General features: G+C 47.1%; 10 protein-coding genes across 13 annotated transcripts; 6 read left to right on the plus strand and 4 right to left on the minus strand.

Annotated features, from left to right (window-relative positions):
* Nucleotides 1–433: 433 nt before the first annotated feature.
* On the plus strand, nucleotides 434–3,263 carry GL218_02383 (uncharacterized protein; the record flags this gene model as incomplete). The annotated part of the gene is made up of 4 exons (XM_033578896.1): nucleotides 434–719; nucleotides 785–1,876; nucleotides 2,346–3,053; nucleotides 3,115–3,263. The coding sequence occupies 4 exons, from the start codon at nucleotides 434–436 to the stop codon at nucleotides 3,261–3,263; spliced, it is 2,235 nt and encodes a 744-aa protein (XP_033438444.1).
* A 3,026-nt stretch (nucleotides 3,264–6,289) lies between these two features.
* Nucleotides 6,290–9,232, minus strand: GL218_02384 (uncharacterized protein; the record flags this gene model as incomplete). The annotated part of the gene is made up of 1 exon (XM_033578897.1): nucleotides 6,290–9,232. The coding sequence occupies one exon, from the start codon at nucleotides 9,230–9,232 to the stop codon at nucleotides 6,290–6,292; it is 2,943 nt and encodes a 980-aa protein (XP_033438439.1).
* Nucleotides 9,233–15,967: 6,735 nt separating this feature from the next.
* Nucleotides 15,968–17,550, minus strand: GL218_02385 (Bleomycin hydrolase; the record flags this gene model as incomplete). Its single annotated transcript, XM_033578898.1, has 2 exons — nucleotides 15,968–17,267; nucleotides 17,324–17,550. The coding sequence occupies 2 exons, from the start codon at nucleotides 17,548–17,550 to the stop codon at nucleotides 15,968–15,970; spliced, it is 1,527 nt and encodes a 508-aa protein (XP_033438438.1).
* Nucleotides 17,551–18,298: 748 nt separating this feature from the next.
* Nucleotides 18,299–23,290, minus strand: GL218_02386 (Woronin body major protein; the record flags this gene model as incomplete). The annotated part of the gene is made up of 4 exons (XM_033578899.1): nucleotides 18,299–18,864; nucleotides 18,921–19,372; nucleotides 19,677–20,011; nucleotides 23,195–23,290. The coding sequence occupies 4 exons, from the start codon at nucleotides 23,288–23,290 to the stop codon at nucleotides 18,299–18,301; spliced, it is 1,449 nt and encodes a 482-aa protein (XP_033438441.1).
* A 1,650-nt stretch (nucleotides 23,291–24,940) lies between these two features.
* Nucleotides 24,941–26,811, plus strand: GL218_02387 (putative galactan-beta-galactosidase protein; the record flags this gene model as incomplete). Its single annotated transcript, XM_033578900.1, has 10 exons — nucleotides 24,941–25,112; nucleotides 25,172–25,293; nucleotides 25,362–25,503; nucleotides 25,562–25,657; nucleotides 25,711–26,017; nucleotides 26,092–26,216; nucleotides 26,268–26,315; nucleotides 26,377–26,469; nucleotides 26,530–26,682; nucleotides 26,759–26,811. The coding sequence occupies 10 exons, from the start codon at nucleotides 24,941–24,943 to the stop codon at nucleotides 26,809–26,811; spliced, it is 1,311 nt and encodes a 436-aa protein (XP_033438440.1).
* A 501-nt stretch (nucleotides 26,812–27,312) lies between these two features.
* On the plus strand, nucleotides 27,313–30,632 carry GL218_02388 (uncharacterized protein; the record flags this gene model as incomplete). Its single annotated transcript, XM_033578901.1, has 2 exons — nucleotides 27,313–27,345; nucleotides 27,438–30,632. 2 exons carry the CDS (start codon nucleotides 27,313–27,315, stop codon nucleotides 30,630–30,632), a joined length of 3,228 nt encoding a protein of 1,075 aa, XP_033438437.1.
* Nucleotides 30,633–31,037: 405 nt separating this feature from the next.
* On the minus strand, nucleotides 31,038–33,302 carry GL218_02389 (uncharacterized protein; the record flags this gene model as incomplete). The annotated part of the gene is made up of 1 exon (XM_033578902.1): nucleotides 31,038–33,302. The coding sequence occupies one exon, from the start codon at nucleotides 33,300–33,302 to the stop codon at nucleotides 31,038–31,040; it is 2,265 nt and encodes a 754-aa protein (XP_033438436.1).
* A 4,999-nt stretch (nucleotides 33,303–38,301) lies between these two features.
* GL218_02390 lies at nucleotides 38,302–45,458 on the plus strand (the record flags this gene model as incomplete). Of its 3 annotated transcripts, none has more annotated exons than XM_033578904.1 (5): nucleotides 38,674–38,919; nucleotides 39,013–39,117; nucleotides 39,175–40,546; nucleotides 42,353–42,624; nucleotides 42,677–43,465. In XM_033578904.1, 5 exons carry the CDS (start codon nucleotides 38,674–38,676, stop codon nucleotides 43,463–43,465), a joined length of 2,784 nt encoding a protein of 927 aa, XP_033439471.1. The 3 variants fall into 3 exon arrangements, with proteins under 3 accessions (XP_033439473.1, XP_033439471.1, XP_033439472.1); XM_033578905.1 differs by lacking the exons at nucleotides 38,674–38,919; nucleotides 39,013–39,117; nucleotides 39,175–40,546 and adding exons at nucleotides 44,060–44,177; nucleotides 44,251–44,694; nucleotides 44,752–45,458 and having other exon boundaries at nucleotides 42,178–42,624; nucleotides 42,677–43,444; XM_033578903.1 differs by lacking the exons at nucleotides 42,353–42,624; nucleotides 42,677–43,465 and adding an exon at nucleotides 40,604–40,803 and having other exon boundaries at nucleotides 38,302–38,919.
* A 5,018-nt stretch (nucleotides 45,459–50,476) lies between these two features.
* Nucleotides 50,477–52,496, plus strand: GL218_02391 (N-acetyltransferase eso1; the record flags this gene model as incomplete). Its single annotated transcript, XM_033578906.1, has 2 exons — nucleotides 50,477–50,691; nucleotides 50,747–52,496. 2 exons carry the CDS (start codon nucleotides 50,477–50,479, stop codon nucleotides 52,494–52,496), a joined length of 1,965 nt encoding a protein of 654 aa, XP_033439474.1.
* A 3,164-nt stretch (nucleotides 52,497–55,660) lies between these two features.
* GL218_02392 (uncharacterized protein) lies at nucleotides 55,661–56,997 on the plus strand (the record flags this gene model as incomplete). Of its 2 annotated transcripts, XM_033578907.1 has the most annotated exons (4): nucleotides 55,661–55,822; nucleotides 55,891–55,953; nucleotides 56,016–56,733; nucleotides 56,792–56,997. In XM_033578907.1, 4 exons carry the CDS (start codon nucleotides 55,661–55,663, stop codon nucleotides 56,995–56,997), a joined length of 1,149 nt encoding a protein of 382 aa, XP_033439468.1. The 2 variants fall into 2 exon arrangements, with proteins under 2 accessions (XP_033439468.1, XP_033439469.1); XM_033578908.1 differs by lacking the exon at nucleotides 56,792–56,997 and having other exon boundaries at nucleotides 56,016–56,756.
* Nucleotides 56,998–57,019: the final 22 nt, after the last annotated feature.

The raw sequence follows: 57,019 nt of genomic DNA on the forward strand, positions 1-57,019 counted from the left end.
GCTATCCCCTGTCAAGCGTATACATACATCTCTAATAACTAATACCCGACGTGTTCGAGGCATTGTTATTTCTTGTCGCGTCCCAAATAGGCTTGAAGGAGAACCTAGTTGGTGAACTTTGAGACTTTCGGGTTCCGCTTCCGATTCCTATCCACTCCTCCCTTTTAGGAGCAAGCACCTGGTGGTGTCATTTCCTGGTACTGCAATTCTTTATCTCTTACGGTAGTATGCTTAGGCCCCTGGTCTTATAACCTATACCTCCCCCCGTCGCTTAAGCAAGCCTCACCCGTTAAACCTCGTCATTAGGAGACGCTTAAGTTCCTTGGACCTTGACAGTGTCAAGAAAATAAAAATTGCCGACGCGTCCTACTTTCTTTTTCTTTTTCATGGTTGTCGTTACTATTTGGCTTTGACACTCCAGAGTTCAGGACTAATGGTTGTCTCCTCTATGCAGCATCATCCCCACCACTCGCAGGGTCCGGCGCCTCCCCAGCACCTACAGCATCCTCGGCCCTCGAGTATCGTTCACCAGCAGCATCACCAAGCGCCGCAACAGCCGTCGCAACACCCTTCTGCATACTCGTCAACGCATTCGATTCAGCCAGCTTACCAGCAAACTGGACACGCACCGAGTGCTCAACACGCGCAAGATCTGCCCTACTACGCTCACCAGAGCCCTTACAGCACTCCAGGCACAACAAGCGGATATACATCCGCAGGTAAGTTCATTGTCGCGCGTCGTGCGCGTTGCTTCAAGTCAATGCATAGGCTCATACATCGCCAGACACTTCCGATATGATGGCCGCAGCTCAAATGCCTAGACCATATCCTCCGATGTCTTATCATACGCCCCAATCGAATTCACCAGCTTCTGTCGCGTCGCCGTCAGGTCACGAACAACACCGAAGTCTCTATGGTCAGCCAACATCGCAGCTCCAGCCTCAATCTATGTACTATGGCGCGCAACAACCACAGTACTCGTCTCTGCCGCCGCAAGCGCCCTCTCCGTACCAACAACATGCTCAACAGCCACATCAACCCATGGCCTCGCAGCCAAACATGATGATGTCTCACACGGGCCCGCAGCATCAGATGACGCAGCATGCGAACCAACACGCGCAACCCGGGATGACGGGAAGCCCTCGGCATACTAAGATGGAGCCTCAGATGTCCTCGCAATTACAACGGCCTACGCCTGGACCATTAGGAACTTCCCAGCCAACTCAAAACGGTGGACAATTATCAACTCCTACCGGGTCATCAACACCTGGTGTTAATAACAATGCAGCACCGGGGCCGATTCCAGCGACTACTCCGTTGGTCGTGAGGCAAGATAATAACGGTGTGCAATGGATCGCCTTCGAATATTCCCGCGATCGGGTAAAGATGGAATATACGATTCGCTGTGATGTCGAGTCTGTAAACACCGACGAACTTAGCAGCGAGTTTAAGACGGAAAACTGTGTTTATCCTAGAGCATGCTGTCCCAAGGATCAATACAGAGGGAATCGGCTGCAGTATGAGACTGAATGCAACACCGTTGGTTGGGCATTGGCCCAGCTCAATCCATGCCTCCGCGGGAAGAGGGGACTTATTCAGAGAGCTGTCGACAGCTGGCGGAATAGCAATCAAGACCCTCGGTTGCGAAGTCGACGCGTGCGTCGAATGGCCAAGATGAACAATCGCAAGGCGGTTCAGACTCCCCACTCCACACACATGTCCGGTCCCAGTGGTCCGGCAGGGATGTCAACCCCTGGGGCCATTGGCCCTGGTGGCGGCACGCCCATGGGGAAACCTGGAATGAGTAACATGGGTCCGCAGATGCACCATCACCACGCCCACGAAGGAGGTGCTCAGGGTGGAGGAGATGAAGTCGGTATGTTTCACCAGATGTGATTCATGCGTTGCTATTGTTATTGTCGTTGCTGTTGTCATTGTGCAATTACGTGATACCTCTTATCATTATACCTCGTGCCTGTTCGGTTATTTTTGGATTGGATGCCATTTCATGTTTATATAACGGCGCAAAGCCGCGGGCGCTTTTGGAGCACTGGGGGACTGGCACTATTCTGTACATTATCTAGCTGCCATGCACTTGGTAGTCCTTGCTGCTTCGGGACGGTCTAGTCGTCTGTCTGATAGCAAAAGTTGCATGGCATTGCTTTGCATCTCGCTGCACAAACACACCAAGCGCACATATCACTACCTCACGCCGCTGTCTTTGTATTGGAACCCTTTCTGCCACAAAATTGCAAATATCACATCGATTCAGTTTTTTTGCTGCCTTAATTTGCGCAATAGCGTCCCGACCCTGGTGCAATCCGCTAATTTGAATCTCTGTACAGGGGATGGAGAGTATGTGGATGGATCTCATCATCACCATCATCAAGCACCCACCGGGCCTGGATCTAGAAACCAAGACGACGTCCGCCCGGCTCAAGTTTTCACTGGCTATCCCCAACAGTACCCCAGCCATCCCATCTCGGGATCGTCCATGCCGCCGATCCATGATGGACTTGGTAGTTCTCACCACAGCACTATTGTAGCTCGACGCATGAGCAGAGATGATGACAAAAACCCGGAAGGCTTGTTTCCTGATATCCCCGATGCTAAAAAGCGAAAGTTTATACTGGTTGAGGATAACAAACGCAACTCTCGCCTTCGTGTACGCGTCACCCTTGAAGATGTGAATCCTAAAGAGATACCCGATTCATTTCGCAAAAGCTCAGCTGTATTCCCACGCAGTTATTTCCCGCGCGAAATGCAAAGCCCGCCTCCGAGCGCCACCGGTAGTCAATTCTTCGAAGATGACCTTAGTGATGATAACGTGGAAGTTGACGGCGGGCGATCTAGACGCGCCCGTCGGGGAAATGTAAGAGAACGGGTCATGGTGAAAGCCCCAATGTCCGATGGGAACGAGGCCGAGGTTGCTATACCGAGGATCAAAAGAGGCACGCGTATAAAGGAAGTACGACTCAACGACCTCGCTTACCGCATGGCGTGGATGCATAGCCGTGTGTTTGCGGGCAGGACCGTCTTCCTACAGCGAGCACGTAAGTTTACATCCAAGTTTGTAGACTATGCTTCGAAAACACCACCACTGACATTTGCTAGTCGACTGTTACCGTAACAAGACTTGCACCGCAATCGAAGGCATGGCGCAAGACATGAAAACCATGGTGCCCCACTATGAAACCCGAGTTGGCAAGCGAAGATGGGGTGAGCGAATGCGCCGTGGCGAGAAACGAGATGACGAGTCTTAGTTTGATATCTTGTCTTCTATCAGCTTCGTGTAGGTGGCCATTAACTAACAAATACCCGCCGCTCGTCATCCTTTGTTTAAAGCTCCTCTTCTACGTCTCAAACGCGTGGTATCTCGAGGGATTCTTTATTCCGTCGATCGGGCGGATAAAATAACATCTTCACATACATATTGCGTACCGCGCTTGTATTATATCTGCGCTTGATAAACCAACCAAAAGGTCAACGCCGCCACACGACCAACCTCTTACCTCACTAAAGCCTCTTCACTCTGGAAATGGCTAATATTGCCTGTCATTTTTGACCCTGATATTTCGACCTTCCTCAATTTTCTTAGATCCGTCTTAACGGCAGGAGGTTTCACGTTTCATTACGATAATGGTCTGTTTCTTACTTCCCACATAGGGTGCTTTAGTTCTACCTTGCCAGGGTCTGCTGCCCCAGGTTGGGTTGCTAGACTGCCTTGGATCTACGTACAATTTGGCATCAGTCACTTCTACGTTCGGGTTTGTCCACGAGAAACAATCTCGGGATAGAGGAGTTTGTGTCTGTTCTGTTTTTAATTCATAGTAGGCTAGGAAAATGGAAAATGGAAAACTGAAAAAAAGGAGCAAAATGAGAACACGCTATAAGCTCTTTCACGCAGGCAAAAAAAGGGGATAGCTGTAGGAGAGATACCAAGCACTAGTTTATTTTTCGTTGTTGGTCAAGGTTGATGAAAAGGGGCGAGGGAGCATGAGGTTCAATAGCCACATGTGATAGGCAAGAGAGGACTTCGGTGCGGTGATCGGGTTCCTCTAAGCTGATCATGGCTGGTCCTATAAACCAGCAAGACAGAAACGTATAAATTTATATCAATATTAGTAGCGACGTTGCTTTACCCTTATGGACGAGTTTCTTATCTTATTTACATGCCGTCACTTGAACTATTACCTTAGGTACCTAATGTAAAAGGAGGCATATTTCGGTTCGTATTAGTTATGCATATAGTTATATGTATGCCTAATGGATATGATGGGCCACGGTGTTCGTATATTCATACGTACTGCGCGCGGTTGTCTTAAAGTTAATGAGACCGTTAGATGCTCAAGTTAGTTACCCGCGCCTCCCGAGACAAGAATGCCTGGCGGCTTAAATGTTAACTTTTAAACCGGCTGACGATGAATCGGACTTTCTAGACTTTGCGGTAAATGAATTTCCCAACCTAGTGGCTGGGTTAACTTGAATAATAGATAAAAATGAAATCTACTTTATAACCCATTCACCCCTAATGGAAAGATAGCACGCGACTCGTAGCACGTACAGCTATGTGAGGGATGGCTCTCAGTCTATTCTACATTAGATTCTAGACCTCTTACTGAGGAGGCATGTAATGATTTGATACATAGGTAACTAAGAGATCTAGGAAACTTGCAAGTTTCCAGTTATTAAATTTTATTTTCTCGTCGATATCTTGCAGGTAACTTCGTTCACTAGGCAAAGATTAGGTCAGGTACTTGACTGTTTCCCCTATTATGATTCACATCGCTTAGCTACTTACCTACTTGCCTAACCTAGAAGCACCTAAGTGATCATCACAGGGGCAATAAAAAAACGGATTCATTATTTCTGAGTTTATCTCACACCGACATGGCTTCAGGAACGGCCCGTATTTATAAGACACTGCGGTCCGGGAGCGCCCGGCTATGGCCACACGGCCACCATGTCTTAAATCCGTGCCTCAGGGGGTCAGATCCCGAGCCACCAGGTGCCATATCATTTACGCATCTACCCGATGATCTTTACGGTTGAGGAAGTTCAAGCATTGTAGTTATCCATCCTGACCTTTCTCTCCGCCTAATTATAGAAGAGCGATCGTCGTTATAGGTAGCGGTATCATAATGACTGGCTTGGCCAACTCATATATTTAGAAGGGAAACACTGTTAGTCTTCTCTAGCATTTGGCCATAGGTATGATATTGTATTACTTCAGGTATTTGGCTATTGAGAGATGAAAAGACATGGCGCGGATACTTACCTGCGTTACCCACCCGGACGGGCCGGTGCCGTAGTGAGATGACGGTGAGAGGGCACGGATAAGTACCTAACATCTCGCACATACGAGTAAACTAATAAGCTTAGTGGCAGATGTTTGGTAACCTAGGTAAGGGGTGATATGACAAACCATAAATCAAAATCTAAGACTTACAAAGAATACAACCAACTCCTTCTCAACTCATTGGCCCATACAAGCCTCATGCCGTACATAACTCACATCCCGTCTTTCTACCAGTCATTAAGTTTACTCTACTTTTCGACATAACATTTATAATACTTGAGAACCCATTGAATACCTAACATGACTAACTTCATTTACACAACTCGTATCATATATAAAAAAAAATAAAAAAAATAAAAAATAAAAAATAAACACGAAAGAAATCTACGGGGTATATCTAACTAAGACCTTCCTTTCACAATCCAACTCAGCTCCCTTCTCCATCATAGCTCTTCCTCTGCGGGTATCTGACTTTTTGGCAGTGATAATTGTAATAGTGACAAAGGGAAAGGTCATCAGAGAGACAGAAGAGAAGAAAAGAAGATATAAAAAAAAAAGAAGAGTCAAACGACGGACTGTACATGATAATTTAGAAATCCCAAAATGTCCTCATTCCTTCCCTTATATCTTGCTCCTAGCTCCGTACACGCTCGCTCGTCAACCCGCATACATGTAAGTCGTGTCATTTCATTCGTATATACGTAAGATAACAAAAATAAATAAATAAAAAATATCATCCTCCCCGCACATCTTTCTGTACAGGTATCGTATCGTATCATGTCTTCTTCTCTTCCATATATATACACATACACATATGTATAGGTATATTTACCCCTGACGTGCTTGAGTATATATATCTCAGAAGATCTGAAGAGTTTCTCGTCGGTGATGTATATATGGAACGAGGAAATAGTGTATATATGCATGTATATATCATATACATATTTTATATAGTAGTCGCAGGAAAGGTAGGCTGGCTGGCTTGCTTAACTAACGCCTGTCGCTTGCCTTGGTAGAGACGGAGTCGTAGTCCCGGTGAGAACGGTGGGTGCGGGTGTCGTGACTGGTGTTGCTACTGACATCGTATTCGATTGCCCGACGGCCCCGGGTGTCATCCTCAGAGTCCGAACCGTGTCTGTGTGTACGGCGAGGGCGCTCTCTATCGTCATCCCGGTCACGGTATTTCCTGTAGTCATGGTCGTTCTTATCGCGAGGGTTGTGATGAATACGCCTCTCGTCATCCGAGTAGTCGCGGTCCTCGCGGTGGGACTCGTAGTTACGCTCCTGACCGAACTGCTTCTCGTATTCTCTTCTCTTCTCCGCTGCTCGCTCGTTAGTAAGGTGCTTATGATAGAAATGGGTTAGGCTTATTAGTTGCCTTGACTTGAACCTACCTCTGATTTTGGCGGTGTCGTTGGCGTATTTCTGAATGTCCTCCTTTGTCAAAACCCGTAGAACGATGACAAAATCGTCGCGGACTTCGAAGCGCTCCTTGCCATTCTCTAGAGCGGCGGGGTTGATTAGTTTCCTGTTGATCTTGGTCCATCGGGCACCTGGTGGGACACCCTTCTTCGTCTTGTCATCCTTGTGTGGCGCGACGCCTTCTCGGATAGGGTTGTGATCCTCGGGGAACTTTGCGCTTGGCGGCTTTAAGATGCCCTTGATAGGCTTCTGATCGGACTTGTCTCGTGGAGGCGAGACAACTCGGACTTGCTTCTCCTTCTCTGCAATGGCGGCATCACGGCCGCGGGATTCTTCACGCGAGCCGGTCGACATACGTTCTACAGAGGCGGAACGAGTTGTCTCCTTGTCTGATACTGTCTCCCTAGAGGCTGGCTTATCCTTTGTCTTGTCCTCATCCTCTTTTGCGGCCAGTTCCGCTTTTACATCCAGCAAATCAATTGTATTTGTAGGATCGAAGGTCGAAGAGTTACGACGTCGCCTTCGCGGTGCTGGTGTGGAGTCGTCGGCGACTAACGAGTCGTCTTTCGAATCTGCCGCGGCGGATCCGTTAACTCTTGTTTTGTCATCCCGGCTGTTGCGCTCGCGTTCACGTTCGGCCTCTCGTTCTGTTTCACGTTCTCGCTGTAGTGCTTCTTTTTCTCGCTCTCGCTCTCGTTCTCGTTCTCGCTCCCGCTCCCGTTCTTTCTCGAACTCGCGCTGGTCTCGTTCCCTCTCCCGTTCGCGCTCATAGGCTCGCTCACGGACGCGTTCCCTTTCAAGTTCGCGCTCCTTAGAGCCTGATGTCGTGTCCACCTGCTCTCTCCGGGATTCCCGTCGCGAGTCTACAGCGACTGGTTCTTCTCGAGGGGATGCTTTTCGTTCTATATCCTTCTCTTTAGGCTTATATTTATCCGCGGTGCGAGAGCTTCCGACGTCTTTATCTTCATCGGGGTCCCGTCGTCGTGGAGAAACCTTCCGGTCATCATCCTTAGTAGTGTCCCTGGGTGCAAGGCCCACCGCCGCAGCAGCGACACTTAATCCGGCAGCGACTTTATCACGAGTTCGGCCGCCTGCGCCGTTCTTCTGGGTGGTGCTGTCTCTTTGATCCCGGACTGAGTTGGCTCGGCCTACGGTGTCCTCAGTAGGCTTTCGGGAATCATGACTCCGAGTATAGTCGATCGACTCATCAGAGCGGCGTCGAGGCTCGCGCTCTGCTACATCTCGTCGCTGCCGTCGATCATCGTAGTCGCGCCGATCAACTGACCTTGCTGGACGATCCGAGCGCTCCGGTTCCAGCGTATTCGTGCGAATCCCAAATCCGCGAGCAGGAACCTCATCATCGCGGTACCCGTCCTTACGATCTTGGCGACGATGCACGCGCTCATCATCGTGGGAGCGGTAAACTTCATCAGGATGCGACATGCGCGCTGGCGTTTCTTGATATAAAGAAACTGGGCGCGGTCGAGGTGCTTTACGGTCTGGCGACGGGTCTCTCGGAGCTTCAATCCGACGTAGAGGATCAACCGGCGGAGCAGCAGGTACCGGCGGTGGTAAAGCAGGCATAGTGACAGTAGGACGATCATAAATACCTGTGGCTGTAGTTCTGTTGTAACGGTCGAGTGCGCTAGATGCAGGTGGTGGTCCGCGACCGCGAGTATCGTAACGACCCAGATCATTACTCACGACGTTTACGGTAGGACGGTGGTAAGAACGATCAAGGCTTTCCTTTCGATTTCTATGCGGTAGTTGGCGATCATGATCTAAATCGTATCTTGCCAAATCGCTCGGTTTTGTATACTCATAACCTTCATTATCATAATCGACAACTGCCGTATTGTTAAGGTCGAAAGAAGGAGTCGTATAATTGGCATGAGGAAGTGAAGAGCGGTAATAATCGGTTGCGACATGCGTTGGTGGTCGAAGTCTGTCGTCGCCTACTCGCTCCCTTAATCGTGAGAACTCTTCATTGCTTAAGGTTGCGCTTTGAGTATAGCCGTGGCCATATCGAGCCTGGCTTCGAGAACGTATTGAAGAGGCCGGTTGCGTATAGTAGGTTTCATCGCTTGACCGGTAGGGATCGCGCGACGGACTAGTTGTACGCGCGGCAGAGGATGTATGAGAAGAGGTACCGTGAGGCCGAGTAGCATGATTGGTAGTAACTATAATGGGCTTCACAGGATTGGTATCTACCGTTGACGAACGACGACGGGATGTATTGGAATTAGAACTTCGTTGCGCGGCGGCGGTGGCGGCGGCAGTAGCAGCAGGCTCTTTAGTAACGTTATAAGTGGTGATAGTAGCAGTAGGATTAGAAGGCGCTTTATGATCAGTCGCTCTTCTTGGAACAGCGGCATCATAACGAGCCGTCTGAACCGTATGAAGATCCCCGCTGTAATGAGGGTTATATCCAATGCTCACAGGCATCGATGCTCGCGCGGGGTTAAACTGAGGCGACCTACGACCCGAATAACGGTATCGTGGCTCAGCCATCGTGTCGACTAACTTATTCAAAATATAATATGACGCAGCGCAGTCTTCTGCTAGTTAATAATGATCACGATGTAACCAAATTCGTCTTCTTAGTTAAGGGTTAAGGGTTGGTAGGTGTCTTTTTGGGGGGTGTGAGTCAGAAAAGAAAAAAAAAAGAGGATAAAGCAAAATTTAGAAAATCTGGAAATTCCGCAAAGTCAGGGTGGGACGGACGTAATTATGTCCGGCTTATATTATTAGGTCTGGGTGAAATTGAAATGACCAGGTTTCGTGAATAGAAGATTTTCCAAATTTGGGGGCGAAAGGAGTCTTGTGCCCTTCTCTTCCGTACGTTTTTGTCAGGTCATAGAAAAAAAAAGAATGGGTCTACCTGGAATAGACAAATATGTGAGTAAAGTAAGCCTATTAAGAATTCCAAATGCTCTCGGAGAATATGGTGATTTTTTATTTTTTATTTTTCTATTAAAAAAAAAAAAGACGACAGTCAAGGTACGGAGAACGGGAGGCCGATAGAGGACATGGAGTTGCATATACATACCTAACCAAGGAACGAATAATTATCGAATATCCTGGTAAAGAAATTGGCGACGATAAGGGTCCTACCGCGGGGTAGAAGCCATGGAAGGGCTGGAGGGTTGGAGGGGTTGTATCGTTACGAGGTTGTGTCGTCGGGTTGGGCTGCAGAACAGGGAACCGGCGGTGAAATTGGGCCACTAAGAAGATGGAGACCCTTGAGACAGCCACGAGCCACAAGGTACAGTACAGATCTCTTTGGTCCTCTGTCTGTCTGGTGGCCTCTCTGTCTCTCTCTCTCTCTCTCCTATTCCCCTTTTCTCTTTTTCTAACAATTCTTGCCGGACGTCGCACACTCTTTCTTACACACTCTTACAAACTTTGGCAAGCTCTTCAGCCGGTAAGAGGCAAATAGTGTGAGTTGTTCTAGATCAGAAGGATCAAGTGATCCCCGACCCAAAAATGCAAGAATGTACTAGAGGAATCGGCCGAAGAGATCAACCAGGTGTGCGGTGATGGGTGTGGGACTGTGCGCTTTATCGGCTTATTGTATTTGCCTGAAGAGGATCCGTCCTCTACCCTCCAAGTCGAATTGGTAATATAGGTAATATAGCCAATAATGAGCGGTTTTTACTGTCAAATATCCAGTCGTAGTCGCAGTAGGTAGTAGTAGGTAGTATGTAGTAGTATGTAGTGTAGCGGGGTGTCGTCCTTGTGTGCCTCGCAATCACGGACTTAAATCTCTCAACTATATAATGAACGTCCGTCGGATATGTGCTACCCCCTACTATCCCCTCGCTCTGGCAGTGAACCGAGCAATGGATGATTCTATACAGAACAAAGTATCCGTTGGTGGGAATAGTAATAATAGTCTTGAGGCTCTGTATGGGAATAAACGAAACGACTGGTGAGAAGCGTGTACCTAACTAATTATTCTCTAACCTAGCTGGTGGATTTCACCTTCATGCAGCTAGGTGAACTCTTAGGTAAGATGTCAGTTAAGGTCAGATCATGTATGTGTTAAGTATGTAGGTGTGGTTTTGCCATGCATTGCAGCAAGGGGAGTGAGTGGGGTGTGATTTGATTGAATAGTCGTATGGTTCGAAATGAGAAGAAACACGGTAGAATTTCGAAACAGTCCTTCACGTCCTGCTATTGGTTTCTTTTTTGGAGAAATTCGCTGTCGAAACGACGTCAACTGATCTAATGACAAGAACCCCGTTTCTCGGTCAAGTTAAGAGAGAATTTCCAAGAAGCTAAGAAAGCCAGATCAAGACGGATAGACAATAGAGCAAAAGCAACGTCGCTCTGGCTGAAATATGATAGATAATAACAATGACGATGGTGTGGTGGAGGATGTGTCCACTTAGCGAATAGGATGGAGAATGCTCGGTGATGACGTCCCGCTTCGCAAAATAGAATCAATCGCGTTGCGTCAATGGCAAGACTTGGGCCAAGCTAAAGCTGGTTACGCTGAACCGGATGACTAGGAGGATCCCCGTTCAAAGGTTTATGGAGGGATCAAATGTTCCCTAAAATAAAATAAAAAAATAAAAAAAGGTGTTCCTTAAAAAGGCTTGGAACGGGAACCAGGTAAATTAACCTAGATATTCCGTATTATGTGTTAGTTAGTGCACTTTCTCTTTCTCCTTCCTAGATCGTTTATCCTCCAGGAACACGAACCAAATAGCACCTGAATCAAGATCAGCAACCCGAGAAATTACGCCGTTATTCTGTCCGTCGCAGGTAGGATCGACTGTACAGTCGCAATGTCGTGGGGATGGATTAGAAATGCTTCCAAATTCCAGCGTATTATATGTACCTAGGTATGTAGTAGTATGCAGTATGTAAGTGCAGTATGTAAGTGGGAATGGGAATGGGACTATTATCAAGTAAGCAATCTATGTAGGTACCAGAACTGGCGTGTAAGTGTTCAACGGTTCCTGAATCTATTATAGACTAATAAATGTTAGTGAGTGTAGGTCGGTGCTAATATTGGAAATCGGATGTTGGTCGTCAAGCAAGTCGCCCTTTTCATATATTTCATATATTTTGTTGAGCGCTCTACGTAGACGTCCCTAAGTTTCGAATATTTCAACTTTTATCGTGTTGATAGGTAAATATGGAATGTTTTGTCTCTTAACATTTTTGGAATCTACCAACCATAGTTTCAATTTGGTAACCTGCCAATGAATGTTGTTGATAATTGCACACGACGAATAGGCTCGTACCCTCTAATTGTCACCTTAAAGCAACACGTAAAAGTGTCTCCAGCACATATTCTTCCGAGGCTTGGAAACTGCCTGTTATTCTGTCGGCTGCAACTTTCATCATTAATCACACTCTCTCGCTATGGTAACAATAATAGCATAACCAATCGCCAGAATTTCTTTCTCCTTTTTTGTCGTCTTCACCTTACAGAGCATATCTCATCCGCCCTCTTGAGCTTGTTGGGATGGTGAGGTCTGGTTCCGAACGCTCATTGGTGCTTATTTTGGTGATTCGGGCTTCAACGCTAACTCGATTGGAACCCAATGGTCCCTCCTCTCTGGCTGCGATATCTTCTTTGAGTCACAATTGTTACTTAGAATTGGTCAGGAAAAGTCACTCAGATTCCAACCCTCGTGCCTTGTGCCTCGTGGCCCGGCCCGATCCTTTGGATCCAGCGTCTCGCCTCGTCTCATGTACATAGTAGACATGCGCTTAGTGGCGCGGGATTCTCGAAACAGAAGGCTATGCATTAGGTATTCAATCATTTCAGCTAGACGGTTATCCTCAGGTAGTCGAATGTCGTGTTGCCCAACTCGCGATTAATATTGACAGGACTACGTGCGTAGACATTTACCTTGGCTACTAAAAGACAGTTCGCGGTCTACCGTGGTGAGAGTAAAAAGAAAGCCGCCCAAGTGGCGAATCATTCAACTTCCCCTGTATGATTGGGCTGCTATAGTATCAAGGGATGCGATGCTTGACAACTCTTCGGGACCCCTCGCGGCATTTAGCATTACATATATCGCTCTTCTCGAATCATATGTTATTCATAAGCCAAGGCACATTATGTAAAGGCCGTTTCAAATTGCCTTCTTATAGTTTCCCTACTTGGAGTTACCTAATTTAGTAACGGAGATAATGGTGTGAATCGAGGATGGAAGTCAGACCGTTTCCATAGTTAAGAGATGGAAGATTCAGAGGCACGAATGTTGTAACCACGTTATGCAGTGAAGTTTACCATCATCCTTTATCTATAACATTCGCACGCACTGTCTATACATTTACCACCTACTCATACGAAATAAGGAGATAGTTAGAAGATACGCCGTAGCAAAAGCTCCGTCGACAGCCGACCCTGGGGTGATGACTGATGTCGATGATACCTAGAGCCCGGCTCTTCATTAATCTAGGGTTCCTAGTCTAGGTTGGGCGAAAATAGCACATTCGATATACGCACAAAGCATATTATACATAACACCAGCATGAGAAGTCAGTTTCCACGACATATCCTAGCTAGTTAGGCCAAAGAGCTGGCCGATCCATGGCCGTCCAGTTATGCCCGATGATAAAATATAGATTTTCAAATGTGACCCTTCAAACTCTTGGGACCGCGTGTTAGTCACCCTTGTAAGTTGAACACACGTGGTAGATAGGTCTGTACAGGCGCGTAGTCGGTTTAGGCGCCGTGTACCTGGGTTAACTTACGCTTCCCGCTCCCTCAGCCCACTTGAGACCTCGAATAGACCTTGATTTTGATAGGGGCATAATCAACCAACAAAATCAAACACCTGGAGGCTAAGCCTTACCTACCGGACACCAAGCTTTACCAACAATCCAACGAGAATGGACTTCATATGATAGCGGGTGCTATTGGATGCAAGTATCGTGGGATACGGCCGTGTCTAAGGTCAGCAGGAAGTTGTCCTTTGAACAGGTTCCGTAGTCCGAAAACTTGCCCTGAACTTCACCGCTCTCCCCTTGATACAACTTCAAACAGGCAAAGATAAACAATAAGCGCTTTCGTACGGCATTGGATAAAAGACCGTCGAGTCTTATTCTAGCCGCTTCATCATGGTCGGACAACTCAGCGGTCGTGTTTGATTCACCAATGCTGCACTACCTATTCTCCGATTAGTCCTCGAGTTTTCTAGAATGTTTCTCAAGCGGTCAACTAGCTAAAAGGTGTACTTACAGCTTAAACCCCTGTGACCTTCGACGATGGGTAGCACAGACGCCAGATCATCAGTCCCAGTCGAATCTCATGACTACCTCTTACCACCTTGTCACGTTGGGTTAAAAGAAAAGTAAAGCAACGGTTTCAGATAGCCAAGGCGTTTTTTTGACAAGGCTCCCAAGATTAACCACTGAGCGGAAAGCATGGTTAAGGGATGTGGCCAGGCTACCATAATCCCCGAGCTTACTATAGCTCTAGCTGATGCATCATCTATTCGTCTCTATTCTTACTCCGTGTTACGACGACGTATCGTCATCTTTCATATCAATTCCATGTTTCCGATGTCATAACACCTTTTTGCGAAGCGTCAGATAGCCTCATCTCCCATCTGTGTAGGTAGTGAAACCCTATCCTTTACCCCCATGGGTAGATCGCGGGACGCCGCTGACACATGGCGTGCAAAGTGGCTGCCACACGCACAGCTCTAGATAATCACCGATATGCTCAGATCAGTCGATCTCCCGGTACCGTCGCCCGGCCAGCGTCCGGTGGCCCCCAATACTAATGCCGTCGGGCGTGGGGGAACGAAAAGGAGAAGGACGAACCGAACCGAGTCCGACCCATCTGCATTTCTCTTTCGTATATGCTTATATTTGTTGATGTGGTATGACGGTGTGACGGAAGCCACTCATATGTGCGGCGTTACACCCGTGAGATGAACACGCTAGCAACGCAGATAGATGTTAGCTTGCGCAATGGCAAATAGCAAAACACCTAGATCGAGGGACCCTACGTGCATGAGGCTCCACGAGAGCTCCATCTCTAAGCAGTGTTCCAAAACGTGGACCCCTAATATCAAAAGGCCGCCTCCGCCCACTACTGGGGTGTCGCCGGGAATCTCTTCAATACATATTACTGAAGAGCGGTTGGGTGGAACCGGATGCACAACGGTTTATCCCAAGTGGATCGCGAGAACATCGAGGCTCCGACCAAGAGGAGAAAAGGAGAAAGGGGGGAAAACAACTCAGCGCATCGGGGTGAGTACCAACTTCCACGTTGCCTCCATCAGCTCATATAAACAAAAGGAATAATATCGATATCGTTCCCGTAAGATCTCACCCACCAACCCGATCGGTTCCGCTGTCAACACCCTAGTATATGCAGTTTTCCCATGCCGGCAATGCCTTCTCCAGGTATTACGCCACCAAGCCGACCCGTCAACCAAAATAGCGTCTTACAATATTCATCTATGAACGAGCCTTCAGCCTATTCTTTCCTTTTTCTGATACTGACTCTCGATGCCAGTGGTCCCCATACCGCAACTCCCTTTCCTTACGACGTCAATCTCGTCTGACTCCACTAGACCAGTCAAGATAAATCCCATCCCTCCCTCTCGTATGCGCCATCGCCCGAAAGGTATCATACAGTACGTGGACCCTAAGATAGAAAAAGCTAGACATACAGGTGGTTTAGTTCACGCCGCCTAGAAACCTGGCGGCTTACGAGAATAAAAAAGAAAAAGTGGAAAAAGCAACGGGACTAGCTGCCTATCGGGTTGTAAGGGTTCAGAGACCTGTTTTTCCATATTACTTACATATACCAGCCAATCTATATGCCCACTATTCTTGCAAACCGGTAAGGAGGTAAGAAGACACCGTATGTAAGTCAATAGACAAGACCTTCATCCAAGTCACACAGGTTCGTAGCAATGAGTAAACTTATGAATTCTCGTCTGCGTAGGGGCTGCCCTTCAAGATGAAGCGAGCGTAGAAATCACTATTAGCCGGAACTCGCCGCCTAAAGCAAACCGGCTATACAATCAACGAAGTAAACGGTAACATACAAAGCAGTATTCGCAAGTTCATAATAACTTAAAGTTAGAGTTCCCATAAAGCATAACCCATGAAAACCATCGGCTAAGCTATTCCAACAATCAATAAGATATAGATGATCGGCCTAAACGCATTCCTAATAGTAGATCAAAATTCTCATACATGCTATCATTGCCATGATCATAACCATAGACTAAATTCCAATCGCCCTCCGTAAGATTTCACTTAAGCCAAGCTCCCCATAGGATCCCATAGGGGCAGCACAATCGGCTCCTTAGTTAGCACGTCTCTAACCTTTCTAGCGAGGAACTTCGGGTCAACCACAGCCTGGTATACAAACTCGTCCATCCAGCGGTCGCTCATCACGAACCATCCCTTGGACCCGACATCCGTGCCCCAGCTATTCTGCACCTTCCAGCGGACGGGCCGACCGTCGCCGTCGACGTGGACCGCCGTCAGCACCATGGCATGGGTCATCGCGGACTCGCCGACGCGGAGGCGAGCCGCTTTGTTCAGCTTTCCATAGAGGTTGACGTTAAAGCCAAGCTCGTAATCAAAAAGGTCTAGATCCATAATACCGCTACCCCGCTCGCTGTACTTGCCCACGTCGGACCCGAAAAAGACGGGCAATCCGGCTCGTAGCATGGATATGCACGCCTGCTTCAAGGTCTCGATATCAACGTTGATGTACGTGATTCCCCTACCGCCTACGATATTGCCCAGACGGTCGACAGTCATCAGGCTTAGAGGCTCGTGGCGCGGGTCGTGAACTAGGGAGACCATACTAGAGATAGCAGAGCTGGTAATGCGGAACTCCTGCGACGAGATGTCCTTGGCAAACTTGTACGGCGTCGCAACGACCGAACGTGCCCTCCCTTCCTTGTCTAGGAAATTCCATTCGAACTCCTCGGAAGTGCTAGGTGGTGGTCCTAAGGTCAACGTCAAGATAAGGTGCACCTCTCGTAGCATCTTGTCCTTGATAGCCGACAGACTCGCAGCAGTTGTCGCCGAGCCTTTGGCTAAATCGCGCAGGACAACAGCATACTCGCGTAGTTTAGCGATAACGATAGAGTTGATAGTACTGCTCGTCATAGCATTCCAGCTATCAGGGTACAGAGTCTGGGGTACAAGACCATACTTTTCAACCAGGTTATAAACCATATCCCACTGACCACCATCGCTGATAGGGTCAGCAAGTAGTCTTTGGACTAGTCTCTCATCCAACGGTTGATCAGCAGTCTCGATGATATTCTCGAGAAAGAAATTAGACTTCTCAAGCTTGTCCCAGAAAAACAGATAAGCCTGTGATAGCTCGAAGGAGTCTAAGTTGTACTTCTTCATGATAGCAATCCGGAATATATTAGTACTGGCAAATAGCCAGCATCGTCCCGAGGATCGCTGATTTGTGATAGGAGCGCCCTCGAACGGGATGCGAACATTGAACACATGCTGGTCCGTAATCTTAGTCGCCCGAGAAGCCAGAACATCTCGAGGGTTCGCAGAGCTGAAAGCCGAGAGGGCTAATCTAGTCAAGGCATCAATGCTACTAGTAATTATTCTTATGAATATAAGATTACAAACCTGTTCTTAGGATCTGCAAGCACCTTAGATTGCCAATTCTGCGTAAGTTCAATAGCCAGCTTTTCCGGCTGTCTAGATATGCCACCATTGAAGAGTGCTCCCTTTTCGTGATCAACATGGACAAAGCCGTCTTCTGAGCTAAGCGCCTGCAGACGTTCTAATATGGCTTTTTCATGTGCGACAGCTGCCATCACCTCAGGCGAGTCCTTTGACTGCTGCGCACCCATGATGGTTGCGATAACGAAAGCGATAACGAGATTCGACTTGGAGGTCCTATCTTAATATTCTCTTAGTGGACTTGGAGTTTATGTAGAAATTTAGTATGTTATTCACGATCGTATAATGAGTTGTATACCTAAGGTATACAGTTAGGATATCAGGTATCTAACGTATTGGAAATAATGCCCTAGGCAAAGATTACAAGGTTATCTCAACAAAGGGATCAAGAGGAATAATAGCTATCAGCAACTTAGCTAAGTTGAGAAGGTGGGCTTCTTGTTTCTGATTGCGTCTTATGATATTACGTGCTTGATAAGCAGAAACCTGTACTCTAATTGGTAGAAGGGAGACTTGGTTCCAGTCCGGTGACCCCGGTTGAACCTTACCTTAGATAGAATTACATACATTAGATGCATCACACCAAGCACCTTGATGACCATCGTACCTTTTAGGTAAGGATAAGCGACCACTATGATAGGCACGAAATACAGAGAAACAATCCAAGACAAGAATAAGGTATGTACGTTAAAGACTTGACATTGTATTACCATCCATATACAGAACTATGTTATTAACTGATATATGCCAAAATCCGCAACGTCCTTTTTCCAATCCATACATAATTACGCGCGAAAGATCTGAGAAGCAATCTTTTGAGATCAACCGCGACTCCATCATAAACCATCAGCATAAGAAAACTCCCCTTTTATGATGACATTACATTGACCACAGTTGATCCCACACACTAAAATATCTTTACAAGCTGGAGGCGTGGATGACCTTCATGTCAACAACGAGCTCACGACCACCATCGTTCAGCACGAGAACACGGACACTGCCGTGGCCGGCGTTGAAAGCCTGGGTAAGGCGCTGCCATAGGTTGGACTGGTCAATGACGGGGACACCGGTCTTGACATCACCAGTCTCGGTCATGGCGACGACGGAACCATCCTGGATGTCGAGGACACGGTATTGCTTGAAGACGGGACCGAGCATGGTCTGGACCACAACGCTGGGAGCAGGGTTGGAGACGAAAGAAGACTCTTCGTGGAGCTGCTTGGTGAAGAGGTCGACACCGAGGTAACGGTGCTGGCCAGTAGCCGACGAGGTCGAGATGCGGATGACCTGGCAGGGGCGACCCTGGAGGATCAAAATGTCACCCATGCGGACATGGTGGCAGGGGATGGTAACAGTGTTAGGAATGGAAGGAGCTCCGTTGGACTTGGAGCTAGAGGCACGAGAGATCTCGGCACGCTCGCCCTCGGAGTGGAAGACACGGTCAGCCATCTTGTGTAATCCTTCACGAAGTGAGTGGTGGTGTCCTGCGCAAGTTAGTAATTTGGTTTACAACTAATAGTAGGCTAGCACTTGAACTAACCGTTTGAGTCGTAATATCCCATTCTACTCTTCTTAGAGCTAGGGCTAGGAGGCTGTCGAGGATACTCTACGGTTTCCTCGGCAATTTCTGCGTCCCTGTGGTAGGATGAACCGGCCTTAGGGGGATCAACAGTTGATTCGCTGACGCGGATTTCCTCTGTGAAGCTGGGGAAAGACTTGGGAGGGTCGATAGTAGACTCAGAGACGTGAGTATGCTCGGTGGCGAAGTGAGAGACTGGCCTGGGAGGGTCGACAGTACTGGCAGCTACGCTGATGTTGTCTTTATAGACGGATGGTTGAGCTCGAGCGCGATACTCACGTTCGATGCGGTCAATGGAACTAAGGTGGGGATTGTGGCGGTCGACCTCAATTGAAGTCTCTGCGTAAGAGAAAGAAGATGAAGGACGAGAGTGCTTGGGCTTGAAATGAGATTCAGTGTGAGAAGTGTGAGGTCTATCGGAAGAGGTTTGTTGTTAGTTGAAGATATTTTTTCAAGTTACTTAGCCAACGAGCAACGGGGGGGGGGGAAGGATTGACCAAGGGCCCAACCACCACTTGACAGGGATCCCGGAAAATGAACTGGACCCATGGCTCCATATTGGCCAATTTAGTTCAATTGAATCCATTGCGGGCCGGAATTGACACTGACCAGGAGCTCGGGCTCTGATAATGGAACCAGTTGCGTAATTATTGAAGTCCTAGCTCTTTTACGAGGGAAAGAAGGGTTCTAAGAATCAAGAAAATATGGTAGACTGACCTGTGCTCCTCGTAATGCTCACGGTGGGCACCGGGACGGCGGTAACGTTCTTCTTCACGTGTGATGCGGACCTCTTCTTCGCTGAAGTGTGGCTCTGGACGCGGCGGCGGTAACTGAGCTGAAGCAGAGATAGAAGAGTATTGACCTTCCCGTCCGGCTTTCTCTGGTTTTCCGGGGAGATCGATCTGAATCTCTTCGTGAGTGTGGGTGGTGGTCTCTACCTCAGTCTCCTTGTATGTCCGAGGGAAGATACTAAAGGGGACCGGTACGCGGGCTTCAAAGTCCAGGTTGGCGACCTTTTCGGCGCGAGAGTCCTCTCCTCGACAACCTTTCGACTAAGGGCGAAAGGAAGACAAGAAGATTCCTCTTGCTCTTCTTTCTACTATACTGAAAGAAAAGAAGGGAGTTGAAGCAGGCGGAAATTGCTCGCTTCTGTACTCGATTCTCTCGTTCAGGCTGGAAGAGCGGGGAAAGATAGGCTGTATTGGGTTGTGAAAGAGATGTTTGGGGTTTGATGGTTTAGAAGAAAAGGAGGTGAAGTGTCAGAACAGTTTATTGGAAGGAAAGAAATAGGAGATGCTGCAGGGAGAAAGATGGGCAGTACCGATGTTATTGTACTGTACTGGGGGGGTCACTGTGGGTTACTGCGGGTTGTTGTGGGAGGGAAGGAAGCACTGGCGTGGCAGGTCGTGTTCGCAGGTTGTCCGAAGCTTCTACAGGGGTTGAATGGGAAGGAGCTTGTTTACTTGAGTGGGTCATTCATGGGTCTGGCGTGTTTATCCTACCCCAAAACAAGTTAAGCGGCTGGGGACTAGGGGATATTACAGAAGACAGGGAAATTGAGACGGTTTCTTGCACGGGGGGGCAGTAAGTTACAACCAAGTTTACTCTTTACACTGTCTTCTTTCCAGCCATTTCTAGCCCCCCCCTTCCCCCCGGTTCAACCTCCTTCCTCCTCCCTGGATTTTCTGGTTCGCCTGTAGTTTCGCTTTTCACCGTTTGCCGGGGAAGTCCACCCAATGGCCTATCCATATTGGACCACCGGGTCACTAGGCCACCGTGATGATCAGATCGAACCAGCGAAAACCCCCAGCTGGTCCAGCCTCCTCTTAGCTTTGATAGCCTACATTAGGTACAATACGTACATAGTAGGGGGGTGTCTGAGTACCAAAACAAAAAACAAAGAGGCCAAGTTTCCAGCCTTCCTCGGTTGTGATATCCATGTCTCTAGTGTATTTGCTCGGTTCAAATCGATAGACGGAGGTTGAGGACTTACGGTCACTATTTTCAACCATTAGGAATTATTAGCATCGAACGTGCGTATCGCCCATGGAACTCTCGTATGTATCAACCTCAATCAGTGTTAATGTTTGCATAATAATACGATTTCACCGCTCACTATTGCAGCACATATCACACATATTAAACCTACCGTAAGAAGTTCACAGTTCAGACTGGGTTACGCAGCAGCTATTGATTGCCTGCCGCTGTAGGAAATCGAGGAATCGAAGAGGCTGGTATCTCCCGAGAAAAGCAGGCAGAGCGTCTCATTTTCTCATCTTCGAAAAGCTGGGCACTAAAAAGAACCAACCACTTACAGAACCGATAGCTGAATCGGTCTTATATGCACGGACGAATCACGACTGGGAATGACATGATTCCCAACCACCTTTGCTGACACTTGCAGATTAAAGCAAGGCATCTTCAATTACGCGTAATATCGTGGGTTCCGCTCATTGGGTTATGCAGTGGATTATGGTGTGCGACTCAGCTGGACTTATGCACGCCTAATGCAGACGGGCTGAGCAGTTACATCAAAGTGAGCTTTGCTCTTCCGCTGCACACTGTCAGTCCCACAGTCCCATAGTCCGTCCCACAGGGCGTCAGATCTCACTCACGTCGGGTGGGGTCTACCTTCAAATCTGGTACAACTAGAGCTACCTTTCGATAAATTCAACTCAAACCCTCCTAAATTGTCTTGATGTCACCAATTGATTGACATCGACCGGTCAATTGCTATGTTCCAAGCCATCAACACTCCTTAACACGTCTTGAATACCGGAAGAAGTGTTCGGTCCACGTTTCTTGCTGACCTTCCAATTTACCCCTGATCGCCAAATCTCCAATTCGTTGCTATGACAACCGGTTACTAAAACCGCGCTACTTGATACAGATCCTTACCTTCTGGATTCAAAGTGGAGACGCCAGGATTTTTTACGAGCTATTAGCTTCCTGATTTGGAGAGATTTGAGAGAAGCTGTTGCCAACCGGTTCTACTACTGTCGTGAATCTATTGTTCGTCACATGTCCGAGCTCGAAGATCTGTTTCGCAATCGATGCAACTAGCTAGTAGATGGCTAATTATACGCGAGATCTTAACATTATCGAATTACCGTATCCGAAGATCCCTCAAAAAGCACTGACATAAGCTTGGATTCAATGTTAGATGTTACGAAGCTAAGCCTGTCCCGGAGCCTGGTATCAAACAGCCTGGCAGCGTCTACATAGTAGGTTTTTTTTTTAACCCGATTGGAGCTTCAAACGCGTTCATATAGCCAGTATGTCGAGACGCCAATCAATCAAGCTCTACGGGCTTAAACAACTGAGGTTACGATAAGAACGAGAACTTTAGGCATAGGATTCTAAGTGCCTCGGTAGTGCTAATTCACTTGTGATGATGTAGGTAGGGTTGAATCATCGCGATATTCAAATCCCTACTGAATAGGGTCCCTTCTTCAGCTCTACATACGGTCTTTGATAGTATACCCTAGCAATTTATAGAGACCGTAGCTATTGCAAATTCTCATTTAGGGGTTCAAGGGCAGCATGCAAAGACGGTGACCTAGAAGCACCCAATGTGACCCGAATAATTACGATACAGCTTTAAGGAGGCGGGGAGGACGATGACAGTGGATGTAGGTCTAGTAGGCTATTCTGAGATGATGTCCTTACCGCTCAAAACATCTCGAAAATGCTTGGCTACCCCTAATGATTTAGAAGACTATTGCCTCTTGGAATAAGCGATCATCCAGCGCCAGCAGAGCACGCCCACGTATAGTCACTGCGAGTAGCTATTCCGGTAAGCGAGCTGAGTCTGCTATCGTAGGACGAGTCCGAATGCTGCGGTGTGGGAAATCCTAACGTCGAGTGTTTGCCAAGTAGCCATTAGTCGTGTCAAGATAAAGCTAAAGCTTCTCAAATTAAGACATTGTCGTTCTTTTCCCACCCGTTCGATGCCACGCGATAAGACATTGTTGTCGCCTTTGTAGCTCAATTCGTAGAGCTATACCTACCGTATGGTGATAGAGCTTCTCGACGCCCCCATCTACCCACATGCAAGTATACCCGCTCACACTATGATCTCTATATTGCAGATATACACGTTGGCTTGCGCACGAGCCGGACCGTCTATCCACGCGGGCAACCCGTAGCAATTTCCTTGTCGACAGGTTGTTATGGGTCTGTCTCCATACCCGTATGCGTTGTTCGACCCGGTTTCAACGGTTATCCCCACGTACCGAGACGCCGTATCCGCTTGACCACCGTACGGTGCGTGCGAGAGTGTCGGTCGGGGGGCCGGGTTCAGGCAGTTTTCGCTTCCCGTGCTCGACCATGAAACGCGGCAGTCGTGTCAATCTGCAAAGTCCCGTTCAGAAGATGTACATAGTGACGCCCCTCGCCTTTGACTACGGGCCCGTAGATGCATGCTACAGCGTCAGGGGAAAGATGCCTTGGAACTTCACATTCGTGTCGCCTCGTGGAACGTCAAGCACACGCCACACTATGGCCTCCATGATGCAAGATGGTGAATATAGTATGTGGACTTGCCACATATACGCGGCGAAATCAGGATTCTTGTAGAAGTTTGACGTCTAGTCCGCAACGGGTCCGTCGGGTGGGTATGCCGACGGAATGCTTCGTTTTGCCTAGCTTCGGTAGCGAGAGGTGCAGCAATTCTCCACGCGTATCCATCATCTTATGCGCAATGGTGGATATAGATTTAATATCAAATCGGATTGTTTGAGTTGGGCATCATTGACTGTTTGCACTATTGAGTGTAGAGCAAAATGCTGAGCAATTCCTAAGGCGCCTGGGTAGATTTCGTCTAGGTAAACAACAAGCCTCTACCATAGACCCGTTCAGCAATATGATATAAGTTGTGATAAAGGATCTTAGTATATGTGATATCAATCATGTGTGACCTTTAGTATAGTTAACGTAAGTATACATCATTTCGACTATTAGACAATCATGTGAGACATAGACGCTCCGCTTAAATTCTTGGATTATAGCTCGGTAGCAGATGAGTATATCGTATGCTTCGGTGGCCTGTGTTAGTCGGCTTCAAAGCAAATCAACTATACTATTACAAAGTAGCTACTAAAGATATAATGACGTGATTCGAAAAGGCGCTTAGCAAAGCTATGGTGCTGTTGGTGATAGCAGCCTTGAATGGTGTGTTGCTCTATTGTCCTTCTTAAATGATTTTATTGGTGCGATTACTATGCCATTTAGACATAGTCGGCTAATCCACCTCAATCCAGTTCCTGCATTTAATATACATGGTGAGAAGTTTCATCAAACGCTTGATGGAACTTTGGGTGTTGTCAACTAGTTAAGTCTTTCCAGAATACTATTAAATCAACTTTATGTTAGAGCGCGCTGTCTATCGAGTATCGCGCTCTCTAGTCGCTGCGCATTAATCAAGAAATGGACAAATCTAAGGAATATTTCTGCACCAATAACAATATAGTATGGGACTTAAAAGCCACCGGAGAGGAGCCACCGGAGAGGATTTAGGGTTTAACGGTATTCGAAAATACTCAGAGATGGATAAGAAACGCGCCCGTTCGGGAGTACTTAGTGCCCGGAGGGCGCGAGATTCGATAGAGAACACTTATATATGAAATGCAAGAAAGAAAAGACATACTGCATAGATTATAGTTTATCTGATTCAGGGTGTTGAACTTGACACTGATTTGGTGTTGTCTAGCCTTCTATAAAGGGAATACGTCCGCGTCCCGAAACGATCGTCCCTCCGTTACGGTGACATTGACGAAGGGAAAAATTATGGAAGCCACTAATTATCCGATCAGGCTCGCCATGACATTACACCGAGAGCCGGTGGGCATAAGAGATGCTACAGATGCTGTATATAATATGAGATATAGGAGCGAAGATCGGCGTAGCTAGATGAGTATATACGTAGAAGCACGTGCAAGCTGAATCGCTACCTAGCCCAATTAGATAAGCTACGACAAAATATGAAGCTATCTTCACTCTTGTGGGCCTACGCGGCAACCAGCGCCCTAGGCGCATCATGGATTGCGCCAGGTGCTGTGTGGTATGACACCGATGGGAACAAAATCGATGCTCATGGAGGAGGAGTCGTGAAGCGTGGCGATACCTTCTACTGGGTCGGTCAGGCAGCTAGCAGTAAATGGCCTCTAAGTCCATCATATTTTAATTTGCTGATCACTAACAATATCTTCAAGATCAAACGCCGAACTTGTATTCATCCACCGATCTTATCAATTGGAAGAACCTTGGGAAACAGGCGAGCTCTGTGACTGGAATGTGGCGGCCAAAGATAGCAAAGCCGAACGGTTCATTTTGGGTATGAGATACTTCGCCCGGAAACATTCTTCCTTATTAGAAACTTACTAATTGGGTGGATGGCGACAGTTGTATGGCCAGCAAGACCGTTATGTTCTTTCCCTAAAGTCGGCGAACTTCGTCGGGGGCTATGGCCAGTCAGCCAAGGTTCATATCCCGCCAAATGACTACTCCTATTCGGATACTGGAATGTTCTACGACGAAGACGCAGGTAAGGCGAGCTTATAAAATATAGAGGAGTTCTTTAACTAACGGATACATAATGTTAGACACATGGTTTCTCCTAACCAGCGCCGACCACAATGTCGTCCAGGTTAACCGTATCAACAAGGACGGTACGCTGGGCGACAAAGTTTCGGATCTGAGTAGGTTTTTAGTCTGTACTAGAGTGCAATAACTACTAAATGCGGTTAAATAGGAAGCGGAGCATACGAAGCCCCAGGCATAGTGAAAGCCGACGGCGTGTATTTCTTGATCGTCTCGGGGAAGACTGGCTGGCGTGCCAACCCCAACAAGGTCTTCTGGTCAAGTTCGATTAATGGCCCTTGGGCTGGGGGGTCGGATATCGCTCCACAAGACCAGAAAACCTACGGCTCGCAGAATACATTCGAGTTGACGGTTAAGGGCTCGCAAAAGACCACTTATATTTACATGGGAGATGCTTGGGACTCGAAAGGAGGAGCAAGCTCGAATTATGTATGGGCACCCCTGAACATCAATGCCGGGTAAGTGATTCGAGAATATCAAGCCTCTGATAACTAGACGCTGTGTTGGCTAACTCTACTTGTGCTTTGTATAGATCGCACTCGGTTCAGATTGACTACCATTCGATGTGGAAAGTCGATGTTAATACTGGAGTGGTTTCTTACCCTAGCACACTGAAGCGTTATGAGGCCGAGCATGCCATATTGTCAGGCAGGACAGGTACCGTACTCAAAATCGCAACTTCTAAATTCAGGGGCTGACAGTTAATAGTGGTGAAAGATTGCAATGAATGTCTAAGCAAGCGTTCTGTACACGGAGGTAAGCCCTATTACATTCTACCCCGAACGAGACATGTTAACTAGACTAATCACATTCATAGTGAGCGACTCAAGCGAAGTAACCTTCCACAATGTTACCGGCACCGGATCCCGTCAATGGTTTTCTTTTCACTACCGAGTCACCAACCCAGAGGGTAAGTAACAATATTCTAATTTGTGTAAGAGGCATCGAAGCTAATAAACCCTTGCTCTAGCTGGTGAGGCTCACATCTTTGTCAATGATGAGCCTGCCGTCAACATTTCAAGCCTAAACTCTCGCGCGGGATACCACACTTCTACCCCAGTCCAGCTTACTCTGAAGCCTGGTGATGCGAACACTATCACGTTTGGAGCAACAGGCTCTGACGGTAAGTTACCTCTTAAGTTACCTCTTACTAAACTTAACTTGTCGTGATTTCTGCTAACTAACGATGGTTTTACTAGGATTTGAAGTTTCCGTGGACGGGATTGAACTCTTCGAAGAGGATGAAGAATGAATATTATGAAATAACAGTTTGTTATTTCATTGGAATGAAATTAAAATTCGTAGTATATATTATATTAGTTGATGTTATGACTTGAAATATCCGATATCTAAATTGTTAGGAGCAATGACGTAAATATTGGATTTATAATAAAGCCCCGCCATTTCTGCACCTAATACGGATTATGAAAAGTACCTATATTCATACGTATATTAGGGTATAATTACCTAACTAATGTTAGGTATCTACATATAATGCATTAGTAAATACGGAATACGGCTAGAAATAATGGTAAGAAATAACTATAGGACCGTTAATTCAACTGTTCTAAAACTGTTCCGTTCTTACATCGTCAGTTTGCCTCTCTGCCCCGCGTGTCTTTTCAGTTATTCTACACTACATCATCTATGCGATCGAACATATCTACCTAAGATACCTACCTGAGGTACCCAAGTGAATCGCATCGGCAACTCCGTTGTAGGCTGCAGGTAGATATATGGATGGACAAGGAAAATGAAGCAAAGATTTTCCTCATTGGATGTCAAGGTAAACCTCCACAGCATTTTCATTCCCATTCCCATTCCCATTCTCAACCTCAGTTAAGCATCGCTAACCGATATCCCCTTCTCTCGTTCTAGGTCATCGCTCACGAATTATCTAAAAGTCTCGTATCCCTTCGGGTTTACAACATCTATGACCTATCTTCTAAAATTCTCCTCTTCAAACTTGCGAAACCTGAAGTCAAGAAACAACTCCTTATAGATTCTGGCTTCCGATGCCATCTTACCGACTTTGCGCGAACAACTGCCGCCGCTCCCTCCGTCTTTGTCCAGAAGTTGCGCAAGGCCCTGAAGACCCGACGAGTCACCGCTGTTTCGCAAATAGGTACTGATCGCATCATCGAATTCCAGTTTAGTGACGGTCAATACAGACTATACCTGGAATTCTTTGCTGGAGGCAACGTCATCTTAACAGACAAGGAGCTCAATATTCTAACGCTGTTACGACATGTTCCCGAGGGAGAAGGCCAGGAGCCTCAACGCCCCGGTCTTACGTATTCCCTAGAAAACAGACAGAACTATGGCGGAGTTCCGGCTCTGACGAAGGAGCGTGTACGAAATGCGCTCCAGACCATTATTCAAAGGGCCACTGTCTCGGCTGCAGCGGGTAAGAAGATAAAGAGGAAGCCGGGCGATGAGCTGAGAAGGGGGCTTGCTACCACCATCATGGAGCTACCTCCTATATTAGTCGACCACGCTATGAAAGTCACAGGGTTTGATTCGAGTGTACAACCGTCTACGGTATTAGAAAACGAAGGACTCCTCGATGATCTACTGCGGTCACTTGGGGAAGCCCTCAAGGTCGTCCATGGAGTGACCAGTTCCGACACTTGTAAAGGCTATATATTAGCGAAAACGAGACCGGGCTTCGATAATAAGCCATCAGGAGAGGCAGATGATGGCCAACAGCGGGAAGGTGCCCTACTATACGAGGATTTTCACCCGTTCCTACCACGCCAGTTTGAAGAGGATCCTGTTTATACAGTGCTTACTTTCGAAAACTTCAACGTAATGGTAGATGAGTTCTTTTCGTCCGTAGAGGGACGGCAGCTAGAGTCGAAGTTAAACGAGAGGGAAGCCGCCGCTAAGCGCAAACTAGATGCGACCAAAGCTGATCATGCTAAGCGGATCGAGGGCCTTCAAGCAGTTCAGCAACTTAACATTCGGAAGGCCAATACGATAGAAGCTAATGTCGAGAGAGTTCGAGAAGCTATGGATGCGGTGAATGGTCTCATACAACAAGGAATGGACTGGGAAGATATTGGTAAGCTTATCGACAGAGAACGTAAGCGAGGCAATCCTGTAGCTTCCATCATTGTACTTCCTCTCAAGCTACACGAAAATACTATCACTGTACTCCTTGGTGAGGCGGAAGAAGAAGATGAGGATGAAGATTATGAGGCATCCGATGCTGACTCGGTCAGTTCGGATGATAGCGGTTACGCTGGCACGGAGGCATCTGCGCGAAAGACTCAGGAAACCCGGCTAACAATTGATATTGATCTTGGTATCTCTCCTTTCGCTAACGCAGGAGAATATTATGGAGAGAGAAAGAATGCCGCCGTGAAGGAGCAGAAAACAGTACTGCAATCAGAGACTGCATTGAAAAATGCGGAGCAGAAAATTGCTGCCGAGTTAAAGAAGGGACTGAAGCAGGAAAAACCAGTCTTGCAACCTATTCGGAAGCAGCTCTGGTTCGAGAAATTCATATGGTTTGTCTCGTCCGATGGTTATCTCGTTCTCGGCGGCAAAGATGCCCAACAGAATGAGATGCTCTATAGACGATATCTGAAGAAGGGCGACGTCTACGTGCACGCAGACCTTCACGGCGCACCAAGCATAATCATAAAAAACAGTCCAAGCACACCTGATGCACCTATACCACCTTCAACTCTGTCACAAGCTGGGTCTTTGGCAGTCTGTGCCTCGTCTGCCTGGGACTCAAAGGCTGGTATGGGTGCGTGGTGGGTGAATGCGGACCAAGTTTCAAAGTCGGCGCCAACTGGGGAATTCCTTGGTACTGGTAGCTTTATGGTACGAGGAAAGAAGAATTTCTTACCTCCCGCCCAACTGATATTGGGTCTTGGGTTGATGTTTAGGATAAGCGAGGAAAGCAAGGCCAAACATGTTAAACACCGTCTTTATGATCTCCCGGAAACCCTACAGAACAAGTCAAGTTCAGACGCTACTAGTAGCAAAGCTATATCCGACTTCGCGAAAGAGTCGAGTGTAGAACATGATGATGAGAGTGACTCGGAAGACAGCGCTATAGATATCCAGGAGGATACCGAGAGAAGAGAAAATCCACTCCAACCTTCAGACAGAAATGACGATGAACAAGAGTCTCGGGAACAGGTTGAAGAAAGTCCGTCTCTTCAAGGAATGAGTAATTTAACAATCTCCGAGGTACCTGGTACTACTCATACTGCAGAGCTTCAAGAACATGAAACTGGTGACGAACAAGAAGATCTAGACGAGGTGGCGACGGAAGCTGATTCTGCGCCTGTGACAACGGTAAACAGTCTGCCTCCCGAAACGTCGGGCAAGTCCACACCTCAACCTCAAAAGAAAGGCCAACAGCCTAAGCGAGGTCAAAAGGGCAAAGCTAAAAAGGCCGCTAAATACAAGGATCAAGATGAAGAAGACCGCGCCGCGATCGAAGCTTTGATAGGCGCAGCAGCTGGAAAGCAGAAGGCCGAGGCCGAGGCGAAAGCAAAAGCCGAACGTGAAGCTCAACGAGCGGCTGCGCTTGAACGCCGCCGAGCACAGCACCAGCGCCAGCAACGCGAAACAGCTGAACATGAGGAAGTCCGCAAGATGATGCTCGAAGAGGGCATCGAGACTCTCGATGCTAACGAGGCGGCTAACCTGACCCCTCTCGATGCGCTTGTTGGAACCCCACTCCCCGGCGATGAGATTCTTGATGCGATTGCTGTGTGTGCGCCGTATAGCGCGCTTGGCCGCTATAAATATAAGGTCAAAATGCAACCTGGTACGCAGAAAAAAGGCAAGGCCGTGAAAGAAATCCTAGATGCATGGAAAGCAGCTTCTACGAAAAAAGGTGTCGTGGACGAGAAGAGCGAGGACAAGGAGAAGATGTGGCCCCGCGAAGTAGATCTTCTCAAGGCTCTCAAACCTGAAGAAGTCGTCAATATTGTGCCAGTTGGGAAACTAAGGGTTATGCTTAGTGGAGGTGCTGGTGGAAGTGGGGGGGACGCAAGGGGGAAAGGTGGAAGTAAGGGTGGTAGTGCAAACCGTGGCAAGAAGCGGTAGGAAGGCTATATGTAGTTGATTTATATCACCCAATTGATGTATATTCCCACTAGCCCCCAGCGACAGAGGTGATTGCTAATATCCTCGGTGTAGGCATCAGGTATGAACCGAGACCTGAGTAAAAGGAGGTATCATCGAAGCATCTTTCATCTGAAATAACTAACTCGACGATACAGTATATATATATTTTAGAGGTCAAAGTACGTAAAAAGGAGGTCATATTTATTACTCTTACGTATTACTTCTAATAATCACCAATTCAGGAACATGAAGCATCAAGGTATATTAACTACACCTAACGGGAATCACTAAACGCTATACTCAGTTTGTTATACAATGCCGAGCCATACTCTATACCGGAGAAGTGAGTTTTACATTACCTAGTGTGTCTCTACTCCACGGAGGCTACTTTGAGTATGGAGGGTAGAAGGGGTCTCTCCAGTCAATAGAAATACTGTTGCTGCTAAACTCTGTCTCCACATACCCATTCTGGCCGACATGGCTGTGGAAATATTGCTGGAGCTCAAAGGGAACATTTATAGCATCCATGACTGACACCCCGTCCCCCATGATCTGTTCCAAAGCAAACCGATACTGCGCCGGTGTTGAGGTTTTTACGAAGTGGACTATTCGACAACACAGGCTCATCCATGCCGTGATGTGTGATGGGTCAAGCGATCCCCCCATTTGTCGGAATTCGAAAACTCCTCTTTGTCTATCTACTTCGAAGAACTTGCGGTCATGGTCTACACTGTCCTGGATCAATTCTTGTTCAGGGCTTGGACTCGCCCCTCCCGTAGTAGTACCTAAGCCCCGGCACTTCATGATCACCTCAGCCTTACACGACCGGGACCCCGTGCCCACGGCAGCTACGATAGAGTCTACGTTCGTATATTGCCATATCATGCCTTGGAAATTACGACCCGCTAGATTCTCCCTCTGCATGATTAAATCGATGGGTAGATGCTCTGCCGCCCTCTGGTTTAGCTGTTGTGTGAGTTGAGGCCCGTGTACTGGCACGATCCCACTGTTGTTGAAGTTGTCTGTGTTCTGGTTTGTCTGTGACAGTTTACCTAACTGGGAGACAGTGCGGATGGGCCCGCATACTTTATCGTGCGACTTTCGGGTTCGATACCATCGGTTAAAATACCGTAGATTGTTGAAGACGGCCTCAGTGCCAAGGAACGACGATAGCTTCTGGATATCTGTGAGTGTAAGACCGCTGGAATGCGAGATAGAAATCTGTGTTGTCGCGGGGATCCAGGGCGAGTCTCGGTGAACGCGGAAGTTATCACGTACGACTCTACAGATATTAGTGATTATGTTCTCGATTTTCGAAGGCGGCCATTCGAAGAGCATTGCCGGCGACGAGATCTTGATCGTTACCCATCCGTATAGATCCTCGGGGTCTTCTTCCGTGTCTGAAAAGAATCTGTACTGTTTGCCTTTCGTACAATCCATGTTTATCTCGTCGACCGCGTAGACCGAGAAGGCTCGATACCGCGGCCTCATGCCGATTAAGGGGATATGGTGCCTATCTCGCCTTTGTATGTATGCTTCTAGGTGAAGCAATTCCTCAAGACGGTTCTCGGCATCCCGCCTCTCCGAGGGGCTAGGTATGCCGGGCATGATGGCTCGCCGTGCGGCATCCCGGAGCTCCCCTCGACTTGCTAAAATAAAGCTTCTAGCGGGTGTCGAGTTGTTAAAATAACTCAACTTAAGAAAATCCCGGGCCTTCACTGCTGCGCTCTCAGCTGCCGCGCTTATAGGGGACTTTTTAGCCAAGGGTATCAGCGGACTTTCGTGCATGATTTCCGACAAGGGAGGGAGTCTGTGTTCAAGCCTATGCATTTCTTCCATCCTTAGGTCGTGAAGGGCTGTGCCCTCGTCCTCGTCCCGACGGATGAATACCATGTCGGTTTGCGAGTTGAGTACCTCGAGAAAACGGTCCACCGTGACTTGATTGATCCTATGCTTTGGGACCTCGTCGGTTACGATATTCTCAGCTTCCCACCGGCAGTCGTGGGGATGAGGTCGCTCGGCCATTAGCCCCCCTTTCCTATGGACGGCGACGGGTAGTTCCAGCTCGAAACCTATCGTCCAGTATCCGTTCGGATCGTCCTTGTAGACCAGGCCCGGGATCTTATTTTCCCCACCTGTTTGATTAATTGGCGTCGAGGCTCTGCCCCAGCTGCCCTCGCCCCAGCTGCCCTTGCCCCAGCTGCCTTTTCCCCAGCTGGTCGCGTTGCCCTCGGTCGGGGTGTTAGGAACTGGCGACTGAAATATTTCGGGGAGATCAGGAAGAGGGATGTCCGGGGCCGGCGTTGGGGCCGGCGAAAACATCTCAACATCCTCGGAGAGCCAATCGGACACGGATTGGTTTTCTGTTCCGATGTTGTTCTCTTCCAGTTCCCGTCTACGGAGCAATTCATCAGCCGCGGGACTACGTACAGGCCAGGAGTTCGATGGCACATGGGTCTCGTCGTACCGTGCGTGTAGAGTTGCCAACCGTCTGAGGGTTCCTTTGCGTAGCTCTGACCAGGGCACAAGCTGAAAGTCAAGCATTTGTTGCCGCCAATCCAAATTTTCCCAGTCCGCATCGAGGAGTATGCGATCCCAGTCAACGGTATCGGTCTCGGTATACACCCAGTCAGCGGGATTGTTCTTCATTGTAACAATGTAATTTTATGTTGTCTACTTTAGAATCGCTGGTTTACCTCGTCTCGTACTTACGCAGTTACCTTATGCGAGACTTGTATGGTTTTGTTTATTTGATTCAGTTATAGAGAAGTCTTTGTAATTTACTTACTTTTACTCTGACGAAGCAGCAGAATCAGAAAATTGAACGCCACGGGAATGTGTATGATATAAACACTCTCTATGAAACAGGCGACAATAACAACAATGCCCCTATTGATACTCTTGAAGATTAAGTAGACACGATGTAGTTGATTCATGTTTAAACAAAGAGTCTGAATGGCCTCGGTATAAATCAGTTCTTCTGATCTTTATCATGTTTCTAGTTGACGAACGATCGAGAACGTGAATAGTTATATTATTTCTGATAAATTAGTAATTTTTGTTGTACTGTAACGGAAATTATAGTATTACAACATAACTAGGTAGAATATGAGATTCTATGCCTAGGTAGTTTAAGGTCCTCCTATGCTCCTTAGTTATGATATTTCTTAGCCCCTATTGCTTCGTCCGACTTGGTAGATTTTAAATGAGATAATTCACTATTATTCTAAGTATTCATATATATTTATGTTCTTTTATCTTTCCGAAAGAATATTAGGTCCAGCCTTTTTTATATACCTTTCTCGACAATAAACCAGTTTAATACAGTTTCTAATGCACCTGCTACTACGGAACTGTCACTATATGGTCTCATCACCCCATCAGAATTACCGATGACTGAATGATATAAGTTTCTAGTAGCAGTGAGGTCCTATGGTAAACGATTTAGAGCTCTTTAATAGTTAAGATGGGTTAATTAGCAACAATATAAAGTGTTTCTTTGGATCTACTTAGAAATAATCTTTTGATATTCAATTTGCCTAGAAAGAATAATTAACTACCTGGTGTGATCTAAAGAACTAGTAACTGCACTAAGTCTTTTTCTTTTCCTTAACCATAACTGGTGGACAATAGGGGTGTTATTGCTTTCCTATTATGGAAGAGAAACTACTACCCAAGGCCGAATGCCCATGGACGGCGCGCGCGGAGTGTGGGGAGGGTAGTATTGTTAATTCGGCCTTCCCGGCACTACCGAGAGCGCTTTAGGGATATGTCGACCTAAAGCATGTAGCAATAGTTGGCGAAATCTCCGCTCCTTTCGATTCTTGAAACCCCTGCATACCTAGGCCGGGAACATCTCCCGCTTTGGTATCCGGTGGTCTCCCCCCGCCGATTCCGACGGCGACGGCCGTTGGACTTCAGATCTGGACCTCTACATTCTAAGGATCGGCATGATCAGAATTGGGATCGTGTTCTTTTATCCGGTTTCATGGGTGATAGTATGCTGGCAGTGTTAGTGGCAGCGGGTTCCAGGGGGACGATGGTACGATGGACACTAGACATAGAAAGTTATATCTATCTACTTCGGCTTAGGTATCTAAAGCTAGTAGCTAGGTCGCTGATGGCGGTGATTGTTAGTATATACTCGTTAACGCCGATAATTGATCTGTGATCATCGGCGCTGGTTCTGCAAGAGTCAGATTTACGTAGCAGCAACTCCATATAAAAATATTTACTACATCTATCTGCCTCAGAACCACATATGTAATATGTAAGTGCTCTGGTCTGTTTTGCGGGTTAGTAGTAATGTCAATGGATCCTTATCGAGACCATGCAAATCCACTAGACTCATCGGATTGATGCCGAACGCACGTGGGAAGTCCGGGAGTCACCGGTTCCATGAGAGAACCATTAAAACTCCTGGCCCCCAACCTGATACCAAGCGGTCTAGATGCGTTGACATTAGGGATTTCCGGATTCCTAAACATGTAAAGATATTAATATATACATTGTAGCATGCATTGTAAGTAGTACATAGTACACATTTGAATTAGCTACCCAAATAACTGTTTCTTCGGACAGCTGTTTTTTTCTCAGTAGCATGTTTAACTTGTTTCTGAAAATTTGAGTTACCAACGTGCATCCCTTAGCTATGCTGAGTGCAACGTTATGCAAGGTACCCAATGGAAAGGAGCTTTCTCCTGGACGGAAAGCTGACAGAGTGACGTGAGCAATATAGGGACGTGTATAGGAATGTGGATAGATGATACCATATAGGGCAAAGAAGTAGAAGCTAATGACATGACTTGCCTTCCTATGCTCTAAAACCTTTAGGTAGCATTTGGTGAGATGATGAAACGATAAATGCATGTAACTGGTTGAATCCTTCGAATAGTCGAGATGCCAAATCTATCGTGAGCACGTGTCTTTCATGCAACAAGATTACGTCTCTTGAAGATTGATTAACTTTGAAATGAGAAAGCTGATTTGCTGTGAATATTTAAAATAGGAAGCCTAGTCTAAGCCAAGATACGAGGTTGAGGAGGTGTGACGAATCTAACAATTCATACCGTAAAGATACCTGTTTGGTACATTAATAGTTGTAATTACCTCCTATAACCCCGACTTTTCGACCCGGTTTTCTTGGTGTACATATCTGCTATGAAAAGATGTGGCTGATTTAATTAGTTATATGAGGCTGAGTTTGGCCGAGCCTCTCTCTCTCCAGACAGCACCCCAAGCTAAGAGCGGGGATAAGAAGGAAAAGGCTAATGGCGGGGCTAGAGGGGCAGAGGGGTTAGCGTAAGAAACGTGGTCGGGTCAGGCACCAATTATGAAACCTTAGTATGTTTAGCTCAGCTTAACAGCTGATACTTATATTTCAAGCATTTATTGTACAAACTAAAGTATTTCTGTTATTCAAAAAAAATACCATCGAAACTAATATAATCCCTGAATATTGAATTGGCGGCGCAGTCTTGGGGGAAAAAATATCTCTATACAGATTGCGTGTAGCTCGCGATTTGAACCAACCAAATTGCATACCTAATGATGGAAGGGCCGAATCTTCTTAACTTCTTTTTAAAGCCCTCGTGGCCGTTGCAAACAAAGAACTCGGAGAAGCCGCAGCAAGAACTCGGAGAACCTTTGATTTAGGTCGCATAAAGCTAGCTATCTAGGTAGTCAGCTATTCTTTGAAAGGACTATAGAAGGCATTTGGAGGATCGTGCAAGAAAATACAAACTAACCTACTCATTAAACCTCAAACAACATCCATACTTCGCTTATCGAATCTAGAGCGTATAGTAGCTTTTACAACGTTGCTTGTTATCTAACGACTTGGATCAACTAATTCAATTTTGATATAATGCAAACGATTTAAACAATCGTTCGAGGCAACGTTTATCTAAACTACCTACTCTTTCCCGGTATATTATATATTATATTCCAACGGCGCTGTACAATCAAATGTGAGGCATCGCCAAGCTGTTTCTTCCTCCGTGTACAGGTAGCTAGTTCGTCATCATATACGTAGATGCCACTACCGCCATCGGCAATCTCTCATCTTATAAGATATCCAAGTGGTCGTGAGAGTTACCACATCAGCAATATCGAATATTGTATCCTTTCCGAATCCTTAACGCGCGGGTATGCCTCTTCGAATATATACCATCGGCCAACCACAGGTAGTAAAGCGCTTATTCGCATGATACCTCGCACGAATTTACGAGTAATGAACTACGGGAATTGGTGCGGCCACGTTGACTCTACTCCTAAAATATTGTGTTTGTAAGTATTATAACTAGGTCCTTCATTAAACATAAATATTAGGTTACTCATTAACTAGTCAAGAAGAAACCTGGGAGTATCGAGATAAATATTTTTTTTACAGCAATTTACGACGATTTACGACACTTGGGTAGCATTGCCACAATCCTCAAGTCTAGCAGTGCAAGTGGGTGCAAAGCAGTGATATAGGCAGTCTGGCAGTCTGGCAGTGTACCTGTGTAAGTGGTAAGTGAATGTGGTTTGCCCCACATCTCGCATTATCCACCACTGTCATTGTCGTATTGTTGCATCGTCTCATTTCTCCTACCCACCTGCTTACCAGCCTACAGCCTACAGCCTACCGTCTACCCACTTACAGGCTCCCTTCCTTAAATCTAGGACTTTTTTTTTGTTTTTCGACTCCCTTTGCAGGTTGTTAAGAAGAACTCGCTTCAGCCTTATTATCCTGGATTTCCTTCTCCCCCCCCCAAAGTACAGCTAAACTGCAACCCGCAAACCCACAACCCATACAACCAGCCCAACCTAACGCGGTCAGCTCCATCATCAGCCACAGTGGAATCATAAAAAAAAGAGAGAACGAACAAGGAACAGGGTTGCAATACTGAAGTTTTAATTGATCTAATTGATCTGATTGATCCTCCACGATAATAGTGTCCCACTAACTACTATTTTCTACTATTTTCTTACCTACTGGCCCCATTCAGGCCTATCCCGCCTTGCCCGTCCTCTCTTTATTAATCCAAGTCCTAGGTTTAAGGAATTGCACATACACACAGCACTAAAGGCAACCGAATGCACCAAAGGCACCCAAGGACTTTGCTTCTGACAGGATTGTACTTGTAACTCGTACCTTAGTGTTACTTTAGGCCTTGGTACTTCCAGTTTCTCCCCCTTCCTAAACGTCCTGCGGCACGCATACTCGGTTATTACATCTTTAGCTTAGTCTAGGTTAAACCTAAAGGGACAGAACGGGAAACAAGGGATCATTCCTACTACACTTGGGCAAGCAAAGTAAAGCGAAGCGAAGCAGGAGCATACCAAGCAACCCGGCAGTAACAGCCATCAGCAAGCAGCAACCTTGAAAGCAGCAAGCACCAGCAACAACAACAGCAGCAGCAGCCCCTCTTCTAACGCCGCAACTTACTTCATCTCTCTTGCTCGGTTTCTTCTTAGGGAACACTGTCAGCATCTTCGTCTTGGCTCAGCTCAGCCCGCCTTATCATAACCTAGCCTAGAAGCCCAGTGATCCCACATCAATCGGATCACACCTGCGACAAAGTCCTTCCCACCCTTCTTTGATCTACCCTCTTTTTTCCCTTTTTTTTTCTTCTTCTTCTTCTTTCCGTTTCCCTAATTCCTTATGAATTCATTGAACAATTTGAATTCCCGTTTTAGAGGCCTAGGATTAGGTAAACGGAAATCCACAGCCAGTATCCCCTCAAGTACGCCTGAACCACAACGGCCTGCGACTTCGACCCCGACTTCGACCCCTCCACCGCAAATAGCGCAGCAGTTCCCACAGGCCCAAGCCCAACCCCATCCTTATCCTGGTCCTGTCGCCCCCTCTATAACAGCTTCGTCCTCCCAGACGAGCCTCCCGATAATGAACCATCCTGGCGCTGGACCACGTCCACCTAGCTATAGTACTGCAAATTTCCAACCTGGTCCTCAACCTCCTGTCGGCCGCACAAGCCCTTTAACAACGGGACAAGCTCGCACACCGCCATCGCAAATGGTTGGCGGTCCCCCTCCCATCAATACCGGTGCTCCTGTCTCCGGCTACCCTCCTCAGATGCATGCCCCCCCGGGCTCGCAACCTCCCCCGGGGGTTGCTGGTGGTCCTCCTGGCTACGCTGGTTACCCGCCGCCTGCTCCCGCTCCTCAACAGACCAACGCTATGCAGTCTTATGGCAGGCCGGCTGCTGAAGTCGAAGGGAACAGCAGAAGTAAGGCACAGTTAATCGTCGGAATTGACTTTGTACGTCCCCTCAGTTGATTTGTTTGAATTATCTATTTCCTGTTTATTTCTTGTTCGTATTGATATTTTTTAAACTAATCATGCGAGACGTAGGGTACAACGTTTTCTGGTGTCGCTTTTGCGTTTGCAACAAATAACGAGGCGAAGGAGGATATTATCACAGAATGGCCTGGCGCTGGATCCTACACGAAGCAGAAGGTAAGACATCCGAGGAAAGGCATAATCATTTGATCAAAGCTTGTTAACTTTGATAAGATACCTACTGTTCTTTACTACGACCAATACCAGAAGGTTGTTGGATGGGGCCCAGATATTGCTGATGCCCTGGCACCTACAGGCTACCCGAAACCTGGTGTCCAAAAGGTCGAATGGTTCAAACTCCAGCTTATGCTGTCGGGTAACACTTACATCGACCCCATTAACCTTCCGCCACTACCTCCCGGAAAGTCGGAAATCGATGTGGCCGCAGACTACCTGTTTAAGCTGCGGCAAGCTATGCGCACGGCGCTACAGAAGACACTGGGTGAGGTATTTAATCGAGAGGAACGAAATATTCGCTACTACCTGACTGTCCCGGCTATTTGGAACGATGCTGGCAAGGCTGCTACGCGAGCTGCCGCTATCCAGGCCGGCTTCCTCAGGGATGAGAACGACAACAGATTAACACTCGTTAGCGAACCCGAGGCCGCATCGCTGTTCTGTGCCAAGGCTGGCTTGCTTAATTTGAAGGTTCACGACGCTATCTTGATTGTCGATTGCGGTGGTGGTACTGTCGATTTGATTGCATATGAAGTCGAGGATGAGAATCCATTCACAGTCGCGGAATGCACGGCAGGCTCTGGCGACTCTTGTGGCTCCACTGCCCTCAACAGGAATTTTAGTAACATTCTACGCACCAAGATCCGAAAGATGAAATTACCAGACGGATCTAAGACGGCTGGTCGCGTGTACGCCAAATGTATTATGGATTTTGAGAACAGAATCAAGGCCGATTTCAGGAATAACGGCCAAAAGTGGGCTGTTGATGTTGGTATTGAGGCTGAATTCCCCGAAGCCGGTATCGAAGAAGGTTACATGACTTTTACTAACGAGGAAATTCTTCAATGTTTCGAACCCGTCGTAAACCGGATTTTGGAGCTCGTACGAAACCAAATCATCGCCATCCAAGCCCAAAACAGGACGCTACAAAACATTTTGGTTGTTGGTGGTTTTGGTGCTTCCGAATACCTCTTCCAGCAGATCAAACTACACGTGCCTCCCCAGTTCCAGTCCAAGGTCGTGCGACCTATGGACTCCGTTGCCGCCATTGTTAAGGGAGCCGTCACCGCAGGTATTACCGAGAGGGTTATCACGCACCGTGTAGCTCGTCGCCATTATCTTATGGCAACTCTGCAGCCCTTCAAGGAGGGCTACCATCCCGAAGCATATCGTGTGCCATCTCTAGACGGCAAGGACAGATGCAAGTTCACTCGGCAGATTTTTGTCCAAAAGGGCCAGAAAGTCAAGATCGGCGAACCGGTCAAGGTATCTTTTTTCCGACAGGTGGCCCCGGGTGCTACGCTTATGTACGAAGACATCCTGTACGCTTGTGACGAGGATGTCTGCCCTGAGTACACCAAAGATCCTCGTAAGTTGTCTAGCTTTTATCGCGATCCATTTTACTTGTAACTTACATATCATATAGGTATAAAGGAAGTAGTTACTCTCACATCCGATCTGTCACGTAAGAACCTCGAAAAAGACTTCGAGCGTATGGACACGCCACAGGGTACATTTTACCGAGTTTACTTCGACATCTATCTCACTCTCGACGGCTCAGAGTTTAGTGCTGAATTAGTCTGTCAAGGAGAGGTTATGGGCCGCTGCAGATCTAGATTCAGATAGAAGGGCGGAGATGAGTAGATGACGTGAAACTCGTGGTTGGTGTCCTTTTTACTAATGTCTTTGCCGACTGCGTTGCTTTTACTAGCTTTCACATGATACCTCGTTAAGGAAAGAGCAACAATGTACTTGGACTGATAGGTAATCTAGCAATACGGAGAGGAAGGAAAGATCTCTTCTCTTTGCGAGCTATCATCACTTAGGGAAATTCCTTTTCTAGAAATTTAAACCAGCGACATGGGTGGCTATTTAAATAGTTGGCAGATGGACAGATGGATAGTTGCACGAGCAAGAGATCTTTCCATGCCTCTGATTACCGTATACAGATAATTTAAGAACCTAACAGAAAGATTGCGACCGCGGTGGTAAAATTCCAGTTCTGATGTGAATATTATATGTAAGTCTTGATATACCTGATCACTTGTAATGCAATGTAAATGGCCTCATGATTGGCTGTTGATGGATAGTAACAAGGTTATCTGGGGAAGGTTGGGGAAGGTAGGGGAAGGTAGGACAAGGGGGATATTACCCCTGAAAAATGGCACAAAATCTTGGTAACCAGTCGCAACTGCGTCATCGCTCATTCCTCCAACATCAACTCACCAAACGACATTCGATGGCAACTTCATCCAATGCAATTTAATTGGGCCTTCTCTCCCAGTTTCTTGCCTTCTATCTTCTTAGCAATGAACTTACCTACCTACCTAAGGTACCTATTCAACATGGCTTCATTCTGTATCGACAAGCCTCCCTGAGAGTGTCTCTACATTTCATACCTACTTTTTTTTGCGCAACTTCTAGGATAAATTATTATTATCAATTCCTCCGTACTTCTGCTCTTCCGATATACCTACATATTCTTCCTCTCCGCGAATTCTTCCCCTGCTTACTCTTCAGCATCTTGACTATAAAGAGTCGGTATCAAGACAGGAATATTCGCGGAGCCTGCTCGATCAACCACGACGATTTGCCACCTTGTTATCATTCATCCCTCATTCCCTGTTTAGCGCACGACGCCACCAACTATAAAATCCGGGGTCTAGTCCCGTATATAATTAACGGCTAGGGCAGTCATCGCCATTCAAAGTCGGTTCCCTAATTTGGTTGAGGGCTATCTTGTTCATTTACTAAATTCGACTCTCGGGTTTCTATTGTCTATTGAAACGTCTGTGTATAACATAACTGCGATTACTACTATTGGCGAATAAGGCTCCTGTATCTCTTGAAAGACTTCATCGGATAATGAGCTGCTCACTTCGCTATACTCTACTCCCAGGATACACTCTTCATCGCCCGCCAGTTTGCCTACGCAACAGGATAATTATAGTTATCTAGCCAGAGATAATAAGTCCAACAGAAGCGAAGCGATTAAGTACAATGCCTAAACGGTCACGGCAATGCGAGCGCCGGCATAGTTCTGCAAGGACTAGATTGTCGGTCGTTGCCAGTATCTTTTTGACATCACAGCTCCCGCAAGTAAGAGCAGTTGTATATCCAAGTAACCATGAGTCATATGCTTTCGACTATTTGGGACCCAACAGACAATATTTAGGCACGAGCCGTCCTTTAACCAAGTATGAGAATGCCATCCCCTTGATCATTACCAACAACTGCGGCGATACAATATGGCCGGGAATTGGAACTCAACATGGGGATCCTCCAGACTCTCACGGTTTCGAACTCAAGCCTGGCGAGACGAAAGAACAAACAGTCGGTCCAACATGGCAGGGCAGAATCTGGGGACGTACCAATTGTACCACTAGTGGGGACACGGCAACATGTAAGACTGGTGATTGTTTTGGTAAATTAGATTGTGAGTATGGGGTAAGTTAAGCCAGAACGAGGAATTATAGTGTAACTACTAATCACAACATAGGGTGCTGTACCTGTTACTCTTGCTGAATTCAATCTTGCTGGTGGCTCAACTGGCAGACAGACCTTTTACGACATTTCACTTGTCGATGGTTATAATCTGCCAATAGCAATAGTCTATCATCCAGCAGACAACACGTCATACATCCCACCAAATCTAGTCAATCCTTCATGCATTGGAACATCCGGGTACCTCGCTCCCTATAGCGAGACCGGACTCGCCTATACTAACTCGACCTATCCTATACCGTATGAAGATATACAGTCCAACGCAGATTTAAGCAATTGGTGTCCTTGGGACCTCCAGGCCTTCCTTCCAGAGAAACCTGGAGATGGCGTGTATCCATATCCAGACGACACTCTACATAGGCCTATTTTTGACCCGTGCAAGAGTGCCTGCGCCGCTAATAATGACCCCGAGGACTGCTGCACCGGCGAATACGATGACCCGTGGGTCTGTGAGCCCAGCCAGTATTCGTATAATGCCAAGGCTATGTGCCCTGACGCATACAGCTATGCGTTTGACGATCAGACCTCCACGTTTGTCATTCCCAGCGGAGGTGGATGGGAAATCGTGTTCTGTCCGGTAGGGCGAAGTACTACTATATTGGCAACATTCACGGACGAATTACACAAGATTGCCGAAAGTGGGCAAGTAACCCAGGATATCAAGCTCAAGGCTATGAACGTGAGCTATATCCAATCAAAACAGAGTACAGCAGCTGATATCCGGGTGTCCATGGTTGGGTTGGTATTAACTGTCGTGTTGATGGTCAGTAGTATACTGGCTTAACCATAAGAAGGGATTATGAATGAGAAATCACTGTACATGAAATGTACCTATATGAAATGCTTGGGGAAGTCTAGATAGGGAGGATTCTTGTTTCATTAGTACCTTAGAACTTAAGTAGGTATTCGTATAGTTATACTGTTGAATATATTCCTAAGAAATCATGGATACCCCTATACGTTAAGACAGCTTATATCAGCCTATAAACCTTGTATAATGCACGGACCATTTAATGCAGTGCATTATGTACATAATATTACCTAAGTACATACATCTTAACTCGGATCTATTAATAGTAGGTACGTAGGTACCTATAGGACATCACGCAAGTTATGACCCGCGGCAAACCCTTGTCACTGACCCTCAGTGGGGGTCATTTAATGTGCATCCATGCTTCAATTTTAGCACGAACCCGTTTAGATCCGATGCAATCTTGAATCTTGATACAATTTACCCCCCTCAAACAACAACGAACTTACGACGACGATAGTTCCCTCGTCTCGTCGGGGATCCGACAATTACCTTTCGCTTCTTTCTCGAATCCAGCGCTACTAATCGCTAACATTCGAGACGGATTGCTATCAGGATGTGAGGTAGGAAATGCCTGTTATCGAAAGCACTCGAGCCGCGACGCGCTGGATCACCCGTACAATTCCATTCATCCTCATCGCCGCCGTTAGCTATGCTACTTATGCCGTAGTCGGCCGGGTCTGTTGTAAGTTATGACCTTATATAACCTATTATTCCTAAATCAGTTGGCTTTGTTTACTGACGTCGTCACTATCTAGCCAACTACCTTATCGGCAAACGAGGCGAGGTCGGGGCAGCCATTGCCATTCTAGTTTTATACTTTATACTTCTCTTCTTGATGGTCGGTACCTATTTAAGGACTATATTTACAGTTCTTCTTGATCCGGGAGTTGTGCCGTTCGGGCCGGGGGTAATTGAACGGAAGAAGGCTGCAAAAGAACGGCGAAAACGAAGGCGTCAGGAACCTGACCTCGAGAGCCTACCCTATTACGCCGGCCCCGATCTAAACCCAGACAGTCCAGGCTTAGAGGAATTTTACACAAAAGATGTCTTCATATGCGAAAATGACGGTCGTCCAAAGTGGTGCTCGGAATGTTCCACATGGAAAGCAGATCGGGTTCATCATAGCAGCGAGATTGATCGTTGTGTCTACCGCATGGACCACTACTGTCCGTGGGTTGGCGGCATGATAGGAGAGAACTGTAAGCATCAATACCTGGTATCCTACCAAATACTTGATGTTTATTAATAATTCATAGCCTTCAAATTTTTCGTACAGTTTACGATGTATACTGCTTGCTACTGTGGCCTTGTCCTTGGCGCTACAGCTTCAAGTCTTCGAAAAGAAATTAGTGAGGGATCTCCATTAGATCCCCACTTCATACCTGCCATAGTACTGGCTGCTTTCTTTGGTCTTTTTACTTTTCTAATGACTGTAACGTCAATGCGTTACATATTCCTTAATATGACGAATGTTGATATGCTCGGATATCAATCCAAGGTGTACCAATTAGCCGTCCGCGTGCCCCGCGGTACCGAATCGACAGATAAGTTCACCGTGGTGACGTATCCCCTACCGAGACCGGGTGAGGCTATGAACGGCTGGTCTAACGGAACGGCCCGACCTGGAACGAATGAGAGTGGCGGCTCGGCTGTGCACATTCGGTCGTCGGCTCGCGACGACCTAGCAGTTCGCACTTTTGCTATACTCAAAACGGAGCCGGGAGAAAACCCATGGGACATCGGCATGTGGCGCAATTGGCAAAGTGTCATGGGCACCAATGTCTTGGACTGGATTTTACCCCTTCGAAGGTCACCCTGTGTCAACCACGAGGGCCACGATAGTTTTTACCCTATGGGCCACGTCCTGAAAGATCTCTTGGCCAGGTATGACCTCGCCGACCTTGCGATGAAGGACGGTTTAGGGTTCGAGATGAAGGAGATTGCAAGAGGGAGTAGGGTTTAAACACGTGCATAATAGATACCCCCTTTTTAGGCATTGGAGTTGGAAGATTTCCTGTGGGTTTAAGCTCATAGCGTACCTTTGGTAACCTACTTGGTAGGTATTCTGGTAGAATACTTATTAGCGAGCGTGTTTAATGATATTGTAATCAACACATATATATATAATCAGAAGTCAGAAATAAATAACTATATACCTTCTAGGACCAGCTTTGGCTTATATATCATGAATGGGTAAGGCTCAATTATTAATCATGGCCTGGCTTGTGTGGTGGTCGGGCGAATTAACTTCCCCCTTTTCAGCTCCCCCTATTTCTACACTAACTCCTAACTCGACTATGCCTTGTGCAGTTGACATAAGACCCCAATAGCATCTAATTAACCACATAAAATACATCGAACAATAGTATTGTATAAATAGTTGACTCCTATCTAATTAATAACTAATAGAATAGAACCGACGTAATGAAATGCGAGCTACGATAAAAGAATAGATAAGGGGTAAACGTAAATTTTGACCAGGTACTAGGTAGTCACAGTTATGATTTCCTTGAAGACAGGTCGAATTGCCTGTCGTATAGCTGAAAATAAAGTACCTCGAGGTCTTGTCTATATTAATAAACGAATGCGGTTTCTATCACATAGTCCAACATGACATTTGGGCATCAGTGCCAGAAAAAATCAGATCAGAATACAGTAACATAAAAACGACATATATGAAGCCCATGGATCCGATGGTTTCATAAACGAATGACAGCCCCCATTCCAATTCCAAGTATAGCCGTGGTCTTCAGGGGCTAGTTATCGCCCATCTCCCCATAATAACCATAATAGATAGCGTGTGTTGTTGCTTACGACTCCTTGCAGTCTGAACACATAGTGTGGCCGCAATGTTTGCATAATGCATTATCAGGGTTGCCGTCGTGTTGAAAATAGTCCGTCTCGTGGCAGTCGGAGCACACGATTTCATTGTCCGTGTCGCGCAGATCAGTGTCAGGGGGAGAATAGTAGGGCTCTGGGGAGTCAGGACTTCTTTCGTCGCTCCTATGTGGTTTATTAAACGGTGTCTTGAGATTGCTAACAGATTATCTTACATTGTATCGAAGTAGGCGTGTTATTGTTTCGATTTAAGAAGCTTAGAGGGAGATGCGATTTGAGAATGCTAAAGAGTAGTATAACTTCCTAATGTTAATCGTAGAGGAGAGTAGCTGAGTTTGCTGTGCTTCTACGCTCTATCTCGACTGATCAAACTCGGAACTCGACGCTCCTTATAGAGGAGGAGAGCCATGATCGTGATACCACGAATTTCGCTACATACGAACCGCAAATTCAAGCCATACCGAGTATTCGTAAGTCAAATCCTCATGATGGCACTTTCTGTTTGAGAAACGCCGCAGAGCCTCACAAGAACGCACACAATTTCCTTCAAATCTAGTGTCCTCTAGAGATATAGGTCGCCTCGGTGACGACTGAGGCGATGATAGGATCACTGTAACACCTGACATACTGAGCAAAGGCGCCGAAAATGCAATGAAGGCGGAGTTACGTTCAAGGATTACTAGAGCGGGAAGATGTCACCACTATAATCATTATAGGGAGAGGCCGAAGAACGGAGGGACAAGCCGGCCGGCCAAAATAAAGGATATTTCTAAGAAGGAAGCCCAGAGCTTCAAGTCTAGTTGCTAACCAATAAGAGCATTGGTTTATTCAGCGTTGAGCAAGTTCCAAGGCGTAGGAATCGAGAAAGATGGGCTGAAAACACAGGCGAGACCGAGAGGCATGTTCAGTTGCATGTCGTTCCATCAAGGTCAAGTCAATATGGAAAACAAGCTCCGTGAGTGGGTACCGGTAGCTTGGTTCATGATATCACCGTGTCAAAATGGTCTAAGCATGTGCTGAATTAAAAGGGCAAGGCACAGCATGAGCTCGTAGTCTCCATGCAAGTTCTGACCCCCGGGACGACCAGGCGGCACAAGGCAACTGTTACATTCCTTATTGTCTAAGGGGAACGAGGGATTAAGAAAGATACATCAAGTACTCACCGCCGCAAAGATCGATCTATGTTCTATCGGAGTGTGAAACCGTAACAGCGTGAGCGGAGCCGCATGCGTCAAAGATCTCGTGAGCAGGAAGTATAGCGCCCTAATTCGGATTGTACTTTCCGATCACGGACACATTGATGGAGAATTTTGCCGGTAGCCCCTGGCAGATCACCAAGAAAGGCTTCCCCGGGCGAAATGCCATGTGTGAAAGATGCCTCTACGCCCCCTGTCCTACCATAGTCACCTTGATCGTGGACCGGGAGATCTAATGGTCTTTGGTCAACTTTCCCATAAAAACACACGATAGAATTCTGAGGACAACAGAACTCAAGCTGTTTTAGGTCTAACAGATACTGGAATCGGCACAAACAAGACATCTGATTTCTAAGCCTCATAAGGGACACATTATTTTGCAGCCTCAATACCCTAGATAGCTTACAGATAGAGTGTAATAATACCGAAATACTGGAAACTCATTGATGATACCTAAGCAGATTGTTTAGTATGTATATCAATGGCAGACTCTAATTTCTCGGCAGTATTTCACCTTTAGATTGTCGAATTGTTTCTATCCTCGCCCCCAACCCCTGACGTAACTGCTCAAAATTTTGAACTCAAAGGTACCTACGTAACACAAACCAAGCCCTATATAGTAAGATTATATATCCGGATTGGGATTTGGTTTCACAGAGGAGGGAAGTTTTATCTGGAAGGCGCTTATAAAACGGAAATCGTACTGCAAGGGGGCGGCTCATGGCTATTAAGCCTTACCGGCCACGACTCGGGGCCTCTCCAGTAAGCAACCCGACGGCAGGCAGATGGGGTTCTAAACGAATCGGCAAAGGAATAGGAAAATATATGTGCTACATATTGATCTTACGGGCTGCTGAGTGGGTGACCATGGAGGACTAATGCCGATAGTACTGCTCCTCTCGGCACTCGCCCGACGGGAATTCTGGTAGACAAAAATGGGGGATAAAGATGGGGATAAAGATGGGGGATAGCATGACCTAAATTCTATGTCCTTGAGGCTTTCACTGTAGGATTTCCCGGGTTTATACCTGACGTAGACTCTACGTCGTAGAAACTTTTCATTATATACCTGTACTTATTAGTAGTAGGACGGCGACGATGGTGGGAGGATAATGAACATACTGATATCTCTGTCACTCGCAAAGTAGGTTGTGTTAAGAGGTCTTTGAGTAAGGTGATAATGAAAGTCCTACGTCGAGTAACTATCTAAAAAATTTTTACTCACCTAGTAAATTTGAACTCCTTAATATAACCCCTGTTCAAAATTTCTTTACTACAACCGGAGAAACCGCCAGGAAGTAAATGTTGTAGAACCAAGAACATCTCTAGTATTGAATCCTCGACTGTTCGATGTACACTAGTTACCCTGCTCAACTAGTTTAACAATCCTTTCTCAGCAGCCACCATGCAACGGAGACCCGTCTAGTTCACTCTATTACGTACGGCGCTTCAAGAAGGATGTGTTCGATCTTGTTAATCGTGAGCAATTGCTCTTTTTAGTATCGGTGGGCGTAAAGCCGACAACTCAGCTCGGCCCAACACTCCATGGCTCGGACGAAGCCGAAGCCTCTCAAGAGATTGCAACCCAATTTGCAAAAATCTAAACCGCTGCCTTGCTTATTATGCCGATGGCTTGAGGAAGGCCGCGAACCACTTTGCGCTAGAGGCTTGTGGTTAGGAGCCAGCCTCGCAGCTTAGTCATATATAGAATTCTAGAACATCACAGTAACCCATCGTCTATCACCGTCAGACGGTCGTCATAAGAGGAAATGTGCCTCCTTTTTTTTCTAGAAAAATTCCGCGTTCTTCCGTCGTCTTGACCACATAAGCTGAGAAGACAGTCAGTCTATCGGCACGATGCGGGATCTTCTTCTCCAACACAACGATGGGTAAGGTTAAATACGACTTGAGGAGGCAAAGCCTTATGTATTATAAGGGCATATTATAGGGGCACGGGTAGTATATTGCGGGGGAACACGTTTTTGATATGTGCGTTCCTGTATGGAGAATAGGGTTAACGCATGATTATTGGATGGGAACGGTAAGGCGCGAAGAGCGAACTTCCGGAAGAGGATATTGATCATTGACTCATTTACTCATTTACTCATCTACTACCATCGACGGGAAATATACCACGACACAATGGCATGACACGAGAAAAGATCGCGTTGGAGTTACATCGTCCTAGATATCCCGGGACCGAATTCTCGGAAAGACATGCTCGAACTGGGAATATTTCACTTATGTCATCTTAAGTTAAAAAAAGGGGTAATTTGTATATATATATACAGAGTTTGACCGGTAATAGGTCAAGAAGGTGAATTGATGATAGATAATATTGTAAGAGGGACCAATCAAAATGTTCAATCTCATTAAAAGTGCTAAGATGTTAATAGTTATCTCACTTTTTCATTCGTTCCTTCTATTGTGACGAGGGGAAAAGAAACACCGAAAATATGATAGGGATAGGGATAGGGATAGGGGAGGGGAGGTATATAAGAAAGGAGGGAAAAGTGAAAGAATGAAAGAGTCATGTATGTTAGGTTAGGTACCTAACATACTGACGTATACATATTACAGGTACAGACAGGTAAAGGTACAGGTACAGGTACCTATTTTAAAGTATCCACTTTTATTATACCACTAGGTATGTGGTTCCTTCTAAGACGCGGTCCTATGAACGCGTCTTTCCCGGAGTCAATCTTTCCTTATTCATCGAACCCGGTTACTGAATTTTTTTTTATACATATTACCTCCATCTTCTCCGGGATCCGAACATCTCTTTCTCTCACGAACTACCGGGCCGGCCGAATTTCGTCTTGGCCGGGTTAATCTGTGTGACCCTTGTCCGACCATGAATTTTCGGAGCTGTTATACCCCACCACTTATACTCCCGACTTAAAGCATACCGGTATTTCGTCTGCATTGCCCGTCTGAGCTGCCGACCATGTCTTCGCCCCGTTTCCAAGTTTCTTCTCCGATCCACGGTACCGGTCGACGAAAGTCCCAATTTACGTATAGGCAATTAAGCCTCTTGGCATCTTACTCAACATCATCTCCTCTGCGCGTCATCGCCCATATCGATCTAGATGCTTTCTATGCTCAATGCGAGATGGTACGTCTCGGCATCGCTGAAGATCAGCCTTTAGCCGTCCAACAATGGTATTTATTAATTTCTCTATCATGGCTCTGTCACTTCTCACTTATGAAACTATAGGCAAGGCCTGATTGCCGTTAATTATCCTGCGCGCGAGTTTGGCATAGGCCGGCACTGCACTGTGACTGATGCGAAGAAACTCTGCCCAAAACTCATTGCCCAGCATGTTGCTACCTGGAAGGAAGGAGATGAGAAATGGTCGTATCATGAGGACGCAGCGTCTCATATCGGCACTCACAAGGTCTCTCTTGACCCTTACAGGCTTCAGACTCGTAAAATTCTCGCACTAATCAAGGAGAGTCTGCCGCCCAACATGCAAAAGGTCGAAAAAGCGAGTATAGACGAAGTCTTTCTTGATCTATCTGCGCATATCCATTCCATTCTGCTGGAGAGGTACCCGGAACTTGCGAATCCTCCCCCATATGACGATCCCACGGAGAAGCTACCTATTCCACCCGTAACCGCTCTCGACTGGCAGGCGGATGCCCTCGTGGACCTTGAAGATGCAGAAGCCGAGGCGGACGATCCAGACTGGGACGACATAGCTATCCTCATTGGGTCGGAGATCGTTCGAGACATACGCGCTCAGATTCGCCGAACCCTAGGATATACATGCTCTGCGGGCATAGCTGGTAATAAAATGCTCAGTAAGTTGGGCTCCGGCTACAAGAAACCCAACCAACAGACAGTCATACGGAATCGAGCCGTGCGGCATTTCCTATCTGATATGAAATTTACTAAGATTAGAAACTTGGGGGGCAAGCTTGGCGACCAGGTCGTGTCGACTTTCCATACGGAGACCATTGAGGATCTACTCCTTGTACCGGTGGAGCAGATGAAGCTCAAGCTGGGTGACGACACGGGGGTCTGGCTCTACAATACGATCCGCGGTATCGACACGAGCGAGGTTAACTCGCGCACGCAGATCAAGTCCATGCTCTCCGCCAAATCCTTCCGACCCAGCATACACAATCAGGAACAAGCCGTCAAGTGGTTACGAATCTTTGCAGCCGACATCTTCTCGCGATTGGTCGAGGAGGGCGTTCTCGAAAATAAGAGGCGGCCGAAGACGATCAACCTACATCACCGCCAGGGGGGCCAGACCCGCTCCCGACAGAGTAGCATTCCCCAGGGCAGGACGCTCGACGAGACGACCTTATTCGAACTTGCCAAGAATCTGCTAAGCCAAATTATTCAAGAAGGTAGGGTCTGGCCCTGCACGAACCTAAGCCTAAGTGTGGGAGGATTTGAGGATGGGGTTATAGGTAATAGAAGTATAGGTGCCTTCTTGTTAAAGGGAGACGAAGCACGCGAATCAACAGGAGCCTCTCGGGAGGCTTCGGCAGAGTCATTCGTGCATGAACGACCGGAGAAGAAACGACGGGTTGATAATCCCGGTATCCAGCGCTTCTTTCCTAAGAGGGAGAGTTCGTTAGGTGGAGATGCTGATGGGAATCTTGACAAAGACGTAGTAGGTACGGGTAAATCCCAGATTCAGACGAAAGAGGCTTCGCCAAACCGATTAGGGAGTGCCCCCAATCCCATCATGGATTACATTAAGGTGTGTACACGATGCGATGCAAGGCTCGAGGGCGCCGAGGCCCTACAGAGCCACCTCGATTGGCATCTCGCCAAAGACATCCAAGAGGAAGAACGTGGCAGACACACATTTGCTAGCCACCATTCCACGGTATCACAAGGTCAGAAGACTGCAGCTGCATCGTCTTCGTCGTCTAAGAAGCTTACAAGAGGTAGTGCCTCTAGTAGCAGTAAGCTCGAGCACGGGCAGCGGAAATTGAAATTTGGGTGAATCGATACCTAGCATGCTACTCAACTCGAAGCGAACGCTACATACTCCCCGGTCAACTCCCACTCCATCCATTCGTCCATATGAAGTGCCTTTTCTCCCTTTGTTTACGGTGTCTAACGGGGGACCAACTTATCTACTAGTATCGAGTACGCCGCCTCGGAGTAGGGGGGCCCACACTCTCATGCACTTCCCCTATCTCTTAAGTTAGGCGATATGAACTGGCGCCGCATATGGAATTCCGTTGTGGACACTGATGGCTTATGCTAAAGTTCCATGTTGAGTATAGCAGGTAATGCTCAGGCGCCCGGTACGGAACCGAGTAAATATCTTGATCCAACAGAAATGTCGGTCTGGACGACCCACTATAGCGCCATGGTGGTGCGAACAAGCCTAGTGGGCTGCCCTCGGGCTCGCGTTGATGACTTAACTATTTCAAAGTGACTCAACTTTCAAATGAATGCACAATTCGGGGGCGAGTACATCGTATGAACCGGACTCGGCGTGACGGTTCATCGGTCTCACGAGCACTACGGCGCACCTACCACGGGCCGTCTCCCAGCAATCACATGCGATATAAGGAAGAGTTCTTAGTACATACCTAAATATACGTATAATCTTAGGAGGCTCTAGAAGAAAAGGGTGTACAACAGGGCGGAATAGACTACGGTAGTGCGGTAGTGCGGTAGTAGTGCCTGGTATGAAGAAAAGAAAAGGGATTTATGCCGCCACCCGTCCTGCAGTTTGACAGGTACGCAGGCATAGCAGAGAGATTTGTGTTCAATCTGAAGCATCTAAAGCATCTGAAGCGAATGATGTCGCAAGGCGACCTAATAGTAAACAGCCTACTTGTCCTTTTTACCTCAGTACATGAACAGGTATTTACCATTCAAGTCATCATGTCACAAGGAATAAACCGAAGCTGGCATTGATTGGCTGATTGGTTCTTAGGCATCCACGACGAAGCAACCGCTACTTTTTTTAGGCTCGGGTGCATTGGGTGCATTGATACCCAACGGCGAGAACAGGCATTTCGAACTTTTTTTTCTCTGCCAGCCTGCTTTTTTTTTTTTTTTTTTTTTTTCTTGTTCACAGTGCCACGTCCTTTGCCCATCGTGGTGTTAAATGCCTAATCGCTTCGTGCGGGATGAGACCACTTCGAAGTGGCGGGGCCCCGTTCTAATGTATCTTGGCCAGTAATGTCAAAGCCGCTCTTGATTACGTTCCGGCCACAAACAACGGTGCCGGCTCAGTTGAGAAACGGTGCTTAATCCCAAAGCAAAAACCCTCTCGTACATAATACCATAATACACATAATAATACAGTACCCTCTTTTCATTTGAGAATGAGGTCAGTCGGTAGGGTGTCAACCGAGCCACAAAGGGATGGAACACAAGACATATGGAACAATCCCTCTTGGTGTGGGTTGGGATTTTATCCAAACCGAAGGAGAGGGGGACGTGTGCGTGTATAATAGGAAGTCTAGAGACCACGCCTCGTGCCCGTGAAAGATTTCTAAGAAAGTTTTTGGTCTTCTTTTGGGAGGATTCTTAGATCTCAACAAGCCGATGAGAGTGAGGAAGTCCTCAAGAAAAAAAAAAGATTTACATGAGCCAAAGCAGCCCAACCCAGAAAAGGCCACCGACAAACAAAATTTTCTCCACCGACGGCTTTATTAAGTAGTCATAATTACTACACTGAAGTCAAATCTTCCTTGTTTAGCTCCTTTCTTCGAAGAGAAATATAATCCAAATCAACCTTCTTCTACGTTCCAGGATTGCAGAATATATTTGTCGGTCAGCGGCTACCTAGACGGGACAAGTCTGCCATTATTTTGTACGGATTGACCGATCACTAATCCGTACCGAGAGTTGCATCGAAAGAAGCGGTGCGGGTGTTTGTTGCCTCCTAGATGCGAGACATACGGGCACCGGCCATCCATCCCTCCCACATCCGGAAATCCTAGCTTAGAAGGTTGGCCTGTCAATCCTCTCCATCCTGTTTATCAGCCACACTTGTTCGGGACTATCCTGGATAGTCTAGAAGTCGATTTGAGATTTTGGATTGGGGACAGTGACTGTTCTTTTCCCATGTTCAAGGCCCCCCCTCTGCTGCAACGAACAGATCATTCCCAGCTTGTTGGACCCGTCGCTGCGCGTCAACTCACTCACCCGCCGGGGGATCGATTCTATCCCTTCCGTTTCCACCAAGTTGCCAGACCGGATGAGTCTCGTTAAACTCATCTACATCTTGAACGCCAAAGGGCTGTAAGCTCACTGCGATACATACTACGTACCTCTCTTACTGTGATACTATTCAATATCGCCTTTATATTACTTATTATTACTTCTTTTTATTTTAATTATCATCTACATCTACACATCTACTCTTACTTTCCCTTATATAAGACATATAAGGCATACGCAGACATAAGGCATCCGTCTCCGCCAACCATCGCCTCCCACGCGCCCCGTTCTGTACAGTGACACCGCTCCACTGTGTCCGCGCAAAACAGATAGCTCATTGGTCTTGTTGCCTGTCCCGGAGAAAGACCATCTTGTCCTCTCAGCTGACAACCAATTCGCTACCCTCCTAATAACTAGCTTATCTCTCTCTCTCCCTCTCTTATTCCTTGAAGTTCTAATAGTTACTGTTACTGTTCCCAATAAGTCGCGAACTGGTTTCTTCCAGTGCTACAGTACATACATATTGTTCCATCGCCAAGTACCGTATTATTCCTACGCGACGCAAATCTTCAAGCTGTTAGCTGTTTGTGACCCTGCAAAGCCCTGTAGGTCACCATCGCCACCCGTTAAGGATTGGTTAAGGATTGGACTGCAAGCCCGCGCCACCATCCCTGTTCAGGCCAAGTTGGTGTCGCCATTGTGCCTTGTCACTTTCCCCTAATAGGCCCCTCCTTTCGCAGTAGGACTTTTTTTTGTGCCGCGGGTCCATATTCAATACCCACCAGCGAAAGCGTCCGCCGCCTTTTCTCCTCCCCACCACCCACTTCTCTTCCTCCTCACCATTCTTCTCGACCGCTTGTTCTTTTACTATTCCTCTACGTTTGTTGTCTTCTACCGTCGACTTATTCTTCCCTTTTTTTTAACCTCTTCTACCTAATATTCGTCGACCGGTAATTCCTCCCAACATCATTTCCGACTACCATGTCTAGAAGACCAGCACCGTCCGGCAGCAATGCCTTACCCCCTCAAAATCGCCAGAATGAGTACTTCGTACCAAGAGATGGTATCGACCGTGAGGTTATCACAGCCGATATCTGTCGCTACCTTGGAAACGACGCTCTCGTTCGGCCCGGCACATACGAGGTAATCATCACTTCGGTCTGATTCTTTTTTTTCCAAACTTCACCATGCTGACATTGGGTGCATCGCAGAATCCTCAAAGCGGTCAGATCATTCAGGGCTACTACATAAACGCCTATCGTAACTTGACGACGGTAAGCACCTCACGCATAGGCGACATCGAGGTTCCAATTTGTTAACAAGAATTCTGCCGTAGGCTATGATCGAAGACCTAAAGGCAGATTCCGCGCGATGGGATCAAGAAAGGCGGCAGCAATCGGCGAGCCGTAATAACGCCGCCGGAGGTACTATTGCCTCGAGAGATTCGAACGGCTCTTATGTCAGACTCTCTAACTCCCCTATAGTCCAGTACCGCAATTCCGACACGCATCAGTCCCGCCAATACTACGGACCGACTGAAGCCGGATTTGCAGCAGGAACCCAGAATCGCGACCCCTATGGTGATGCCACACCTAGATACCCTGGAACCGGTTCCGCAGGTTATACGGGAGCCGCTGGCTCCTATACGGGCCAGCAATATCCTCAGGGTGGGTATAGCACCCAACAAGGATATACTACCCAGGGATCGCAATTCCAGCCCTCGTCTGCAAGTGTGACTTATCCTCCGATGCCTTCACAAGGAGGATTTGGCCAGGCCGGCCAGGAGCCTCCTTTCCAACTGGTTGGAGCGGACTCACGAGTAGCGTCAAACCCGTATAATGATCCGTATGCCGGCTCAAGGGTAGATCCCAGGGATCAACGGACACCCATTACCACGATACCACCTAGTAGGACTACTTACGCAACCTCAGGACCGCCCGTGCCACAAGGCTACCCGGCTCCAACGTCTGGCGGCGGTTATTACCCTTCGAACCCTTCGCCCTCAAACCCGCCCTACCCAGCCGCGCAGCCTCAAGACCCTTTTCTCGGACGCGGTGCGTACACTAGTGGTTTCTGATTTAACCCTCCCTATTCCAGTTTCTGATTGTTTAGCGTCTCCAGCAGGCACGTCCTACAATCCAGCACAACAAGATCCACAGTATGAGTCAACCCCTGCTCCCTCTCGCAACTCAGCCACAGCATCCAGTACACAACTTACTGGCAGTGGATCTTCGTCGCGACATCGTGAAAGGGATAGTGTTGACCGCCATTCCGATTCCAGGCACGCTCACCGGTCTCACCGCCCAGGTCGAAATTAAACCCGCTGGAGTGTGTTCGGCG

The sequence above is a fragment of the Daldinia childiae genome (assembly GCF_008694065.1).
Source record: "Daldinia childiae strain JS-1345 chromosome Unknown Scaffold2, whole genome shotgun sequence".
In the NCBI taxonomy this organism is placed as follows: domain Eukaryota; kingdom Fungi; phylum Ascomycota; class Sordariomycetes; order Xylariales; family Hypoxylaceae; genus Daldinia; species Daldinia childiae.